Source organism: Pinus tabuliformis, chromosome 1_2, assembly GCF_031772625.1.
Source record: "Pinus tabuliformis cultivar Carrire ecotype Pingquan chromosome 1_2, CPIR1, whole genome shotgun sequence".
Lineage (NCBI taxonomy): Eukaryota > Viridiplantae > Streptophyta > Pinopsida > Pinales > Pinaceae > Pinus > Pinus tabuliformis.
Genome location: NC_142298.1, coordinates 288878532 through 288950620, shown reverse-complemented (window position 1 = coordinate 288950620; position 72089 = coordinate 288878532). Strand labels below are relative to the sequence as shown.

The following is a 72089-nucleotide window of genomic DNA, read 5'->3' as shown; positions in this document are numbered from 1 at the left end:
AATAAAGGGTATTTCTTCTTATATGTAGGGAAGGACTGAAAACTCTAGAAAAACAAAATGGGATTAAAAAGCAAAGCAAGTTCGAGGCATATTCAAGCGGGAATTTGAAGAAGAGATCATGAGGACTAGTGCAAAGAATAACAAAATTTGAATCCATTTTTTCATGCAGAAGATGATCTCAAAGACCACATAGAACTCACTCAACCAGAAAGTGCTCTGCAAGAGTTTTCTAATGGTATCCATAAGTTTGAAAATGACCTCCTAAATCGTGAAATAGAGCCAGTCAAAGTTGGTGACCACATGTCAAAGCATTGTAGAGTTAAGAGGTGTTTGGGTGAGCCTTTGGTGTGTAGCCAAAGCTATCTTGAGTGCCAAACTCGACGGAAAGGTTGGTGGAACCTCTACATGAAGCTTCGGGCGGTCATGGATGACACATTAGTGGCATAAAGCGATTCTACTGGTCATAGGTGGAACCCACCCAGAGGCAATACCCGGTGGAAGCATTTAAAATCCCAAGTCTATGTGACCGGGAGAGAAGGACTGGGATGACGCCATCCCAATGGTCATACCTTGGAGATTTCAATAACAACACAAGAGTTGTAGCGTCGAAATGGAACAAAGCAGGTGGAGCCCACCCAACTGTGATAGCCCAGAAGCATATCCCAAAGGATTAAATTTATCACCCAAAGCAAAGTGTTAGGATATTGGTGTCCGGACACGGTGGTAGAGGATAGAGTGACAACCAATAAACAAAGGGTTGGGTGGACCCTACCGGCCACCTCATATCGGAGGGATCATCCTGGAGAATTCAATTGGCAACAGTTTCGGCTTGTAGAGTGTTGAAACACGGTGGCAATGGATAGAGCAAAATCCAATAAATAAAGGGTCGGGTGGACCCTACCGTCCAGCTCATCCTGCACGGGTGGCCTAAAATATTAGCAATACATTGTAAAGGGGATGTGTCCGGTTAAAGGGTGCTCTGACCTTAGCGCCATGCACAAGTTCTAGTGGAATAGTTGAGACCATGATTGTAACAATAATAAGGGCATGGATCCGAAAATCCCATAACCTTTAAAGAATTGCAATTAAACAAAACAGTCGAAAATTGGGAAGCTCCAACATTTGGGGTTAGATTTGGTCACCTTGCATAAAGGTGTGACCAATGACATAGAGTCATTGACAAAATAAAAGGGCCCATATAGGGCTCAAAAGGGCTAAGTGCCCAATAGCTTATGTCGTGGTCGCAAAGATCGGTCCTATAGCGGAAAACAGGTAAAGGCTAAGTAGAAGGGATCCACCCCGACATTAAGTGAAAATAGGTAATCAACGAGCAAATAACGGGCGAATTTCCATCGTTCCCAAGTTGGCTTGGTCTAGGAAATCACTACGAGGGGTAACTAGCACGGTGGATAAACCCACGCTAGCCTCTGAAATGGTCAACATCAACTGTCAAGTATGGTTAATCAAAGGACATGATCGATTCCAGGGGTGTTATGCCTCACTCTCGGTCTTATTCGTTCACCCCACCGGAGTAGGGGGACTACACCTACTGCCAAAATGGAAACACAATGGTGACTTCAGTAAGTGAATGTGGTTTTTACAGGTCCGAGGTCCTTCCCTCCTCCACTTCCCGTCCAATCCCATGGCTCCACGTGTCTCCCATCCACACATGATGTGAGCATATATAGTCACCATCTACTTTCCATCAGTGTTCAAATTTTGATTTGTTTCAATGGTTTCCTCTGTCACCCATCCTGTGCTCCACCCCATTCAACCATCAGCTATTTCAGAGCACTTCGAATGCCACCACACCAAATCATGTCCGCCCACCATGGATTTTATTCCCGATGGTTGAAAGGTAACGCCAAAGAAGAAGGATCAACTCCAAAAAACGGGAAATTTAAACAATTAGAGGGAGAAAAAGATAAGTGAATTGGCAGGTAACCGTGTGAGGAATACAATTGCAGAGGCGTGGCCATATCATCAACCCACCACAAACCCACATAATGGAGCCTGAGTCCAACTTAGGAACAGAGGAATCGACAATGGAGATATTTTTGTGTCAATTATGATACTTCATGTTTTTCATGTTTTGTGAATATTTCATTTCAAGAAGGAATCAAAATTTGTTACGTAATCATTAGGACAGTGAGGCCATTCGCATGCTCAGAAAGCTTGGCAGTTCAGACAGTTGTAGAATTCAGAATATTTTGTAACTATTTGTCTAGACTCTCTCCCTACAAAAGGGAAGAGGAACTCAATATTAAGGGTTCGATTTTCCTATCCTAGAGGCTATAATTGTTTTGTAAATTTCACAAGTTTCGCCCTGTGACATGTATTTCATTTTTGCAGATTAATGAAGAAGTTCCTGGTAATTCCTGTAACACCATCCTCCCACATTTACCCAATTTAATCGGTTCGTTGGGGTAAACATGTGACGAGAAGCTACTACAATTTCATTCAACTCCCCATGTACAGTTAAGGAAGTGGAACTGACACAACACAACCAATCAGACCTTTTGCACATACCACAAAACCTAAAGGAGCCAACCAACCCTTCTAGGTGATCAACCCATGCAACAACTTGAAACTTCACTGCCCTAGAGCCTCAGTCGCGCCCATGACATGGGAATGCATGCGACTGGGGTCCTCTAGTTGCTCTCACAACATGGGCATGCAAGCGACTGGGGTCTTTTTCAGCTAGTTCTAAGCCTGCGACCCCGAATTCTGTGCCACTTTTTCAGGGCCAGGACTTAGGCCACTGCCCAAAACTCCATGAAACTTTCAAGAATGAAAAGTAACATCGAAACAATGATACAAGTGCGAATACTTTGATTGACCCCTACTAGACATGACATGCATTTCATCAAACATGTCACAAATATGCATTCTACAGATCATAACAACATATCTGAGCATAGGGGTCTCATACTTATCTGAGAATCTATAAGAAGCATTGATGCCTTATCACATTAGCTGAATTATCATCTATTAGGTCATATATTCATTATACATTCATTTATAACTCAAAACATGATGCAAGCCATTCATCATCACAGTCATAAAACATGCTCATAACCAACATATAACCAACAAAAATAACAAGGATACATTAGCCATAAATTCCTCATATAAACTAGTACATTTGCTTATAAAATACAAAGGAGAAATTGATCCAAAATGGATTCAGTTTTACCTCTGGATCAAAGTCTTCAAATGTATATGAAAGTGGTATCAGAGCAACGAAGCATAGTCATTGGATCAATCAGATCAACGAACGAGAGTGAGGGAGATCGACAGCTAGGATTAAGTCGAACAGAATAAAGTTAAGAAATGAAGAGATCAGATTAAGCCACGTGTTAACAGAACAGAGGAGTAGTATTCGTAAGCAGTAAGTAGTATCTTGCGTGCTTATAAAATGGTAAATGGTATTCCTCAATTTCACGCGATTAACCTTAGCGGACGACACATAGCACGAGAAAACCACTTTTCTCACGCGCTCTCGATCTAATATCGGTTGTGCAAGAATCTGCGCAAGATTGAGTGATAGTCGTTCGATTGGACGGGTCACATCGACGGTGGAGATCGTCCGGGCTAGTTGGCGAGTGGATGATGCGATAGCCATTGGATCACGCGGGATTGATCGACGGTGGAGATCGGCCAAGATAGTTGGCGAATGGGTGACGCGATAGTCGTTGGATCGGACAGGACATGGTAATGGATATGATAAACTTGTATTTATGTTGTATCAGATAAGGTCGCTAGAAAAACGCCGGATGATTGGGGTCAACCCCACGACCGCCAGTCCTTTTATTTTATGTTATCGCATTATCCCACATTCACCGCAGATTGCAACTACATATGGTATATTAATACCATATCACCAAAACAAAACCAACATGTCGAAGGGTGGGACTTGGTTAACCAAGCCACCAATTTTTAAATAAACCATTGCAAGTGCCGAACCCACCCTACCACCAGCGTGCAGTCCAAGGTGGTTTTTGCTGGACAGAGGGTGGTTTTGTAGGGACATAGGTGGTTTTGGACCATTCCAGGGGGTCTGGAGGTCACAGTGGCCAAATATGGTCGAGTTTATACTCGTTTGACTCGAAATCTCGAGTTGAACGCAGTGGTGATGTCCATTTTCTTATTTGAGACTCTGTTTTCGAGCTCATACCTGTAACAACAATTTGAAGACAAAATAAAGAGGTCAGCACTAGAAGCGGAAGGACCAGGAGATGTAGCCAGAAAGTCTGGTGAACTCCTTTATTAAATTTGGCTGTGTTGATGTGTTTGAATGTGTTTTCAAGTTGTTTATGTGTTTATGTTATTCGCAATCTTTTTGATCCATTGCACTAAGTAACATAAGCAAATTCACACATAGTCTATAATACCTTTTTCATTAACGGATCAAGTGGTATCAGAGCAGCAAGGTTTTTAAGGTTTGACAAGTTTGTGTGGAGATTTGAATGCTTACTAGGTTGAGGCTCGGACGAGGTGAAGGTGAACTTGTTGAGGCAAATCCAGAGATTGGAAGGGTCTTTTCACAAAGAAGGATGGCAGATGAAACTCCACTTGGGTCAGAATCTCAATTCTTGGATAGTTTCATGACAATACGTGCAATGGTGGAAGAGATGTATCGCGAGTTTAAGAAGAACAAAGATGAAGGCACTTCATCACCTAAAGATCAAGAAGATAAGGGAAAGGGAGGAATGCTTCCTCCACCATCTCCTCCATCATCACCATCATCGTCATCATCATCCTCTTCTTCTCATAAATCTAGTCCTTCTAAGAAGAAGAAGAAATCCTCTTTGATCAAATTAGATGTAAAATTTGATTTTCCAATTTATGATGGAGAACTTAACGCTGAAAAGCTTGATAATTGGATAAGACAAATTGAAGTATATTGCAGGGTGCAGAAAGTTGTTTCATAAAGAAAGAAGATCCATCTTGCTAGCCTTAGACTCGGAGGAACCGCACTTGTATGGTGGGAAGGAAAGACACAAGCAGATCTCCAAAAGCATGGTAAAATCATTTCAACTTGGAATGAATTTGTTTCTGATATTAAAAAGCAATTTTATCCTTTGGCTTATATGCAACAAGCAATGATGAGTTGGCAAACACTATGTCAATTAAAAGATCAAAGTGTTCAAAGTTATACTCAGGAATTCCATAAGAGAGCTTTAACATTAGGCATATCATTGGACTCACCAGAGACATTGTTGAAATACATAGGTGGTCTTCATAGTTATTTGAGGCATACCATACTTATGTTTAATCCAACTAGCTTAGATGATGTATCGGTTCAAGCAACTCATCTAGAAGCTAGAGGCAAAAATGTAACCCAAGATGTTGGGAAATCATCCAAACCTATTGAAAGCAAGAATAAAGGCAAAAAGAAACTTAAGTGGAAGGAGAAGAAAACAAACACTGTGAAGAAGGATAAACCTTCATGCACTCATTGTAAGAAGGAAGGACACGATGAGGCACACTGCTGGTCATTGCATCCAGAATTGAAGCCTAAGAAGTTTGGGAGTAAAGAGCGAAAGAATGTTGCTGCTATTCAAAAGGACTTGGGATCAGATTTAGGTGACGAGACAACGGTTACAGCTACAGGTATAAAAGGTAAAGATTCTAAAGCATCTACAAGTACTTCTTCGCATTCTGTTGATAATGATAATGATGAGAGGAAAAGAAATGAGCTATTCCATATTAGTTTCATTTCCAAGCATACTAAAATTGATACATTACTTGATAGTGGGTCACAAGTTAATTTGATTTCTGAAGCAATTGTAAAGAAGTTGGGTCTAGAAACAAAACCTCATAAAAAGCCATATCCATTAGGTTGGGTGTGTGATAAAACTAAGCTACAAGTTACAAAACAATGTAAACTTCGTTTTGCTATTGGGTCAAAGTTAGTAGATGAGGTTGAGTTAGACATAGTCCCATTGGACGTATGTGGAATTGTATTAGGAAGTCCATACTTGTACGATAGAAATGCTATCTTCTATCGAACTAAAAATAAGTATCAACTTACTAAGGATGGAACTGAATATATTGTAAGGGCTCATAAACTCAAAGATAATTTCTCTCTCATAAATTCAGAACAGATGAAAAGAATTGTAAATTCAAGTAAACAATTTTTACTTATGATTGTAAAAGCAAAGTATATTGATAAATCCGATGCATTCCAAGGCTGTAATCCTAAACAGAAAGCAAATCTAGTTAAAGTTGTTTCCGATTATGATATTTTGTTTCAAGAACCTAAAGGGCTTCCACCCAAGCAAGAGATAGAACATGAGATTTATTTGCAGCAAGATGCTCCATTACCTAACATTGGAATGTACAGGTTATCAGCTCCAGAGAATGTAGAGATAAAGAAGCAGGTACAGAAGTTGCTTGATCAAGGGTTTATTCGACCAAGCACATCATCATGCGGATCACCTATTGTGTTAGTGCGAAAGAAAGACGGTTCGTGGAGAATGTGCATTGATTTTAGAGCATTAAATAAAATCACAATAAAGAATCATTATCTTCTTCCTCGTATTGATGATTTGTTAGATCAATTAAAAGATGCAGTCTACTTCTCTAAATTGGACTTGCGAAGTGGCTACCATCGGATCAGAGTTGCAAAACAGGATGTATGGAAGACTGCTTTCAAAATGAAGCAAGAACTCTATGAATGGATGGTTATGACTTTTGGCTTAACTAACGCTCCAGCTACATTCATGTGAGTCATGAATGATGTATTTATACCATTCATTGATGATTTTTTAATAGTCTATTTAGATGATATTCTTGTTTTCAGTAGAATATGGAATGAACATGTAAGGCATGTAAAGTAGATTTTAGATGTCTTGAAAGAGAAAATCTCTATGTAAAATTGTCAAAATGTGAATTTGGGAGAATATCTTTGAATTATTTGGGTTATATTGTAGGGGGTGGTGAATTGAAGATAGATCCCTCTAAGGTCGAAGTCATTGTAAATTGGCTTGAGCCCAATACTACTACAGAAGTTAGAAGTTTCTTAGGGGCAGCGCAATATTGGAGAAAGTTTATTGCTAACTTTTCTTTGATTGCGGCACCTTTACATGCTTTGACAAGTGTGAAACAGATGTTTTAGTGGGGAGGAAAACAACAGAAAGCCTTTGACACATTGAAAGAAAGGATCAGTACAGTGCCAGTACTAGCACTGCCAGATCTTCAGCATCTATTTGAGATCGAAACAAATGCAAGTGAATGTGCCATGGGGGTAGTGTTGATGCAGCACAAAAAGCCTATATGCTTTCATTCTGATACATTCACATCAGCAATAGTTAACTATCCTATATATGATAAAGAATTGTATGCATTAATTCAGAGTGTTAAAAAGTGGAAACATTACATAATGGGTAAAGAAACAATCATACACACATATCATCAACCACTACAATACTTACACTCACAAACTAAATTGCAACAATCATGACATTACAGGTGGATGGGTTTTCTACAGCAATTTCATCTTATTATCAGATATAAGAAGGGCATACATAATAAGGTTGCAAACATGTTATCAAGACCAATTATAAATGCATCCACAATACTTAAGCATAACTCAGTAATTCATGAAAGTTACATTGAACAATATGCTCAAGACACAGATTTTAGGGATGTATATGCAACTTTAAGTCATGGAAAGCAGGTAGAAGAATTGGATTATTTCGTAAAGGACAAACTCTTATATCATCTAGGAAAGTTATGCATTCCACAAACTGAAAGAGTTAATATAATTCGAGAAGCACATACTTCTCTCATATCAAGTCATTTTGGTGTAAGTAAAACAGTTGCACAATTACAAAGATTTTGCTATTGGCCATGAATGAATGAGACAATTTCTAGATATATTAAAGGATGTACTATGTGTGCTACAAGAAAACCAAGTAATAGAAAATTAGGCTTGTATACTCCACTTCCAATTCCTTCTCATCCTTGGGAAAGCGTTTCAATGGATTTTGTTGGGGGATTGCCAAAGTCTAGAAAGAGTCATGATTATTTGTATGTAGTTGTGGATAGGTTCAGTAAGATGTGTATTTTGACACCATGTAATAAATAGGTCACAGTTGAACAAACTGCAAAGTTGTTCTTTCAAAATGTATGGGTTCATTTTGGGTTACCCACTTCTATTGTATCCGATCAAGATTCTCGATTTGTTGGGAAATTTTGGTCAAGTCTATGGGAGTTAATGGACACAAAGTTAAAGAAGAGCACGAAATTTCATCCACAAATAGATGGTCAGACAGAAGTGGTCAACAGGACAGTGATACAGTTGCTTCGAGGATATTGCAGCAAGCATCCCAAACTTTGGGATGAGCATTTGTGTTATGTGCAACATGCTTACAACCATGCAAAACATTCTTCTACTCAGAGATCTCCTTTTGAGACTTGTTTTGGTTTTGTACCAAAGTCTCCCTTGGATTTTGTCTTTGGTAAAGACATAGCAGTTGATGGACATAGTGATGTGGACAAAGCAACCAAGTTCATTGAACAAATCCAGGAAATTCACCAGGTAGTACAGGAACAACTGGAAAGAAGCCAAGCAAAGTATAAGGCGCGACATGACAAGCATCGAGTTGAGCATAGTTTTCAAGTTGGTGATCAAGTCTGGTTGTACATCAGCAAAGAAAGACTGCAAGGGGAAGGTAAAAAGTTGAAACCAATTAGATATGGTCCTTTCAAAATACTTGACAAAATTGGTGAAAATGCTTTCCACCTAGATCTACCAGCTTATATGCAAATCTATTCCATTGTAAATGTTGAAAACTTGTGATTGTATGAGCCTTCATTGATTGAAGATCTTGAAGAGCAAGGTCAACTACCTTCCATTGAAGATCTTTTGCCCGAGTATCTCAATGAGCTACAGGAGGACACAGTTCTTGACAGGAGGATAAGGACTTTGCGACGAGGAAATGTTGAGTATCTTCAAGTTGGACTCAAAGGTACAAATCCGAGTAAAGCACGATGGATAGAGATTGGAAAAGTGAGGGAACTTTATCCTCACTTACTCGATAGCTAAAACCAACTTTTGGTGGACCAAAAGCTTCTAGTGGGGAGGAGTGATCCAAAATGGATCCAGTTTTACCTCTGGATCAAAGTCTTCAAATGCATATGAAAGTGGTATCAGAGCAACGAAGCACAATCGTTGGATTAGTCAGATCAACGAATGAGAGTGAGGGAGATAGACGGCTAGGATTAAGTCGCGCAAAATAAAGTTAAGAAATGAAGAAATTAGATTAAGCCACATGTTAACAGAACAGAGGAGTAGTATTCGTAAGTGGTAAGCAGTATCTCGCGCGCTTATAAAATGATAAACGGTATTCCTCAATTTCACGTGATTAACCTTAGCGGGCGACACGTAGCACAAGAAAACCACTTTTCTCGTGCGCTCTTGATCTGATATCGGTCGTGAAAGAATCTACGCGAGATTGCGCGATAGCCGTTCAATTCGATGGGTCACATCGACGGTGGATATCGTCCGGGCTAGTTGGCGAGCGGACGACGCGATAACCGTTGGATCACATGGGATTGATCGACGGTGGAGATTGGCAAAGATAGTTGGCGAACGGGTGACGTGATAGCGGTTGGATCAGACGAGACTTGGTAATGGATATGATAAACTTGTATTTATATTTTATCAGATAAGGTCGCCAGAAAAAAGCCGGACGATCAGGGTCAACCCCACGAACGATGGTACTTTGATTTTATGTTATCGCATTATCCCACATTAACCGTAGATTGCAACTACATATGGTATATTAATACCATATCACCAAAACAGAACCAACATGTCGAAGGGTGGGACTTGGTTAACCAAGCAACCAATTTTTTAATAAACCATTGCAGGTGTTGAACCTGCCCTACCACCAGCGCACGGTCCGAGGTGTTTTATGCAAGCCGAGGCGGTTTTTGCCAGATAGAGGGTGGTTTTGCAAGGACAGAGGTGGTTTTGAACCATTCTAGGGGGTCTGGAGGTCATAGTGGCCAAATATGGTCGATTTTATACTCATTTGACTTGAAATCTCAAGCTGAACGCAGTGGTGATATCCATTTTCTTATTTGAGACTCTGTTTTCGAGCTCATACCTGTAACAACAATTTGAAGACAAAATAAAGAGGTTAGCACTGGAAGCGGAAGGACCAAGAGATGTAGCCAGAAAGTCTGGTGAAATCCTTTATTAAATTTGGTAGTGTTGATGTGTTTGAACGTGTTTTCAAGTTGTTTATGTGTTTATGCTATTCACAATATTTTCGATTCGTTGCACTAAGTAACATAAGCAAATTCACACATAGTCTGTAATACCTTTTTCATTAATGGATCAAAAATAGTTATTATTAATGAATGATTAGGCCAACCAGGTTCAGGACTTCCACGTACCACCTGACCATATATTGGTTGAACCAAATCTTTCTTTCAACCAATCACCCCCATGCCATATTCCAAGCATGAATGTGGGACTTATAACCAAAATCAACCAAGGCCTCCGAAGGCTACACCACCTCACCCTCAATGATAGAACTAGGCTTTACTACAATCCCCACTGGATCACTGGGCCATAAACTAAACATACAATACCAGGCTTTACCACAATCCCCACCAGATCACTAGGCCATAAACAATAAACATACAATACCAGGCTTTACCACAATCCTCACCGGATCACTAGGCCAAAAACAAGCATGGATGCCACTAGATCTCTCCACCTACACCATGAGGGATTTGTCTGTCCCAACCTCTTAGCTTTACCGTGTATCCCACCATTACCAATCAAGGGATTCCTAGGCCTACGAGGTCTCCACCCTCTGGGCTTTACTGTGTATCCCATCCTGAGATTCCTAGGCCCAATCAAGGGTACTCACCACTGAGCTTTACCATGTATCCTACCATTCACCAATCAAGGGATTCCTAGGCTCAATCGAGGTGTTCACATTCAATCGTTATGTAGAAATTTCTACAAATCCAGCTCTGATACCATGTAGAAATTCCTTATAGATTCAAACTGCAGATTGTAATATGCTAAAACAATTGACTTGAATCTACTCTACCCATCAATAGAAACAATAAACGATTGATGAAATCACGAAGCATAAAAGAGAAAGAATTCAATCACATATAACGGAATAATTTTATGAGGAAAGCCACATCTAAAAACCCCTACTGTTTGTATATTGCATTAATCATAAAATATGAGAAGATTACAATGCTTTGCTCAATCCCAAGCAACCTCTGCACAATCTCAATCTGTCTCATTGCTGCACAAACAAGCTCCAACCAATACTTAGCCAAATTTTTTGCCTACCAAGCTCATATTTCCTTGCACAATTACAAGCTCCACGCACAAACATGTGCTTCCTATTGCTTGGTCTCACCAACTCTTGTTCACCAAAACAATGATTAAACTTGTACCTCCATTCCTCCTTTTAAAGGCAATTCGAATGGTTAAAATTACTGAGTTTTCTAATTAAGGAATGATTTATTTTAGGCCTTCTTCTTATTGCATACACCATTTGTTTAATTTAGATGATTTTACAACTAACAGTACATTGTCCCTAAACTCCAATATCAACTGGGTCATTCTCTGATCTGGCATGCATGAGTTAATTATGTGTGAATCTTCAGTTTGCTAATCACTGCAGGTTACACCCCACTACTGCAGGTTACACCCCACTACAGTAAGTTACACCCCACTACAGTAAGTCACACCCCATTGTAGTAAGTCACACCCCACTACAATAAGTTACACCCCATTTTTGCACGTTACACCTCACTACTGGATCTCCCACTAATTCCTCCATCAATTGGAACTAGTTTAACTGATTTTGATTCAGTTGGATTGGATTAAATCATTACAACTCAAACAAACTCAACAAGTGGTCGTAATTGCAAGAGACACTCTACATGACCCTAGTTAGACCCTCAACTCGAATTAACTGAGCTAACTAAGTCAAATTAACTTAGTTAACTATTACAAGTTGTCATGAGATGTGGAATTACAATTTAATTCCCAATTTAATTCAAGGAAAAATTAAATTAGGATTTTATTTCTTGATGTTATTTTTAACATTTCTTGTTGCTATTTTCAACTCTTCCTCTCAACAAGAAAGGAATTCAACTCTATCCCAATATGGTAGCTTTGGAATGTTATGCATGCAACTCTTGTCACTGTCGTTGTTGTTACTGCAACATCTACAACCAAAAAGCATCCAAACTGAATTAGTATAATGCATCTGTCACAAGAGTCTCTGACTATTACTAGCTATTGTACTCTCTACTGAAAACTCTGCGTTGCTACTGACTCTACACTTTGCCATCTGCACTGTTGTCAACTCTGCTCTGCTCTCCACAGTATCTGACTGCTGCTAGTCTCTGCCTCTATCGCTTTGACATCTCACTGCATCAACCGCCACTGATCCATCCTACTACTATGTATTATGGGTTTCCATAGCAAGGTAATGATCCTTGAGATGAGCCATCTCAAAGGACCTTGCCCAAATTTCTGCACCCTTGGGACTATTACTTCACATCACCCCACCTCTCACCTGGAGGTATGGGTGCATGTGATTCTTCTGCCCACTTGGCTTGAAATTCCCCCCTACTGGAGGTCTCTACTTGAGTGGATGTCTCCACTTAGTCTCTTCTCTGATTCTTTATTGTGGCTACTCCACAACTTTATGAGGCTGCTTCTGAGGCTGCATGTTGAGAGGTAATTCATGCTCCCTCTCAACCACCAAGTCTCTAACCTTTGTCTTGCTCCTCAAGGCTTTGCATGCATCTTTTGCCTCAAGTGCATACAGGTTCTTGACTCGTACACCGATCTATTTCACTTGTCCCGTAGCAATGTGTCTAAGGAGAACCTTCCCTTTTCTAAAAATCACATCGTAGTCACGGTCTTCCAATACCACGACAGAAACAAGATTCTTCTTTATTCTTGGAACATGCATCACAACAGTGATTCTTAGAGGGAAGTCAGACTCCCTCTGAAAGGTAATTGTATTGATGTCGGTCGCGCTATACCTCCCATCATCTCCAAACTCTATGTTCTACTTGAGGTCTTTCTCCTCCAACTCACTAAAGAGATCTCTATTCCCATCATATGGAATGAGGCACCATTGTCGAGATACCATATGCTTCCCATTACAAGGTTGGCCATGCATGCAATGAGAGTGAAATCAAGTTCGAATTGTGAAGTTAGAGCTTCACTTGTTGTTGTTATTGCAGGCTCCTTCTTGCTTTCTTTCTTCTGTGGGAAATTCGTGGCGTAGTGCCCGTACTCTTGATAGTGAAAACACTTGATGTTCAATAAGTCCTTCTTCTTGCATCACTCTTCACCTTGGGACTTATTTCCCTTGGCTTTCTTTTCTTTTCTAACTAATGCAAAGTCCTCTTCCACTTCTTTGGAAGAGGTCCCATTTCTTCTGTTCTACCTAAACTCTTCTTGTACCAAGTCAGACCATAACCGCTCCTACTCTGGTAGCTTGTCCCTCCCATTAACCGAGTCCTAGTAACCGTGCCATCTCTTGGGAAGTCCTAGAAGTGCTAGGCTTACCAGACCGTCTTTGGCAATAGTAATCCTAACACTTCCAAGCTCATCATGACATTGGGTGCACTTGGTCAAGTACTTTGGAATATAGTCTCTCTTCTCCATCTTGATCTTTCTGAGTTTGTCCCTCAGTGCCAGCTTCCTGTGGTCAATGTTATTTTGAAACAGGTTCATCAATGCCTTCCACATTGCAAATGGAGTTTCCTTACCATGGATATTCGAGACAATATGTTCTCAAACTCCTTCTAGGGTAATCCTTCTCACTTTTGCCACACACTTTCTCCATTCAGCTAGATCTTTAACATCGGGTGTTGGAGGCTTCGAAATATCATGATCTATAAATTCCTTCAACCCATTATCTTCCAACACCGCCTCCATCCTGTCCTTCTAATCTTTGTAATTCGAGATTCCTTCCTACTAGTTCCTACTGTGTATTGTGGGATTCCGTAGTAAGGTAATGATCTTTGAGACAAACCATATCAAAGGACCCGGACCAAATTTCTACACTCTTGGGACTATTACTTCACATCACCCCACCTCTCACCTGGAGGTATGATTGCATGTGCTCCTTCTACCCACTTGGCTCGAAATTTCCCCCTATTGGATGTCTCTACTTGAGTGGATGTCTTCACTTAGTGTCCTCTCTACTTCTCTAGTTGTGGTTGCTCCACAACTTTCTGACGCTGCTTCTGAGAGGTAATTCATACTAGTTCCTCCAACAGTTGGAACTAGTTTAACTGACTTTAACTCAGTTAGACTGAATTTATTAATTACAACTAAAAAGAACTCAACTTGGACCCCTAAAATTTAGGAATCACTCTACATGACTCTAGATAGACTTCTAAATCGAACTTACTGAGCCCACTAAGTCAACTTAACTTAGTTAACTATTACAACTTGCTATGAGAATAGAATTACAATTTAATTCCCAATTTAATTAAAGGACACATTAAATTAGAATTTCTAGATGTTTCTTTTAACATTTCTTGTTGCTATTTTCAACACTCCCTCTCAACAAGAAAGTAATTCAACTCTATCCTGATCCAGTACCTTTAGAATGTTCTTCATGCAGCTCTTGTCAGTGTTGTTGTTGCTACTGCAAAATATGCAACCAAAAAGCATCCAAACTGAATTAGTATTATGCATCTATCACCAGAGTCTCTAACTGCTACTAGCTATTATACAAGATACTGAAAACTCTGTGTTGTTGTTGACTCTGCATTGTGCCATTTGCATTGCTGCGAACTCTGCTCTACACTTCCCAGTATCTGACTCTTGCTAGTCTCTGCCTCTATCACTCTTACATCTCACTACATCAACCACCACTGATCCATCCTACTACTGTGTATTGTGGGATCCCTTAACAAGGTAATGATCCTCAAGACAAACCATCTCAAAGGACCATGCCCAAATTTTTACACTCTTGGGACTATTATTTCACATTGCCCCACCTCTCACCTAGAGGTGTGGATGCATGTACTCCTTCTGCCCACTTGGCTCGAAATTTCCGTCTACTAGAAGTCTCTACTTGAGTGGATGTCTCCACTCGGTCTCCTCTCTCCTTCTCTAATTGTGGTTGCTCCACAACTTTCTGACATTGCTACTGAAGCTGCATGTTTAGAGGTAATTCATGTTCCCTCTCAACCACCAAGTCTTTAACCTTTTCATTGCTCCTCAAGGCTTCGCATGCATATTTTACCTCAAGTGCATACAGGTTCTTGACTCACACACCAATCTCTTTCACTTGTCCCCTGGGACGTGTCTAAGGAAAACCTTCCCTTTGATAAAAATCACATCGTAGCCACGACCTTTCAATACCGAAACGGAAACAAGATTCTTCTTTAGTCCTGGAACATGCATCATGTATGTGATTCTGAGAGGGGAGCCAAAATCCCTCTAAAAGGAAATTGTGCTGATGTTGGTCATGCTATACCTCCATCATCTCCAAACTCTATGTTATGTTTGAGGTCTTTCTCCTCCATGTCACTAAGGAGATCTCTATTCCTCATCATATGGAACGAGGCACTGCTATCGAGATAACACGTGCTTCTCATTATAGTGTTGGACATGCATGCAATGAGAGTGAAATCAAGTTCAAATTGTGAAGCTAGAGCTTCACCTACTATTGCTATTGTAGGCTCCTTCATGCTTGCTTTATTCTGTGGGAAATTCGTGGCATAGTGCCCGTACTCGTGATAGTGAAAACACTTGATGTTTGACAAGTCCTTCTTCTTGTCGCCCTCCTCACCTTGCAACTTCTTTCCCTTAGCTTTATTTTCTTTGCTGACTAATGAAAAGTCCTCTTCCACTTCTTTGGAAGAGGTCCCATCTCTTGTGTTCTGCCTAAACTCTTCTTGTACCAAGTCGGACCATAACTGCTCCCATTCTAGTAGCTTCTCCCTCCCATTAACCGAGTCCTAGTAACCGTGCCATCTCTTGGGAAGTCTCAGAAGTGCTAGGCTCACCAGACCATATTGGGAAATAGTAATCCTGACACTTCCAAGCTCATCACGACATTGGGTGCACTTGGTCAAGTACTTTGGAATATAGTTGCTCTTCTCCATCTTGATCTTTCTGAGTTTGTCCTTCAATGCCAGCTTCCCGTGGTCAGTGTTATTTTGAAATAGGTCCATCAATGCCTTCCACATTGCAAATGGAGTTTCCTTACCATGGAGATTCGAGACAATATGATCTCGAACTCCTTCTAGGATAATCCTTCTCGCTTTTTCCACACACTTTCTCCATTCAGCTAGATCTTTAACATCAGATGTTGGAGGCTTCAGAATATCATGATCTATGAATTCCTTCAGCCCATTATCTTCCAACACTGCCTCCATCCTATCCTTCCAAGCTATGTAATTCGAGTTTCCCTCCAGGGCATACTCAAGTCTCAACCCGTAGAATGACATATTGTTGACTATGAAGTATGAACCTGCAAATTCAATTTCACCTGCACAACAAACTTGAATTCTCCTCTTCTATAATGTCTTCAGCGCCGATACTATGTAGAATTTTACTTATATATTGAAACTTCTTATGTAATATGCTAAAACAAAAGACTTGAATATACTCTACTCATCATCGAAAACAAAAATTGATTGATGAAAACACTAAGCAGAAAAGGAAGAATATCAATCGCACATAACACAATATTTTTTTCTAGGGAAATAAATTGCTTAAAACCCAGACTATCTATATGCATTATCATAATATATGAGAAGAAAATACAATGATTGTTCAATCCAAAAAAATCTCTGCACAAGTACAATCTATCTCTCTGCTTCACAAACTAGCTTAAGCCAACACTTAGCCAATTTTGTTGCATGCTAAGCCCCTACTTCCTTGTGCAATTCCTGAGAGAATTAGCCCATATTTAATTGGGAAATTCTCTCTCCATAACTACGAAATCCATCATATGCCTTCAACTGATTGCATGCACCATCTATACAACTCAGAAAATTATACAACTGATAGTACACTATCCCTGAACTCTAATCTCAATTGGGTCTTTCTCATAACTTACATGCATGAGTTATTTATGAGTGAATTATCAGTTAACTGGTTGAGCACTAAAGCTGCTCCCCACTGCTAGACCTCCTACTAGTTCCTCCAACAATTGGAACTAGTTTAACTAACTTTAACTCAGTTAGATTGAATTAATTAACTACAACTCAAAATAACTCAACCTAGACCCCTAAAATTTAGGAATCACTCTACATGACCCAAGATAGACTTCCAAATCGAATTTACTTAGCCAAATAAGTCAACTTAACTTAGTTAATTATTACAAGTTGCTATGAGAATAGAATTACAATTTTATTCCAAATTTAATTCAAAGACACGTTAAATTAAAATTTCTAGATTCTATTTTTAACATTTCTTGTTGCTATTTTCAACACTCCCTCTCAACAAGAAAGGAATTCAACTCTATCTCGATCTGGTACCTTTGGAATGTTCATCATGCAACTCTTGCCACTGTTGTTGTTGCTACTGCATCATCTACAACCAAAAAGCATCCAAACTGAATCAATATGATGCATCTGTCACAAGAGTCTCTAACTGCTACTAGCTACTATACTGTCCACTGAAAACTCTGCACTATGCCATCTGCACTACTGCCAACTCTGCTCTGCACTCCCCAGTATCTCACTGCTGCTAGTCTCTGCCTCTATCACTTTGACATTTGACTGCATCAACCGCCACTGATCCATCCTACTACTATGTATTGTGGGCTTCCATAGTAAGGTAATGATATTTGAGACAAACCATCTCAAAGGACCCTGCCCAAATTTCTACACTCTTGGGACTATTACTTCACATCACCCCACCTCCCACCTGGAGGTATGGCTACATGTGCTCCTTCTACCCACTTAGCTCAAAATTCCCGCCTACTGGAGGTCTCTGCTTGAGTGGATGTCTTCACTCAATCTCCTCTATGCTCCTCTAATTGTGGTTGCTCCACAACTTTCTCAGGCTGCTTCTGAGAGGTAATTCATGCTCCCTCTCAACCACCAAGTCTCTAACCTTTGCTTTGCTCCTAAAGGCTTTGAATGCATCTTGTACCTCAAGTGCACACAGGTTCCTGAATCACACACTGATATGTTTCACTTGTCCCATGGTGATGTGTCTAAGGAAAACCTTCCCTTTGCTAAAAATCACATCGTAGCCACAGTCTTCCAAAACCGTGACGGAAACAAGATTTTTCTTTAGTCCTGGAACATGCATCACATCTGTGATTCTGAGAGGGGAGCCAGACTCCCTCTGAAAGGTAACTGTACCAATGCCTATACCTCCCATCATCTCCAAACTCTATGCTTTTTTTTAGGTCCTTCTCCTCCAAGTCCCTGAAGAGATCTCTATTCCCCGTCATATGGAACAAGGCATCACTGTCGAGATACCACATTCTTCCCATTACAATGTTGGCCATGCATGCAATGAGAGTGAAATCAAGTTCGAATTGTGAAGTTAGAGCTTCACCTGCTACTGCTATTGCACGGTCCTTCTTTCTTGATTTCTTCTGTGGGAAATTGTGGCATAGTGCCCGTACTCATGACAGTGAAAACACTTGATGTTTGACAAGTCCTTCTTCTTGTCGCCCTCCTTGCCTTTTGAATTCTTTCCCTTGGATTTATTTTCTTTGTTGACTAATGCAAAGTCCTCTTCCGCTTCTTTGGAAGAGGTCCCATCTTTGGTGTTCTGCCAAAACTCTTCCTGTACCAAATCAGACCACAACCGCTACCACTCGGGTAGCTTCTCCCTCCCATTGACCGAGTCCTGGTAACTATGCTAGCTCTTAGGAAGTCCTAGAAGTGCTAGGCTCACCAGATCGTCTTCGGCAATAGTAATCTCGACACTTCCAAGCTCATCACGACAATGGGTGAACTTGGTCAAGTACTTCGGAATAGAGTCACCCTTATTCATCTTGATCTTTTTGAGTTTGTCCTTCAGTACCAACTTCCTGTGGTCACTGCTATTTTGGAACAGGTCCATCAATGCCTTCCACATTGCAAATGGAGTTTCCTTACCGTGAAGATTCAAGACAATATCATCTCGAACTCCTTCTAGGATAATCCTTCTCACTTTTGCCACACACTTTCTCCATTCAGCTAGATATTTAGCATCAGATGTTGGAGGCTTCAGAATATCAAGATCTATGAATTCCTTCAACCCATTTTTTCCAGCACTGCCTCCATCTTGTCCTTCCAAGCTATTTAATTCGAGTTTCTCTCCAGGGAATACTCAAGTCTCAAATGTAGAATGGCATACTGCTGACTTTGAAGTATGAACCTGCAAATTCAATTTCACCTGCACAACAGGCTCAAATTCTCCTCTTCTATAATGTATTCAACTCTGATACCATGTAGAATTTTACTTGTAGATTCAAACTGCTTATGTAATATGCTAAAACAAAAGACTTGAATCTACTCTACTAATCAAAGGAGACAAAAATTGATTGATGAAAACACTGAGCAGAAAAGGAAGAATATCAATCACACATAACAATTATTTATTTACTTAATTTTTTTTTTTGGGAAAACAACTGCTCAAAATCCCAACTATCTATATTGCATTAATCAAAAGAACTGAGAAGAAAATACAATGCTTTTTCAACTCGAACAATCTCTGCACAAGTACAATCTATCTCTCTGCTTCACAAACCAGCTCAAGGAAACTCTTAGCCAATTCCGATGCCTGCCATGCCCCTACTTCCTTGCGCAATTCTTGAGATAATTAGCCCATATTTAATTGGGAAATTCTCTCTCCATAACTGTGCAATCCATCATAGGCCTTCAATTGATTGCATGCACCATCTGTGCAACTCAAAAAGTTAACAACTAATAGTAGTACACTGTCCCTGAACTCTAATCTCAACTGGGTCTTTCTCAGAACTGACATGCATGAGTTATTTATGAGCGAATTATCAGTTAACTGGTTGAGCACTAAAGCTGCTCTCCCTGCTACACCTCCTACTAGTTCCTCCAACAGTTGGAACTAATTTAACTGTCTTTAACTCAGTTAGACTATATTAATTAATTACAACTCAAAAGAACTCACCCTAGACCCCTAAAATTTAGGAATCACTCTACATGACTCTAGATAGGCTTCCAACTCAAATTTACCAAGCCAACTAAGTCAACTTAACTTAGTTAACTATTACAAGTTGCTATGAGAATAGAATTACAATTTAATTCCCAATTTAATTCAAGGACACATTAAATTAGAATTTCTAGATGTTATTTTTAACATTTCTTATTGTTATTTTCAGCACAACTGTTTGCTACCATCACCTCTATTATGCTGTTGTGGACCCATGTCCCTGTCTAGCTACATTGAATTTCTTGTATGGTGCAACATTCTTTTTCTCTTCTACATTTTGAGGCCTTGCTCTTTTCGGCTGCCATTTACCTTTAGCTTTATCTTTCCCTTTCCAACCTTGTTGAGATTTTGTCTTACGTTTTGACTGCTCATAACAGTGCTTCAATTTCTCAATAACTTCCTCAAATGGTCGAGACTTGTCATACTCAGTCCGATCCTTAAATTCTAATGGCATTCCAATGACAAATCTCTGAACTTTAGTCTTTTCATCTTTAAGATATGGTACGTACCTCAATATCTCCACGAACTTAGTCGTATACTCCTCATTTGTCATATGCTGTCGTAGTACCTCTCTGACAAGTACTTCTTCCTGAAATTTCTCTTGAATTTGTGCCAACTCAACTCTTATGTCTTGATGTATCTAACCTGCTTCACATCTTCCCACAAATTGTTTGCTTTACCTTTTAGGCTGAAGATAACTACTTTGGACTTCACATTATCTGTGTAATTATGCAACTCAAAGAACTTCTTCATCCCAAGTAGCCGAGCCTCTGCATCCTTCGACTTCTTCAAATCTACATCAAAAGTAGGTGGCGTAGCTTTCTTAAACTCATCCGACAAATATCCCTTATCACTCTTCCTGTAGGGATGATAACAATGATGGTCATAATGCCTGTCAGAACCAGAACTAGAATAGTACTTGTGTCCATCACCTCTCCTATCCAGAGTATCCAAGAACCTGCCATCTCTAACCATGTCATCCCTATCTGACCTGTGCCCACCATGAGATCTACTGCCATATGCCCCATTAGTCCTATTCTCTTGTCCATGGCTGATCCGAAGTGGTCCCTGTCTCTGCAAGTCTGACAAACTCTGAAGGATTATTGCATTGAATTATGCTTGTTTCTCCTATGCCTGCATGATTATGTCATTATCTACCTTGCAACTCCTTAATTCTTCCTTCAAGCTTCTCAATGTGTCTGCTAAGTCAGAAGAATGCCCAACACCACACTGCTCATCTGATCCATAGGGAGAGTCTCGAGAATTGTAGTTTACCATCTTGCTAGTCATATTTGTTGTTTTCTTCTTACAAAGCATATCATGTCAACCAAACCAAAATATAAATATAATCAACATACCTCTATATAGTTCGGGGAGGATATCTCATCTGTAAGATCAACAAAATACATGTATAAACATAATCATAACGACATATAAATATCATCCTAACCATAGTCCAGTCATCAATGCATGACTATATCAACCACACATCATGACATCATGCATGAAAACTACACCCATATTAATGTATGCATAATCAACATATGGATGACATGCATGCATACACAATACATACAAAGACCGACATGCATAACTAGTGCATAACCAGCCTATACTCATGAAAAACACATCCAACAACACACCATCCACTTTCACATGGAGACATCAGTGCAACCATGACCAACACCATGCATATGCAACAATCACATAAACCACAAGTATAAGTAACACATATGCAACTAACATGAATGCATGACCAACGCACATCGCCCCTCTAGTGCAAAGGGTGAATATTGCTCTAATATCACTCTGTAACACCCTCCTCCCACATTTACCCAAGTTAACCAATCCATTGGGGCAAACATGTGATGAGAGGCTACTACAATCTGATTCAACTCCCCATGTACAGTTAAGGAAGTGGAACTACCACAATACAACCAATCTGACCTTCTGCACATACCAAATAACCTATTGGATCCAACCAACCCTTCCAGGTGATCAACCCTTGCAACAACTTGACACTTCACTACCATATAGCCTTAGTTGATCCCATGACATGGGCATGCATGCGACTGGGGCCCTCCAGTCACTCTCACAACATGGGTACAAGTCCACTGAGGTCTTTTTCAGCTAGTTCTGAGCCTATGACCCCAAATTTTGTGCCACTTTTTTAAGGCCAGGACTCAAGTCACTGCCCTGAACTCAATGATACTCAGGAATGAAAAGTAACATCAAAAAAATGATACAAATGCAAATACTTGAAAAAAGACTTGGTTGTACTCCTACTAGCCATGACAGGTATTTCGTCAAACATGTCACAAATATGCATTCTACAGGTCATAACAACATATCTGAGTTTAGGGGTCTCATGCTTGTCTAAGAATCGCTAAGAAGCATTGATGCCTTATCACATTAGTTGCATTATCATCTATTAGGTCATATATTCATTGTACATTCATTTACAACTCAAAACATGATGAGAGCCATTCATCTTCATTGTCATAAAACATGCTCATATCCAGCATATAACGAACAGAAATAACAAGGGTACATCAACCATAAATGCCTCATATGAACTAGTACATTTGCTTATAAAATAGCAAGGAGAAATGTTTCTTATTAATGAATGATCAGGCCAACCAGGTTTGGGACTTCCACGTACCACCCGACCATACATTGAATGAACCAAATCTTTCTTTCAGCCAATCGCCCCCTTGCCATATTCCAACCATGAATGTGGGACTTATAACTAAAATCAACCAGGGCCTCCTGAGGCTACACCACCTCACCCTTAACGATAGAACTAGGCTTTACCACAATCCCATCCGGATCACTAGACCATAAACAATAAACATACAATGCCAGGATTTAACACAATCCTCACTGGATCACTAGGCCAAAAATAAGCATGGATGCATGTTGAAAAGTGTGCAACAAGAAATGCTTGTTGAGATTGCAACAAGATGATGGAGCTTAGTGAAAAGAGTCGCCTTCACTAAGTGGGCCCGCAGGCTATTTTTGGCGCAAGTCTATTTTTAGACTATGTCTATTTTTAGACATATGGATCATGTCTATGGATGATTGATCAAGTTGGGAAAAATAGATGGACTTCTATTTTTGATGAAAGTGTGAGTGATCACAGTGTGAGTGATTACAGTGTGAGTGATCAAAATCAAAAATAGAAAAGTCAAATATTATTATCTCACAATAATATTTGGACTATAAACTTAATCTTATTCTCTTGGAGCACTTCAGAATGAGCTACGGATGTGGTACATGCGGATCCCACAAGGAAATACGTGGTTACCTATGGGATGACTAATATTTGCATGCATGACTTCAGTTAGAACTCAAGTGAGTTGAGTTTAGTGGACTGGAGGTACAGTTGATGGAGTTGTGTTCAGTTTAGCTTTGTTAAACTGGTTGTATTTAGTCTAACTGATCAATAGACTAAAGATGAGTTGGGTGAATTAGTTATTAATTAATTCACAAGTTATTAACTCATAATGCAACTATAGAATACATCAGTTAACTCAGTTGCATGTCAGTGCATGTTCAGTTCAGCAGGGACAGGTGTTAGAGGATCAGATTGCTATCAGTTGTGACTATAGCTGTGCATGATGATTTGCACAATCAAAGGATTGAGTATGCCAATGAGTTTGCTCACGTATCTTCATGATATTATAGCTGTTGCTCACGTCCAACATAGTGTGGGTGACTATTTTGTAGTGTAAAATCGAGTTTGGGAAGCGATTCTCATCAGTTCTCGAGCAGGTTTGAGCAGTGGAGGCAGGCAAGCAGCGGGAGAGATTTGGAGATCGAATCTGAGCTGTATTGTGTGTAACAGGTGGAGATACTTGTGAGAAGTATTATGCTTTGTATTGTTACATGATTCAATCAATATAATATACAGATAGTGTGGGGTTTTTAGCGAGATGCTTTCCCCGGGATACATACTGTGTTTATGAGTTTGATTGATGCTTCTATGTGTGCCTGTGAATGTTTCTGCTTCTGTAAATTGATGATCAACGTAGAGGAGATTATGTATTATACATGTTCCGCTTAAATTGTATGATCAGGATAATCTCTGTTGAATATGTGTCATATTATTCAAAATTTCTACATGGTATCGGAGCTAGATAATTGTAGAAAAAGTTTCTACATGGTATCGGAGCTAGATGATTTGTAGAAAAAGTTTCTACAGGATGCCACCGGATATCTCCACCTACACCGTGAGGGATTTGCCCATCCCAACCTCTCGGCTTTACCATGTATCTCACCATTACCGGTCAAAGGATTCATAGGCCTACAAGGTCTCCATCCTATGGGCTTTACCGTGTATCCCATCCCGAGACTCCTAGGCCCAATCAAGGGTACTCACCATTGAGCTTTACCATGTATCTTGCCATTCACCAGTCAAAGGATTCCTAGGCTCAATTGAGCTGTTCACATTCAATCTTTATCATGTATCCCATCTCGGGATTCCTAGGCCTTGTGAATAATCCTGGGACCACCCCACTCAGCTTTGAGTCCATCCGGCAATCCAGCTCAACCACATACAAAAGAACCCACCACACCATGGCTATCTGGAAATGGAAAGGCTAGGTTGAAAAACACTGTCACACCTGGAAAAACCCATGCCCATGACAACAAGAGAACCAAGAACACACATGCATAACCATGCATGTTAAATCTAGCAAGGAAATCACACATGCAAATCGATACCTGCAAATAATCCCATTGTAGCTGCTAGATCCTACTCTTCCTTGCTTGATCTTTGCTTCCTCTTGCCTTCTTTGCTTTTCTTGATCCAATGTTGAAGTGCTCCAAGAAAACTCTAAGTGTCCAAGAGTGAGAGAGAGAGAGAATAGAGAGAGAGCTCCAAAATTGAACTGACAAAAGGTACCAACTGATCGTCAAAAGCCTTTTTATTAACGAGGCCTCTATTTTCATCATTTTCCATTATTTTCCTCTTCACATGCAACTTGTGACCCTTCACCTTCATTTTCTCCCAATTTCCTTTATATTCATAAATAAAATGCTAATTAATACCATTTTGCCTTTGCCAATTTCCTTAGCCATAATAAACCAAATGAACACCCACACTAGGATGTCTTGCCCAACACTCAACTTAAAATGAGTGTCCCATAATCATGGTTATTATTTTCCTTAATTAACTTTTATTACATGGAATTTTCACAAGGGTTGTTACAATTCTAAGCATTGGGATATGCAGCATGTGTTCTACCTTCGTGTGTCATTTAATGTGTATTTTTCTTCTTCAGAAAGTGTGTAATTGTAGTTGTGGGATTCACTCTTACGTCACAAATTTACTTATGTTATGTTGTAGTGAACGATACATGTGAGATTGCAGATTTACCTATGTTATGTGATAATAGATGGTACATGTGAGATTGCAAATTTACCTATTTTATGTGATAGCAGACAAAACCTGTGAGATTGTAGATTTACCTATGTTATGATATAACATATAGTACCTGTGAGATATTGAGTTGAAAGCCTTAAAACATACTTTATAATTTATGCACTTCATTTCCTTTATCTTTTCATGATTCCACTGATATTTATTGCATATGATTTTGTGTTTGTCCAGCCCTCTACACTGGGTTTCTTCCTTATATTCTTCTTTCCATCTTTACTACAACAAATAATCAAGTTGTGTTCTCTATGTGTAGGCCACTAGACCTGAACATTTACTATTGGAAATGATATATTGTTTATGTGTATATTGAATCCACCTTTGAGTAGGTTAATTGGACCAGTTTTCATAAGTTTATATCTAATTCTTGAGCAGAACAAATCTATCCCTGAGATACTTTAAGATGTCCTAAGCACTGACCCTTCTCCTCAACCTAAGGGTTGTCTCTGGGAGCAACACCATATTCTGGTGACGTTGTTGGGGAGAGAATTTGAATATATTTCCCTGGGTAGAAATTTGTGTATTTCTTTGTCTGGTGAGCAAAGGAAGTGTGGGTTGAGATCTCTTACCTAAAGGGGTTTCAAAATGGCTCTTCCTGCACTCTTGGCCAACATATTTGCCCCACTAGATTTTTCTTCTGTCATTGTTTATCTTCATCATGTACCTCCACTTCAAGAATGGTATAACTATTTGCCTAGTTTCAGTGGAAGCACAAATGAAAGCCCAACTTTGACACCATAAGGACTTTCATGAATGCATGGAGCAATAGGGTATTGTTAATGAAGATGTGAAAATGAAGTTGTTCGTGTATTATTTGGAAAAGGACGCTAGGGCTTGGTACAAGACCTACCTCATGGCAACATATCTTCTTTGAAGAACCTTCACATAACATTTAGCTATTTTTGCAAACGTTTATATCCACCAAATTCTTTGCTTGAAGATCGCCGTGAACATTTTAATGTTCAAATTCTTTCTAAGACTAATGATGTTGTTGAAGATATTTGTGGAGTTTATCTCCAAGAAAACATAAACATGCATCAAGAAGCGTTGCTCAACAATCAAGAAAGGAAGAAGGAGACATTGTTAAGATGCAAACAAACCCTCATAGATCTTATTTTGTTGAATTTGATGGTTCTCCTTTATATGATTTGTATGACTCAGATGGGAAGTTGGGTGCTGCAGAACCACAACAATCCTAGTCATGGGAAGTTGCACAAAAAGAGGAAGTTGACAATGGGGTTAACAAAGAAACTCCAGTTTATGAATTACATCCTTCAGATGGAGAACAAGGTATGAGCATATGCCAAAGACAACCACAAGAAGAAAATGATTCCCAACAAATAAAGACAATTTCTTCTTCTAGGGAGGATGAGATTGTTGTAGACTCTCAAAAAGATCCACTTACAAGCAAGTGGGCAAAATATTACCATCAACAACTTTTTCAAGAAGAGTCCAAAGTTAAAGAGCCAAGCAGTGTTTGTGGCTGCCTTTTGCAGAAAGATTTATGTCTGGAAATTTTTCAAGAAAGGGAGGCAACTGTAAATATTTCTCGTCAATTCTATGATCTAGTAGCTAACTATATGGCATCCTTCTTTGGTCAGTAGCAGGTCTCAATTATGGGGTATGTATTAAATGTTTTACTTAAAATTTTCACATGGTGCATCGCTGTTTTGATTTATGAATTTCATCAGCACAAAGGCATAAGGTACAACACCCATATTTTGGGTTGGTATCATTGGAAGGTTGAATTCACTCTAGTTAATTGAGCCCTGTACATAAGTAGGAACCATATGTAAATAAGCTCACTAGGTGAGCATTTAATTTCTAGTTTTTAGAAGTTAATAGTTCTGCATTTCATTTTTTATGAGGAGAGGACTCCCAACAAATAAAGTTCCAGGGAGATTTTTTGGTTTTACAAATTCAATATATTTTTGACTCCATGCCCAATGGTGAAGGCTACTAGTCTGTAGGTTCTCAACACCTTGCCTGCAAGGCACTGTCCCCAGTTGGAGCTAATGTTGTACTTTCCTCATCCTCCCTTTTATTCTTTCATATAGTAGAGGATATTTGTTCTTGTATGCAGGAAGGGATTATAAACCCCAGAAAAACAAAATGGGATTACAAAGCAAAGCAAGGTCGAGGCATATTCAAGGGGGGATTTGAAGAAGAGATGAGGAGGACTGGTGCAAAGAATAACATAATTTGAAGCCATTTTTTCAGGCAGAAGATGAGCTTAAAGACCACATCAGACTCACTTAGCCAAAAAGTGCTCTGTAAGAGTTTTCCAATGGTATGCAAAAGTTTGAAAATGGCCTCCTAGATGGTGAAATAGAGTCAGTCAAGTTGGTGACCACATGTCAAATCATTGCAGAGCTTAAAAGGTGTTTAGGTCAGCTTTTAGCATGTAGCCAAATTTTTCTTAAGTTCCAGATTCGGTGGAAAGGCTAGCTGAACCTCTACGCGAAGCTCTGAGTAGCCATGGCAGACACGTTAGCAGCAAAAAGCAATTCTATTGGCCATAGGTGGAACCCACCCAGAGGAAATACCCTGGTGGAAGCATTTAAAAGCCCAAGTCTATGCGACCAAGAGAGAAGGACCGGGATGATGTCATCCCGATGGTCATATACCAGAGGGTTCACCTCAGAGATTTCAATAACAACACAAGAGTTGTAGTGTCGGGATGGAACATAGTGGGTGGAGCCCACTCGACTATGATAGCCCATAAATATACCCCGATGGATTAAATTTAGCACCCAAAGCAAAGCGTCAGGCTATTGGTGTCGAGACACAATGGCAGAGGACAGAGCAACAACCAATAAACAGAGGGTCCGGCGAACCATACCGATCACCTCATCCTGAAGGGATTAGCCTAGAGAATTCAATTGGCAGTGGTGTCAGATTGTGGAGTGTTGGGACACGGTGGCAGTGGACAGAGAAACAACCAATAAATAGAGGGTTAGGCGGAACCTACTGACCAAATCATCCAGATGGGTGGAGCCCAAAAGATTAGCAATATGGCGCAAAGGGGATGTGTCGAGTTAAAGGGGGCTTCGACCTTAGTGTCAGGCATAGGTTCTAGTGGAACAATTGAGAATAGAAGCATGACAACAATAAGGGCTTAGATCCCAGAATTCCATAACCTTTAAAGAATTTTAATTAAACAGAAAATCTAGAATCAAGAAGCCTGGACCTTTGGGGCTGGATTTTGGTCACCTCGCATAGAGGTGTGACCAACGACATAGAGACGTTAACAAAAGAAAAGGGCTCATGCAGGGCTCAAAAGGGATAAGCACCCAATAACTTAGGTCGTGGTCATGGAGACCGATCCAATGGCAAAAAAAAGATAAAGGACAAGTAGAAGGGTCCACCCCTATATTAAGTGAAAATAGGTAACTGATGAGCAATTAACGTGTGGATCGCCATCATTCCCAAGTCTGCTTGGTCCAAGAAAGCACTTCGGGGGGTAACTAGCATGACGGATAAACCGACGTTAACCCCCAAAACAATCAACATCAACTATCAAGTATAGCCAATCAACAACTAGGATCGATTATGGGGGGTAGGGGTGAGGCCTCACTTTCGATCTTGTTCATTCACCCCGTCGGAGTAGGGGGACTACACCTGCCACCAACACGCCAACACAACGATGACTTCAGTAAGCAAGCATGATTTTTGTAGGGACGAGGTCCTTCCCTCCTCCACTTCTTGTCCAATCCCATGGCTCCACATGTCTCCCATACGCATGTCATGCCACCATACTCCTTGCGTATATAGTCACCACCTGCTGATTATCAGTGTTCAAGTTTTAATTTGTTTCAAAGGTTTCCTCTACCACCCATCTTGTGCTCGACCCTGTTCAACCATCAACCAGTGCAGAGAACTTCCAACGCCACCACACCAAATCATGTCTGCCCACCATGGATTTTAATCCCGATGGGCGAAAGGTAACACCATACAAGAAGGGACAACTCCAAAAAAGGGGAAATTTAAGCAGTTAGAGGGAGGAAACGACAAGTGAATTGGCAAGTAACCATGGGAAGAATATAATGACAGAGGTGTGGTTAGATCATCAACCCACCACGAACCCAGATAATGGAGCGTGAGTCCACCTTAGGAAATAAGAGGAATCAACAATGGAGATATTTTCTATGTCAATTATGGAACCTCATGTTTTCATGTTTTGTGAATATTTCATTTCAAGAAGGAATCAAAATTTGTTAGGTAATCATTAGGACAACTAGGCCATTCACATGCTCATATAGTTGGGCAGTTCAGACAACTGTAGCATTCAAGATATTTTGTAACTGTTTGTTTGGACCCTCTCCTATGAAAGGGAAGAGGAACTCAATAGTAAGGGTTCAATTTTCCTGTCCCAGAGGTTGTAGTTGTTTTGCAAATTTTGCAAGTTTGGGCTTGTGACATGTATTTCATTCTTGTAGATTAATGAATAAGTTCCTGGTGATTCCAAGCATTGGGATATATAGTATGTGTTATACCTTCGTGTGTCATTTCATGTGTATTTTTCTTCTTTAGAAATTGTGTAATTATAGCTGTTGAATTCACTCTTAAGTCACAAATTTACTTATGTAATATTGTAGCAGATGGTACCTGTGAGATTGCAGATTTACCTATGTTATGTAATAATAGACGATACCTATGAGATTGCATATTTACCTATGTTATGTGATAGCAGATGGTACCTGTGAGATTGCATATTTACCTATGTTATGATATAACATATAATACTTGTGAGATATTGAGTTGAAAGCCTTAAAACACACTCCATAATTTCTGCACTTCATTTCCTTTATCTTTTCATGATTCTACTAGGATTTATTGCATAGGATTTTGTGTCTATCCAACCCTCTGCAATGGGTTTCTTCCTTATATTATTCTTTGCATCTTTACTACAACGACCAATCAAGCTGGTTCTTTGGGTGTAGGTCACCAGACCCAAACATTTACTCTTGGGAATGATATGTTGTTTATGTGCATATTGAATCCACCTTTCAGCAGGGTAATTGGACCAATTTTCATAAGTTTATATCTAATTCTTGAGCAAAACATATCTATCCCTGAGATACTTTAAGATGTCCTAGGCACTGACCCTCTCCTCAACTCGAGGGTTATCTCTAGGAGTGACAAAGACACACACACACACACACACACACACACACACACACACACACACACACACACACACACACACAGCAACATAGATTTATAACTATGAGTTGAAAGAGATCAAATCGCTCGAGGTCTGCATCTTAAAGGATTTGATCAATCTATGCATATCAGATTCAAAGTTATGATGGAGAGAATAATTCCTCACCATTTTGTTGTTCAATAGTTGAGTAAGTAAGTAAAGTGGAAATTATACATGAATGCAAATCTTGTGTGCAAAATGAATGTAACACCATTTGTTTAGCTCATTTATGGCACACAAGAATTTGTATGTGGAGAGCATGTTTTAGAGGATTGTATAATGTTGAAATTAATAAGACAATGCATTTTAATGCTATAGCTTTTCCTTGACGAGGTTTCTCTAGGGAAAATCTTGTTTGTTGTTGCTAACATGTCCATGTGTATTCTAATTTAATTCTCATAGCTCGTGTGTAACCACTAATTCATAATGTTAAAGGAAGAAGCCACTGGTGTACATGGGACATTAATATTGAAAGTGGCAATATCATAATATTTCTTTATGCTTAAGATCTATTTTGTCAAACTATTTATAAGCATAGCATCAACAATTAAAAGATCAATTTAAGTGAATGAAATAACCATTTATTTATATTTGTCAATTATATTTAAATATAATGGCGTTCGTTGCTATGCATAATCAAGTATTCTAATTTTGAATATTAGTTGAGATCAATGCCACTTATTGTCCTCCATAGTCATGAATTTCAATTGTCATTTAGATCACCCATGTAACTTTGTTATAACTAGAATTGTAGAAAATATTCAGTAGGATCACAAATAATCATTCTCGATTCTATCAATTGTATTATAAATTATTGCTGGAATTGAATAGCAAAACTGCATGTGATTAGAAAAACATTTTACGTGTATGTTAAAAATATAGCCAAAAAGGTCAACATTCAAATATAGGATAAAAAACATGAAAATATCAAGGAGAAGCATTTTCCAAATTTCAACATTGTTATATATACACGCTCTGTAGTCAATAAGACAATTTTTACTCACCAAATCTTTTGTGTCTCATGTGCTTGAACTTTTGCATTTGATATTTCCACATCAACATGAGTAAAGGTTGAACCACTAAGTGAGGAAAGGTTCTCATCTTCTATACTTTGTTTTATCTCTTGTTGGACTTTGGTGTTGTGATCCAATGAAGTCAAATTTGCACAACTCAATAGAAGTTCACCAACCAACTTGCATGATTGATGAAGAAAACATTACCATGTTTGAAAATAATCCACCTTCCTTGTTTGTTTGCCAAAAAGTTGATGTACATATAATTAGGCTTCTAATCTCTCAATTAAAAAATACAAGTTTTGGTTAAGAAAGTTTATAGCTATGCTTGGAAACATATCAAGTGGGCTATGGTTTCAATGCTGTGTTCAAATGCCCCTCCATGCCTTGCCTCTCATTAACTAAATACCTAAAAATGTTAATCACTATTTGCACTCGATTATGAAATCTCTCACATACTTTATTAGCCATTGACATAAACAGCTCAATATTGGAATTCAATTTAGAAGGGCAAGTTTTGTTATGCTTGAAAATATACCAAGTAAACTTTCATCACTTTTTTCATTTTTATTAGATAAATACTTATAAATATTAACTATCATTTCTACTTAATACTTTGTTACATATTAATACATTCAATTAGAATAAATTCATTAATTATATTTAAAAAATTGAGAAAAATTTCATAAAAAATTATGGCCTAAATCTTAGTTCCAGATTACTCTAAAATATACAATTCCAAAAACCATATAATAAAAACATTAAATAATATTATATAAAAATATATGAAATAGATGAATATCACTAAATTTAATATTAATTTAAAATTACATAAAAGAGAAAATAAATTTAAGGGAAAAATTCTTACCTAAAACTTAATTTATAACATTAATCATACACATTATTTCTAAAGCTTAATCTATGATATTAATCATACACATTACTCATAAAACTTAATAATACACATTACTAATCATAGACAATACTCCTAAAGCTTAATTTATGATATTAATCATACACATTACATGTAAATGTTAATCATATACATTACTGAAAAATTTAATTAAAAAATAACAAAAAAAATACCATAGAATCAGGCATCAAAGCAGCACAACATAATATTACATGAAATGGATAAATGGAATCTTAACCTTTCTGACGTTATAACTTCCATTTGGATAGAATTTGCAAGGTGCCATAAACTACCCACATGCTATCCTTTCCTTTGCTTTTTGCTTTCTAATGAAAGGATATAATAGATTTCATGTGGTGGGGGTGATTTCTGCTGGGTCACCTTTCAAAGCTCCTCGATGGAAAAGGAGGAATTAAATATGAAATATAATAATATATGCCACGTATACTCCACTGCTGAAAAGACCATCTTCATGTGGGTGAAGACATGATAAACTTATACGGAGCCAGCCTTCAATGCCCAGATTACTATGTTTCTTGTTTTTGGGGACCCAATACTAAAATAGCTAAATTTCCTATAAAGATTAATCAAAAGAGACCAACAGTTTAGCTTTGACCAGGTGGATGGGATGGCATGACAGTAACTTTCTTGTGTTCCTAGAGTCCGTCAGAGTCCCTCCATAAAAAGTACTTCGCCCCCACCTCGGGCACTTGGTCTGTTAACCATTCTTTCTCCTTTGCTCAACAAACTTGGAAGAAAGCCAATATATCGCTGTGGAAGGAAAGAAGAGCAGGAGCAGGAAGCGCCCATTAGCTCAGGCATCTCAATCTTCCGCTCAGAGGTAAATGCATACACAATAACTCGTATACCGTATTCCTATTTTGCCAAAAATGTCCAGGCACGCCCAGATCCAAAATAGCCGTGTTGCCTGATCTGTGATTTGTTTTCTACGGTTTTTTTGGTGCATTCCCAAATCAAGAAGAGCAAAAAAGCCAACGGCATTCATCATCCAGAACTCGACGAGTTTTTGCTCAATAATGGGGCAAATATTTCTTCCTCAAACTTAAAGATTTGTCTGCATTGCTGGATTCCGATCTATAAGGAAATGCCCTTCTTATATTTTATTGTTGTTGTTGTTCAAACGGTGGTAAACTACACTGAAAGGACTGTCAATGTCGGTATTTTTGCCCAATTAGTTCATGCATACTGATTCCTTTTTTCTCGAGAAAGATTACAGAAAAGAAGGATAATGACCCTGGTTTATTTCATGGGTATTTTTTTGTCTATTCTTCAGTATGCCTCAATTTGGTGCTCGTTTGAGTGTTTTTAGGGATATTTCGTTTCTTTTCTTGCTTGGGCATAACATCTCCTAATTTGCAGTAGTTGAAATATTTAATCTGCTGTAAATATCACAGAGATTAGCTTTGTCCTTCTGTTATTAATGCTGCCCCAAGACCCCCAAAACTTCATCAAATAAAATTGCCATTGCCCGTCAATCTCTTTGGGCATTCTTATTTATCGTTACTGCCAATTTTCCGTGCACATTCTTTAAACGTCTGTAAATTTTGCACCCTGAAAGTTGAATATTGGAGCATGTGTTTCATCACTCCCTATGCCACATGCGTGCTCAAGTGAAGCCGGGTCAGATTGTGAGCCAATGGGATTATAATTGACACCTTTATGGACTCGGATTGTTCATTGTATTTTTTCTTGCAAATAAAGCTGCATTTTCTGTTTGCCACGCGATACGAAGTCTTGTCATGTCACAGAGGTCGTCTAATTGCACTATAGCTCACAGATGGGGAAACTCTAAGCTCGATGTTTTAAAAAATTCTTGTTGGGGTTCAAGGACCTTACAGTACGTGTTTTGATCTCATGTTAGATTTTTAAATATCGCTCTACAAAAACTGTCTTTAATAGTGATCATGGGCACCCAATTTGAAGCAAGAAACCCAAGTACTATTTACTTTCTCCATTTCTTGAATTTATATTATACTGGGCTTGGCTCTACATGCCCTGAATGACCCATAAAATTTCATTGTTATATTATTGTTTTAGTAGTTTTATATTATAGGTGGGTTAATTTAACTCTAAACAATTACGAAATCTCTCCCCCCACCTCAAATCCTGGAGGCCGTTTGGAAATTCATATTGTTTTCTTATATGATGACAGGAATTCAGAAGGTCACTAAAATAGAAGTTCTCTTTTGACTGATGATTGATACGGACTACAAAATGGCATGACAAAAAATTCCAGCACAATACTTTGTGCCAGGATTAAAATTATTAGAGGACTGTGGTGTAAGAGATTGCAAATTGAGGATTGCTACTGCATAGTATACGATTCATGGAAGTAGACAAACAACTTCCCTTGAGAAAACTGCATTTTGACTAATGGCAACATCCAGGACATCAGAGGCAGGTATCAAACAGTCATGTGGGGTGAGCACTTGTCAGGCATCAGAATCTAATTCTCTCAAGAACCTATCAGAAGGCGGAATCTCTCAAGTACTGGAAGCAACAAGCTTGGAGAAAACATCAATAATTGGTTATTCCAGTGTACAAGAAGCAAGCAACGTGAAACAAAATTTGAAGACAGGAGTTATATTACCAGCATCTGAGAAAGCTATATTGGAACAAGCACCCAACGTAGTTGTTTCCCGGGTTGCAGAATTGGCGTCTCAGAAAATACCACCAAAGGTTGTGGTTACTTCTTCATTATCGGAAGCAGGTCTGTTACAATCACCCACATTGAAACATGCACCCAGAGCAGGGGGGGTTTATCAGGTGACTGGTGAAACTATTTCCAAACATAAATCGAAAGAACTTGAAGCATTGAAAACCTCGCAGAAATGGGAAACAGGCACTGTAAAACAGTTGTCACATGGAGATAGCACTGCTGAGGCAATGGAAGCAAATAACCCAAAGAACTCACCAAGGGGCATGGATATGTCTCAGGTAACTAGCGCGGTGAAACAGTTATCTGTAACAGGCACTTTTATTTCAACAGACTGTTGCATGTCTCAGGCAACAGAAGGTGGCCGTAATCTTCAAGAGCACTCAGTAGAAGTTGGTATCAGTAAGCAGAACAAAGGATCGACTGTACGAGATGAGGAAGGTATATCGGATGTATCCCTGCCTACAAGTAGTAGTCGCAGTCCTCACAACAGCATTGACAGCACAGGCATCATCACCGCAGCAGGTAGTGTTAAAAATAGCACGAGTGCAAAATTAAGTGATGGTACCAGCAGCATTGCAAATTCCATACCAAAGACTAGTGAAAGTGCCAAAGCCAGTGAAAAGGGAGATTTTATTGAAAGTGCTAAGACTAGTGTTTGCAGAGGCAGCAATAGCAGTGGGGTCAGTGATGAAAGCACTTGCAGTAGTTTAAGTAGCAGTGTGAACAAGCCTCACAAGTCAAATGATATAAGATGGGAAGCCATAAGAGCAGTTAGGATGAAAGACGGAATTTTGGGGTTGAGCCATTTTAGGTTGCTCAAGAGGCTAGGGTGTGGTGATATAGGCAGTGTTTATCTTTCTGAGCTGAGTGGTATGAGATGCTATTTTGCAATGAAGGTGATGGATAAAGGTTCTTTGGCAAGTCGAAAAAAACTTCTGAGAGCTCAAACTGAAAGGGAAATTCTACAATCTCTGGATCACCCTTTTCTTCCAACATTATACACCCACTTTGAGACAGACAAGTTCTCATGTCTGGTTATGGAGTATTGTCCAGGAGGAGATCTACACACACTTCGACAACGACAACCAGGAAAGCACTTTTCTGAACAAGCAGTTCGGTATGTGTCTCAAACCCTTGTTAGGAAGATGCTTGTTACATACTTATCTTATATAGATTAATGCCTTTGTGAAGGTGTGACAAAAAGTACAATTTTCAATCAATTTGATCACAGGTAGTTGCCAAAGTTCTGTGATTTTTTACCTATAAAAATCATTATCTTTAATGCAATACTATCATTGTTTTGGGCTTGCTGTCTTTCATTAACCTCTTGCTTTTGGTGGTGGTGCATATTCATTTTTTGAAACTTATGCTGGAAAGTACATAGATTTTTCTTCCTTTTTTGTTAAAGATTTTAATTGAAAGAAATTGTACCTTATTTTCCTTGTGGAATCTAAATAATAGGGTGCCATGCATGTTGTTTACACAGGGAAGTTTTCATAAAATTCCTTTTTTGTTAAAGATTTTAATTGAAAGAAATTGTACCTTATTTTCCTTGTGGACTCTAAATAATAAGGTGCCATGCATGTTGTTTACACAGGGAAGGTTTCATAAAATTTGTAGGAAGAGCATAAACTGTTTACTGTGCATGGTCTTTACACAGAGATTTGGGAAGTCATTGGAAGCAGAGAACTTGATTCTTAACTCACTGCCATGAACCATCAACTATAATGTGTGAAACAGCTGTATTGTTAAACTTCTCTGGTTGAATATTCACAATTTGCAATGTTTGGAGACTTATTTATATGCTAAAACTTATCCAGTATTGGTTAAATGGTGCTAAGAGTTGGCATAAGCCCTGATCTCTATGGGAGATCATTTATGCCTATTTAAGCCCTATATAATGTTGATATTATGGTTAATCCTCACTGAAGGTCACGTGTCAACCTTCTATTTGATGTATTGATGGCTTATTAAACCTACATATCGGTAATTAATTCATTTTATTGTATTTGTCTATTTTTGGCTAAGGCTGACCTAGTCAACCTCTTGGGGCTAGCATCCAAACCATAAAGGTGGATAAATAAAGCACACTCATTCACTCAAGTTGATTATTGATAAAGGCCTAAGGGCATCCTTCTATACAATGCTCTCTTGGAGTTCTTGTGTTTGGTTATGGTGTGATCTTCTCTTGTAATGTTGTTCTAAATCTGTTGTGTTTTTCTATTTTGGATTAGGGTTTGCTGAAGTGTTCATCATGTATTTTCTATCTATTTTATGATCTCAACATTGTATCATAGCTAGTGTGGACTTTTCCTTCTCTATCCAGTACTATGCAAAGGTTGTTTCAAATCTGAAACTAGGGTTTCAGTACTTTTTTTGGGGGGACAACAAATGGAGTTGTAGGGTTTTTATCCTCTCTTTTCCAGTGCCCTCCTTCATTGGCATCTTTTGGTCTTTCCAGTGGATTCAAGGGGAGTTTTCCTAGATCTGTGCCCTTTTCTAGGATGACGCACACATCTTTTCTCTCTTTTCAGCCAAAGTTCTGCAGTTTTTCGGACAGCACTAGTATCTTGTGAATCTATCAAGGGAAGATGGCTTTTTCCCTGTGCCAATTGGGCCAACGGGCCCAATTATCATATTTGTGCTGATTCAATGACAACCCTTCTTGGCAGCAAGGGTTTATGGATGTACTCGGAGAACTCACTTTTTCCTGAAAGTGACCTTGTATACCTATTGTTGGAGAACTATGACCTTCTATGTCTAAAGTAGGATGAAGCCCTGGGGTTGATCATTATTTATGTGGAGTGAGACCTTGTGCATCGAACAAAGGATAAAAGAAAGTGCAAAGTACGTATGCTTTCTAGTTTCTACAACTTTTTGGCACAAGGAACACTACTCAAGTCATTTAACTTGAAACTGAGCTCTCCAATCACAAAATGGCAGATTTCTGTATCGTTGAGGAGTATATTGCTTGGTTCATGAACCTAAAGATTGACATCCTTACATCCTGTGGCCAAGGTAAAATGGGTTTTGAATATATTAATATTGTTCTTAATAATCTTTACCTTGCTTTTAGAAATTTTACTATTGTTTGTTACAACATTTTGTTAGTTTTGTAGCTCGGGAGGTACTTCCACATGGTTGTGCCTAGCATGTGGAAGTGACCCTTCATATTCCCTCTCTAGTCACTTAACCTTATAAAGTGAGTTTATAAAGTTAGAAAGTGTACCTTTTCTATTTAATTACTGAAAGTGACTTTATATAGTTTGAGTGGCTTAAGTGATTTTAGAAAGTGAATTTTTCTAAAAGTGACTTAAGCTAAGTTGCACGAAACGGGGAAATGGGTACGAGTTTCCGAAACGGGCAAGGGTACGAAACATGACCCCCCCAAATTTTGGAAACGGGGAAACGCTATATATATATATATATATATATATATATAGGACATTTAAGAAATACGTGCAATCATAAAGCATATATGATACATTCTAATTTATTACATTATGATTAAATTGTCAATGCATAAACTATAGGTCTCTAAATTTACATCATATTTACTCATGAATGATCACATAATGAAAATAGCAATATCCAAAATCAGCCACAAGAAATTTTGAATTTCTTGTCTCGTGCTTGATTGGGAGTTTCCTCCTACATAGTCGAATGACCTTAGTGCTCTTGATTAAATACAAATTCCATACCCTAGTATCCTACATGCTCTTGATTATTGGGAGTCTCCCCTGCATAGAGGGCTTGGTTCTCTTGATTAAATACAAGTTCCATACAGTAGTGCATGACAAAATCCAATGGAAACATTGCAATCCCCCAATCCTGAAATCCTGAAAAACAGATAAGTCTGCTGGATTTTAAGTGAGATCTGAAATTCTACTTTCTCCATATGAAATCCAATGACGGCGAAACCACTCTCAAACATCCTGAGTCATTTCATGGTAATGTTAAAAATTTAAGTAAAAGGATGAAAATGAAAAATAAAGGAGAATGTCACTTTTACTTTAAGAATTTAAGAATTTAACATTACCACATTACCATGAACTGCATATCAACACTAGGGCCATAGACTTGAACATTAGGCTGCCCCACTCAAAAAAATCCTCTTTTTTGTAACTTGAGAGGCATCCAGAAGATATTTTAGTTGCCCAATAAAAAATTAGAAGCGAAAAAATAAAAAAAATACAAGAAAAAGTCAAATTAGAAGAGGAAACTCCGTCGTACGGCCTGGAAACGTGTTTCCGGCCGTACTGGCCATGTTTCTTTGAGAAACGGGCCAGTACGGCCGGAAACGCGTTTCTAGGCCGTACAGTGCGAGTTTCCTCGTTTCCGGCCGGAAATGAACCCTTCTCCAACGTTTCCTGCGAGTTAGGACTTAAGTCATCTTAGTAAGAGATTAAGTCACAACTGTTGATCTTGAGATGGCAAGATTTAATCTTGGCCATTGAGATCTAGGGTTAGTGTTTTTAGTAATTAATGAGTTTATAAAAGGAAAAGGGGGAAGTGAAGACGTACACACATTGACTTATTAATGAGATTTTAATGAGAGAGGGAAAAGGAGAGCTGAAGAAAATTGTGAAGGAGAGGCTCGGTGAAAGGGAACAAATCCCGAGGCACCTTACTAGCATTTATTGTAGTTGAAAGAGGACTTCAATTCCAGGGACTTGGCAGTGGGCACACATTTCGAGGAGGAAGTACAACAGTAAAGGAGGCTGTACAGTACAGATTTGTTGTATGTCCATACAATATTGAATGGGCACAAAAATTGAGGCGTGAAGAACAGATTTCGAGGTGCTAGTTTTGCCGTGTGAAGGCTGTACAATAGTGTACATCTGGTACTTATAAATCTCCATAGAATTCGAGAAAAAGGGCTGCAAGCAGTACAGTTGTTTGGCACATTTTTCGAGGATGAAAAAGTGCACGAAGTTTGAGGCATATTTGTGAGATAAGTACAGGATATATATTGCTGTAAATTTCTGCTGTAAAATTCACTATAATTTTCTGTGAGCTGCTCATCAATAAGATTTCCCTCTTGTTTTTGGTTTTTCCTTCAGGATTTTTCTAGGGACATTGCCCAAAAATATTGTTTCAAATGGTGTGACTGTTTTCTGTTCATTTCCGTTGCAAATAATTTTCAAACTTAGTTATTTGTATTTCCGCTCATAAATAGCTGTTGAATGTGTGAAAATTAATACATTACCACTGAATATTTATTGGAGTTAGAAATCAGAGTTTAGCTAAGTGTTTAACGAAATGCCTACAAGGGGTTATTAGCTTGTAGGTGGTTTTTCAACATGGTATCAGAGCCAGGTTGGCAGATCAGTTGAGAAGTGTTGAAAAAAAAGCATAACCAACCTATATACCTAGAGATTTGGTGGTTGAGAGGGAGCTGGTGTTTGCCCTTGGGCAGATTTTGACACAAGGAATATTGCAGGGATTGCAAGGCATTGTGTTAGGAAAAAGAGAAGGGTAGTTGGATCTGAGATTTGCACAGGTGACAACTCTGAGAGGGAGCAGTATGGTGCATAAACAGAGAGAAATGGATGAGAGATTCATTCATCAGATGTGCTAGGATCTTGAGAGGAGATCAACACAAGAGAATGAGAGATTCATTATCATCTAAGAGTGAAGGTCTTGTGAAGAGAGTTGAGTTTGGAGGGGCCGAGTAAGGGCCAGATATGTTCCTGTGATAGGAGAGGGGCCAAGAAGGCAAGACCAAGATGGTCAGAGGACTGAGATAGGCATTGGAGATCCAAGTAAGAAACTTGGAGTGATGGTCAAGCAGAGACCTTAAGGGCCAAGAAGGTCTACGATTTGGAGTCAGAGGGAGTTAGGCTTCAGAGAGAGTGAACAAGCTCAGAGGAAGGCAACCTTCAGCCTTAGGGAAGTCATGGTTCAAGATGGCCATGCAAGGAAGACATGGTCGGGATAGCCATGCAGGATGCTTAGGAGTGAGAGGCTTCTAGGAGCATGGTTCTTAGCTTAGGTTCCATGTCAGGTAGTAGGACAGGCTTCTGTGCCAGAGGGAGCAACTATAGTGGATGTGATGAGCTTGGAAACAGATCCGGGTTATGAAAGTACCTTCCTCGCTAAGAGGGAGTGTTAGTTTTGTAGCTCGGGAGGTACTTCCACATGGGTTGTGCCTAGCATGTGGAAGCGACCCTTCATATTCCCTCCCTAGTCACTTAACCTTATAAAGTGAGTTTATAAGGTTAGAAAGTGTAATTTTTCTATTCAATTACTAAAAGTAACTTTATAATGTTTGAGTGGCTTAAGTGATTTTAGGAAGTGGATTTTTCTCAAGAGTGACTTAAGTCATCTCAAGCAAGATTTAATCTTGGCCATTGGGATCAAGGGTTAGTGGTTTGAGTAATTAATGAGTTTATAAAAGGAGAAAGGGGAAGTGAAGAGTCACACACATTGACTCATTAATGAGATTTTAATGAGGAGAGAGGGAAAAGGAGAGCTGAAGAAAATTGTGAAGGAGAGGCTGGGTGAAAGGGCACAAATCCCAAGGCACCTTACCAACATTTATTGTAGTTGAAAGAGAGCTTGAATTCCAGGGACTTGGCACACATTTTGAGGAGGAAGTACAACAGTAAAGAAGGCTGTACAATATGGATTTGTTACAGGTTCGTACATCATTGAATGGGCACAAAAATCGAGGTGTGAGGCACAAATTTCAAGGAGCTGGTTTTGCTGTGTGAAGGCTGTACACTATTGTACAACTGGTACTTATAAATTTGCACAGATTTCGAGAAAAGGGGCTGCATGCAATATAGCTATTTGGCACATTTTTTGAGGATGAAATAGTGCATGAAGTTCGAGGCGAATTTGTGAGATACGTATAGGGAATTTATTGTTGCAAATTTCTGCTGTAAAATTCACTGTAATTTTCTATGAGCAAAATAATAAGATTTCCCTCTTGTGATTGGTTTTCCCTTCGGGGTTTTTCTAGGGGCTTTGTCCAAAAATATTGTGTCAAATGGTGTGACTATTTGCTGTTCATTACTGCTGCAATCTATTTTCAGACTTAGTTATTTGTATTTTTGATCATAAAGTGCTGTTGAATGTGTGAGAATTTAATTCATTATTGCTGAATATTTATTGGTGTTAGAAATCAGAGTTTAGCTGAGTGTTTAACGAAATTCCTACAAGGGGTTATTAGCTTGTAGGTGGTATTTTTTTCAACACATTCCTCCTTTTTTCAAGGCACCTACTTCGCCTAATTAGCATACGCGTCTTCTAACCTTATCTAGTATCATGAACTGCCCCCGAGGGATTAAGCCCATTCTAAGGCTTCTACATCCCCATGCAAGCATGATTTTGCAAAGGGAAGTCCAAAATCCTCAAGGAAGAAGCAGACAACATGCTTTTATTGCAATAGAGATGAACGTTCCTTCAAGATTTCAGAATTGTATTCTTTACATTGCTCAAGTAGTCGAAGGTGCCTTCTTGCCTCTTGTGTATGTTTTGTTGATTTCCTAGGGTACTTATTAGAGTCAGCCAAGATGCGATGAAGAATTCAAAGTATTCTCTTTGAATAGGTCTCAAATGTTTAATAACATTTTCACTGATGACTCCCTTCTCTCCATTTGGTTGGATCAGGATTTGGTGGAGGCTACTTGGGGTTGCTTGGACATTTTTGTAGTGATTCTAGGGTAGTGGTTAGTGAACGATAAATTGCCTATTGGTTGGTTGGGCTTGATGATCCGCTAGCTTGGATCCCTTCTCTATAGAATTGGGTCAAGCTCAGGGTGATTGTTTGATACATAGGGATTTTGTTTGGCATCAACTTTTAGTTTTTGATCATTGTTTTAAAAAACGGCCGTTTCGATACCGAAACGGCTGAGTTGATCCAAGCTGATACCCTCAGCCATGACTCGGCCTTTGAAACGGTACATGGCTGACTCGGCCAACTCGGCCGTTTCCGTTATGACTCGGCTGAGTCACAAAAAGCCGGCCCAGAACACGTTAAACAACGATTTAATATTTTTTTAATGGATTTTTAAGGTGATTTCTGATTGGTTTGGACTCCAAGGTGTTATACGAATTTTCTAAATGTCATTTGGGGTCCATTTCCCCCTCCCAAACCCTATTTAACACACTCAAATGCTCTCTACTATTGATATGCTATTCAAATTTCATGGTAATGTTAAATTCTTAAAGTAAAAGTGACATTCTCCTTAATCTTCATTTTCATCTTTTTACTTAAATTTTTAACATTACCATGAAATGACTCAGGATGTTTGAGAGTGGTTTCGACCTCATTGGATTTCATATGGAGAAAGTAGAATTTTAGATTTCATTCAAAATTCAGCAGACTTATCAGTTTTTCAGGATTTCAGGATTGGAGGATTGCAATGTTTCCATTGAATTTTGTCATGTATTAGGGTATGGAACTCGTATTTAATCAAGAGCACCAATCCCTCTATGTACCTTGATGTTAGTGACATTGGTTGTCAAACTCCTCTGGGATTCGCTCCCAAACCAGGAGCTTCTGAAAATGTCGCTCCCGCTCCCATTTTCGCTCCTACTCCCAAGTAACACAAAGAAGAGAAACCGTTTGGATAAAAAACGGTTAAATGATCTAGTTTATGTCCAATACAACCTCCGGCTCAGACGAAACCATTTGTTGAACAAAAGACCTGATTCAGATCCCATTGTGTTGGAAGACATTGATCCAACATCAGATTGGGTAGTGGAGAGTCGTCCAGCAGAGTTTGATCTTGATGAGGATCTTGATTTAGATTTAGATATCGATACATCAATTGAACTTGAACATGCTGTTCAGTTGAATGCAGATCCCAATCCACCAGCCTCAGTCTCACAGCCAGCAAGGACTCCAGTTGTAGGTGCTTCCTCTGCTCAGCCACGATAGAAGCGCAGCCGCATATCTACTCTATCTCAGCTTGCATCTGCTGCAGTTGCACAGCCTGCTAGTGGTACCACTTCTACAGCTGCAGTTGGAGATGATGATAATGAGGAGGAGCCATGGACCCCCTGTCTGACTCTGATGATGATCCAGAGATTGATCGACATGATCTTGGCTCCTTTGGCAGTAGCTACTAGCCAGTAGCTGTAGTACTAGTACTGGAGTCTGGTCACAGTTTACTTTTGTTGTAGAGGCCATTTCTAGCCTCCTTGGTTATGTGTTTTTTGTTTTGAGTCTTTGATCATGTATGACAGTTGACTATGTATTGCCATTGGGTACCATTTTGATATAATGGATTGGTTCATGAGCCTACTTTGATCATATGTTGTCTTCCATCTATATTATAATGCTGTGTGTTTGGAAACATGAATGAAAATCTCTAAAATTATGTTTAAAATCTTTAAAATTATGTTTTTTATAAAAAAAATAAATACTTAATGTATTTTTTACAACGACCGAGTCATTGAAATCGAGCCGGCCGAGTCATTACCGTTTCGGAGTCGGAGTCGGAGTCGGAGTCGATCCTCGGCCGAGTTGGAGTCGGAGTCGGAGTTTTAAAACTATGTTTTTGATATACGAAATGGGTGTCTAAAATGGGTTTAAGAAAATCTTTTAAAACGGTCGTATAAGGATCTTCCCTTTGCAAGAAAGTTTACAGTGGTGTCACAAATCCTTCAAACTTCCCACACTTACTACTTTTCTTGTTGGCTCTTGAGCAAGGCTTAGTGCAAGAAATTGGAAGTTTTTTCTTTGGTCTAAGTATGGCAGCAAGAGAGGACTTTCTATGGTTCCTTGGGAGGTGTGCCTTATGCGCAAGGAAGAAGGTGGCCTTGTTCTTATTGATGTTGTGACTCGAGGCCATATTTTGGTAGCAAAATAGATAGAAATATCTTCAAGGTTTCAGTCCATGGCAGATCCTCCTATGATACTAGTTCTAGTCTGCCCAACATTTGCTGTTGATTTGCGGTGCTTTCAAATTATGTGATGTTATATCCTCCTAACACCTCTTTAAGTTGTTTGGGTTAGTCATTTCTCAGAGGATGTGGGAGGCCTGGAAGTTTGTTGTCCCTTTTGGTTAGGTGGAACTTCTTTGGGAACTATGTAGGATGGTACTTGGTATGGCGCCCTATTTGGAGTTGGTTACATCGGGGTCAATTTATTTTTGTGTTCCAGATTTCAGGCATGTTGGTTGAGCAATAAAGGAATATTGTTTTGGAGGATCCTTTGAATTTTGCGAGTAGGGACTGGCTGAATTTTTGAGAGTAGGGACTGGTTGGATTAGAAGGCTTTGTTGTCCCTTGCCAAGTTGATTATCAAAGATATTATAGCATTGATCCGACTTGAAGAGCAATATTATCGAATATGGATATGCAAGGCCCTCCATGGCGGCATTAAGGTTAGAGATTCAGGAAGTAACTCCAACAGCATGACACCAAAAAGCTTTACTTTCTTCTGCATTGGAAGCACCCTTTATATTTTGTGTTGAATGTTAGATGGACTTCTTTTGATCTCAAGGATTAGTGGATTTGTTGGTTATGTAATGTTTGCTCATTTGCCTCAGTTGAAAGCTTGGGGTTTTTGCTTGGCTAGTTGTTAAGGAGGGGCAACCATCTAATTCTTGTCTTGCTAAAACCCTGTTGATGGATGGTCGTTGCCTTTGTTACAATTTCCAAAGACATTGAAACAAACTGTATGGGAATGGACGTATGTTCAAGAGCAACTCAAATATTCTCTTTGGGGTTAATGTCGTTGACAAGCAATGTTGTTTGGTGACTCTTGGTCCATAGTTCTTTATCCCTTCAGGGGCATTTGGGTTTGTCTTTGTGTCACTACTTTATTTACCATTTAGAAGCTATGCTGCAATTATGTGTTTTCTAATTAGGTTAGTTCAATTCAATCTTTTTGTCATTCTTGGTGAGAAGAAGTATGCTTACAATTGTTTGCCAAAGGCTATCTTCTAATTAAGGATGCCAAAAGGTTAGATGCATTAGTTCATTTAATTCAAGCTTTAGTAGCATCGAGGAAGAGGATATAAAGATCCACTATACATAGCCTTTTGCTTTTATTTTAAACTTTTTAAATATTCTTGCTAAATTTAGGTATGTTCTATGCTTAGAGCAATTTATTTCAATTTTGATAGTTAGCTCCATATCTTTTCTAGATTAGCAATCACATCAGCATTAAAGTAAATTGCAGATAGAACATAAACATAAATCACAGAAGAACAAGCCAAGACAAGAGGACACAAGGTGTGGCGCTAGCCAGGGACAAACCCCAATGTGGGGAAACCCTTGATCAATTCTTCTTTTATGTTCTTCAAAGTTTAGCAGAGAAAGAGAGAGATAGTACATTTACAATAGAAGTCAACATTTTGACTTTTGATATCTGCATGAGATCAGTTGAAGACATATTGCTTCAACTGATTCTCCAAGGTGACTGCTTCACCTATCGTAGTGTTGCATTTCGTCATGGTGCTGCACCTAGTCACAGAGCTGTTCCCATCACTGAGCTGCTCCCATTACCATGCTGCACTATGTTGTACTTCATCTTCTCAGTGGTGTACTCAAACATCACTGAGCTCAACGTCATGGATCTGTATTTAATGTTGTACACATTGCTGATCTGCAATGCCTGCTATGCTACACACATCATCAGTTGCACCTGTCAACGTTGATGACTTCTAGCTGCACTAGCTGTCACTGCTTCATGACTTAGGGCTTGCAGTCCCATTTTCTCTCTAATGAATACATCCTAGAACTGCTTTAGGTCAGGTAAATGCTCCGACCACAGATAACATGAACAAAGTTGTGCCATGGTGGATTAAAGCCATTAAAAGAAATCTGAACTAACCCATTACCCTCAACTTTGTCCCCAACTGTAGTAATCTGATCTCTTGGCAGTGCTATCTTCATGAGATAGCTTGCTAGTAGCTACTGTATATGTTTTGCTCGTGTGTAGAGGTGAACTTGTTCTTGAAGAACATCTTTTTGGATATATTCACACTCTAGCACAAGGTTCCCAATGCATCATACATGTCTTTGGCAGTCTTTTTCCTAGTGATATGAGGGCTTAAGTGATTCTTCACCTAGTGATACGAGGGATTAAGTGATTCTTCACCTAGTGATATGAGGGCTTAAGTGATTCTTCACTGAATACAATGAGATTCACTTTGCCCTCACTTCCTTTTTGCTGTATTACTGCCAGATCCTTGAAACACTCCCACTGGTTTCTACTCCTTAAAGCTTGCCTCTTTAGACATGAAATTGGAAGATTTTGGAAACTCTGCTCTGATACCATGATAGATTTTCTTAAACTATGGTAAGTAGACTTTGCACTTAAAGAATTCCTAACCTACTGTATAGCTGAACTTTAAAATCCACTCAAAACTGCTGTTCTAATAACACATATTTTAGAAAACATCTAATGAAAACTCACAGGTTTGTCCCAAATCGCATCACTGTTATGAAGCAAGAAAACATAATTGCAATAAACTTGCTAGATGATTGCTAAAAGGAAAAATAAAAACTGAGTATATTGACTGTTAAAACCTGTTGCTACTTTCTCATTATTTCTGAACTGAAATCTGCTACATGAAAAGTACAGCAAGCTAATTCACTGCTTGCTGCTGAATTGAATGAATAAACCTATACCCATGCTTTATTTTTTATAGACTGAATCTGGACACATGCTCACCAATGCTTCCACTAGAGACTAAGTTACCGGAAACATCTGGGAAAAAAAGGGGATACACCATTCCCTGTTTCAGACACTAACATGGAGGGGATATGGCTTGAAAATTACACTGAAATGTTTCCAATCCATATCTGAAAAACCGAAATGTTTCGAAGCCATATCCAAACTGTTTCCAATGATTTCAGCATGATGCTCAAACACTTCCTGAGTTTGTTATATAAAATTAAATAAATCTGTAATTAGTAAAGTAATTAGGCAAAAGACATGATCAAAGATCATGCACATTCACCAAGAGGCACCCAGAGCTGTATTTAAGCCAGGGCCTCCCACAATTATAAACATCATTCAATCATTAATATATATTTATAACTGTTTCTAAGTTTCAATGCTCCATTTGGTATTAGAGCCAGATGATCCTCCGTTGCTCTACTGCGCATAGGTCGAACTACCGGTGAACTGCTGCCTTCGGTCCACTGCTATGTCGTTCTTCTGCCACCACTGGCATACATCCACAAACCGCTGTTTCCCTTGCCATACTCTGTGTCCAGTTCCAAGCCCTCCGCCTCCGTAGTTGTGGTCACCCCGTCGACTGGTTTCCCGACCACTGCTGCCATCTCTCCCCGCTGCGTCCACCTAGTTCTTCGCCGTCCTCTGTCTTCCTTCTTCGCACGCCGTTGCTTTTTTAACCATTTACACGAATAACTATATAACTATATTATATAGTTATAAAACATAATATTTAAATAATATATTGTATAATTATAAAACTTTATAAATAAAAAATAAAGTTAAAAAAATAATTATTTAAAATAATAATAATAATAATAATAATTTTAAAAAAGGGGTTTTTCTTAATTTAAAAAAAAAATTAGGATCAAGTTAAGAAAAGTTACGCTGGATAAGTATACTCCACCACATACTTGATTAATGGCTTCATCAATGTCGATGGCTGATTTCAATAAAAGATTGATAGATCTTGAGACTAAGGTGACCGGACATGGCGAACAAATCGAGGCGCTCCAATATACATCAAAGAGAATAGAGAGTCAGCTCGAGCATAACCATAATGAATTTAAAAGGGATCATGCAATCCTTTCAAATACAGTGAATCTAAATCATAGTCAAACAATGGTGATGTTGACTTGTATTTGTGACAAGTTGAAGATTACACCCGATCAAATACCCCAGAATAATGAAGCTACTCAACATCTCAATTCTCCAGATTTGTCGAATTCCTCAAATTCACATGACAAACCCGAGTCTCCAAAAGCATTGTCTATACCCCATCAACAAAATCGTAATACGAATTTTCAAAATATGCAGCTCTGGAATCAATTCTCAAATATGCAGCTTGCGAATCAATACCCTCTCTTTACTCCAACAATTGCGACATATCAATGAAGAGCAAAACTTGAACTCTCCAAATTTGACGGTAACGAGAAGTGCAGTGTTGCATGGTTCAATAAAGCAGAAGAATATTTCGAGATTTACGGTATTGACAATGATGACGAAAAGATCAGGCATGCATCCATGCAAATGGAAGGCGAAGCATATAATTGGTATATGTGGTGGAAAAAAGACGACACTTGCTATTAGTTGGAGAAAATAAAAAAATGCATTCTTTACAAGGTCTCAAGGTGTCAAGGAAGAAGAGTTCTTCTTAGCACTCACCATACTTGCAACAAAAAGGAGATGTGGACGAATACAATCGAGAATGGGAAACTTTAGCCACACGAGTACTTGGATTATCAGAAACTCGTCTCATTTAATCATACACCATGGGACTTAAAACCCAATCTCCAAGATGAACTTGAGCTTTATGACATCACTTCTATAGAAGTAGCAAGACAGAAGGCAAAAGCTGCTGAAAAGAAGCACAAAAAGATGCAGTGGCCTAAAGTTGAAAGAGTATATTCGAGACGAAGATTTTCCCACGCTGCGAACACAGATAACACAGAATATGTTCACCACATCTTCGTGAAGAAAAAATTAACTTGGAAATGCAAAGAATGAAAGAGGGCAAGTGCAAACATTGTGGCGAAAAATGGGATCCTAAACATAGGTGTGCTAAAGGAAAAGAGACCAAGAATTTGTATAAATGTGAAGCAACTAATGATTCAGACAGTGATGAATCAGACGTAGAAGAAATCAAAGATTCTCCAGAACTAGATAACGAGAATATTCCGCAAGTGTCATTATCAACCATCATAGGTATATCGTAGCCCCAGACATTAAAGTTAAAAGGACATATCAAGAAGAGCAACATAATGGTTTTGATCAATACCGATAGCACTCACAACTTTTTGGAGTCAACTATGGTGAAAAGACTCAAAATTTTCACATTTCCCATGCCCAACATGAAGATTATGGGAAAATTGAAAAAGTAGGTGTTGATTTGGGGTAACATTGGATGTGCTCTAGCCACGAAATTTGGTGGAGAGATTGGGGCACATGAGATCTTCAATACCCAAAAAGGGTTTGGGCAGATTCTAAACAGATTACGAGATATTAAAATAATTAATATTTTTAATGGAGTCCAAACTTAGGGAAAATAAAATATTAATGTGTATTAATATGACTTTGTGTTAGAATGGTCCAAAAGACATGGATCAAGCCAGATCTAATCTTAGCAGTTGATTAAAGACTTAATCTTGGCCGTTGAGATGTCAATAGGAAAAGTATAAGAGGAGGCTTGAGGGTCACTTGGAGAATACACCAGAGTGATCAGTGATTCTATTCTCTAGCGCAGGGTTTGCTAAGAGAGATAGAATCAGTAATCGGAGAGCAACTGAGGGGCATTGAGTATAGAGAGACAGAGAGGCAGAGATAGTGTCAGGATAACAACAGAGCAGCCAGAGAGAGAGAGACGCAGGAGCAGCCAGTGCTCACGCGGGGCCACGTAGAGGCAGCTAAGTGCTGCGCAGAGCACCAGAGGGGCAGCGTAGCTGATGCAAAGGCTCAGAGAGCTGACGCAGGGTCTCCCGGGGTTGACGCAGGCCAAGATAGGCTGACGTAGGGCCAGAGCTGGGCTAGGAGAGGTTGACACAGTCCAGATTGGGTAGACGTTGGGGTTTTTGGGGTAGATTGGTGCTGAGTAGTTGCCGAAAGGATTATCCGGGGTTTCAGCTAGTAGATTTGTCAGAAACTGAGAGGTATTACTGCTAAGGAAATTCTCTGTTGGGTGGGCCAGTTTCGGCACCCAGATTATACTATGATATTGCTTAATAAGAAAACCCTCAAATAGCTGCACCTGTTTTCCCACATTGGGTTTTTCCGGGGACATTAGTCCAAAAATAATGGTGTCATATGGTGTGTTTGTTCTTGTTTCTTTTAGTTGCTGATCTGTAATATGTTGAGCATGCACTAGTATTTATTTTCAGTATTTACATTGTAAATAACTTGTTAAGGAAAATAACAAGTAGGTAGGAATAAATCAGATAAAGTGCATGGAGGGTTTTTGACTAAGTAAACTTGGAAACTTCAACAGTATGGAAATGCCAAGTCAAATTACAAATTCAAGACTATAATCTAGAATCTCTGTTCTTCATTGTACCATTAGGAGGAGTGGATGTGGTCTTAGGTATCCAATGGCTTCAAACTCTAGGCACTTACTCGGCCAACCACAATAAGCAATTTATAAAATTTAAATGGGAAGGCTAGAAATACATGTTATATGGTTTCCAGCCCCCTGAGAATCAAATTGTATCATCATCTCAGATGATGAAGATGATTCGAAAGGGAGCACCAGTTTATTTAGTGTAGTGTCATCAATTAGAAATGCTAACTTCAATTATCATTAACGAAGGGTCACCGCAAGTTCAAGAACTAATTCAAAAGCTCGAAAAGGTGTTCCAAGACCTTCCAATGAAGTTTCCTCCTAAAAGGGAAATCAAGCATACAATTGAAGTCAAATCAGAATCAAATCCCATCAACATCAAACTGTACTGATATCCACATCATGAAAAAATCGAAATTGAAAGATTAGTAGAGGATCTTTTAAAATGTGGCATTATCACAAAAAGTAGAAGTCTGTATGCTGCTTCAGTTGTATTAGTTCGAAAGGAAGATGGTTCGTTTAGATTATGCGTCGATTATCGAGGATTAAACAAAGTAACAATTAAAAACAAGTTTCCAATCCCTTTTATTGATGAAATGTTGGATGAACTACATGGAGCTAAATATTTCTCAAAATTGGACTTAAGGTCAGGGTATTACCAAATCAGAATAAGGTTGGAAGACATAGCGAAAACTACGACCCAAACACATGAAGGTCATCATGAGTTTAAAGTAATGCCTTTTGGTTTGACCAATGCACCAACAACATTCCAAGCTACTATGCACGAGCTGTTTTGTCCATATCTAAGGAAGTTTGTGTTAGTGTTTTTTGATGACATTCTAATTTATAGTAAAACATGGAAGGAACACCTACAACGTTTGGAGCAAGTTCTTACTGTATTAGAAGAGCATCAATACTATGCCAAGAAGTCCAAATGCACTTTTGGGCAAGAAGTAGAGTATCTCAGACATATAATATCCAAGGAAGGAGTAAAAGTAGATCCTAATAAAATCAAGGCTATAAAGGAATGGCCCAAACCAATTAATATTTTCAAACTAAGAGGATTCTTAGGATTAACCAGGTATTATCGAAGATTTATTAAAAACTACGCCCATATAACCGCACCCCTAACGAACCTTCTTAAGAACTCATTTCGATGGAATGATGAAGCATAAAAGTGTTTTGAAGACTTGAAGGAAGTTATGTCTAATGCCTCTGTATTGGCATTTGTAGACTTCTCAAAACCATTTGTAATTGAATGTGATGCTTTAGGTTTTGGCATAGGAGTAGCACTAATGCAGGATGCTCACCCAATCACATTTGAAAGTAGGAAGCTCAATAAGCAAGAACGTCTCAAGTCTACATACAACAAGGGAATGATTGCTATTATGCACACATTAGCCAAGTGGAGACAATATCTCTAGGGAAGTAAGATATTAATACGAACAGATCATAATAGTCTTCAACATCTCCTCTAACAGAAAATGTTATCTACAAAACAACAAAAATGGATGGAAAATATCGCTGCCTTCGATGTGGATATATTACATAAGAAAGGGAAAGATAACGTAGTAGCTGATGCTCTGTCTAAGAAAGACGAAGAACCATCATTACTTGCAGTTTCAGTTGTTGTTCCCGAATGGCTTAATGAGATTCGAAGTGAATATGTAAAAGATCCAGAAACAAGTGCTATAATCAATAACCTTCCCCAGGATTCAAAATTTGAATGGGAAAACGATATTCTATGGTGCAAAGGAAGAATTTATTTGAGTTCAAATTCCAAGTTTAAAGCCAATATTCTCAAAGAGTCGCATGATTCACTGTCAGCCGGATATGTAGGTTTCTTTATAACCTACTAGAATGCATGCCAATCATTCTTTTGGAAGGGAATGAATAGTGATATTCGAAAATATGTAGCAAAATGCGAAAAATGCCAGAGGAATAAAAATGAAATTATTATGACACTTGGACTACTTCATCCCTTAAATATCCCAAATCAAAAATGGGAGGAAATATCAATGGACTTTATTGAAGGTTTACCTGTGTCTGTGGTAAGGATAAAATTCTTGTAGTAGAAGACAGACTCACCAAGTATGTTCACTTTATTGCAATGAGGAAACCAAATTCAGCTAAACAAATCGCTAAGATATTTTGCAAAAATGTTTACAAATTACATGGATTTCCCAAGGTCATTGTGAGCGATAGAGATGCCAAATTTAAGGGTAATTTTTGGAAGGAATTTTCAAACATATAGGAACCTACCTCAACATGAGTTCAACTTACCATCCTCAAACAGATGGCCAAACAGAGGTTGTCAATAAATGTTTAGAAGCCTACTTACATTGTTATGCCACAGACAAACAAAATAAGTGGGTTCAGTGGTTACATCTCGTTGAATGGTGGTACAATTCTACTTACCACACGTCAACGAAAATGATTCCATTTCAAGCTCTGTATGGTTATGAACCTCCGAAATGTAAGGAATTTGCTTTTATTGAGACGAAACTTCCAACTGTTAAAAACCAGTTAGAAGAAACCCAAAAAGTCGTCCAAACTCTAAAAGGAAATCTAAAGAATGCAATAAACATATGAAGCAACAAGCTGACCGAAACAAAACCGAGAGAGAATTTGAAGTTGGAGAATGGGTATTTGTTAAAATTCAGCCTTAGAACCAGTCGTCCTTAAAACAAAAGGGAAAAAACAAATTGGCACCAAAGTTTTATGGACCGTACCACAACAACAAAAAGATCAGCCAAGTAGCATATAGTTTAAGCCTTCTTGATAAAAGTCGTGTTCACAATGTTTTCCATGTATCCTGCCTTAAAAAGGCACTTGGCAAACATCATTTAGCAGAAACAACACTTCCGACCTTAGATGACGAAGGAAGGGTCATTCTAGAACTAGAAGGAATCATTTCCATCAGGGAAAAGAAGCTGCGATCACGAGTAATCAAAGAATACCTGATCAAGTGGAAGGACTTACCAGAAGAAAAAGCTTCTTGGGAGACAAAAGTGTTTTCTCAACAACACCTGTCGTTACGTATGCTTTGAGGACAAAGCATCTTTTCAAGGGGAAGGCAATGTTATATAAAATTAAATAAGTCTGTAATTAGTAAGTAATTAGGCAAAGGGCATGATCAAAGATCATGCCCATTCACTAAGAGGCACCCAGGGCTGTATTTAAGCCAGGGCCTCCCACAATTGTAAACATCATTCAATCATTAATATATATTTATAACTTTTTCTGAGTTTTAATGCTCCAGAGTTCCTGAAATGTTTTAGTTGCTAGAGTGAGTTTCCGGCCAGAAAAAGTGATTTTTTGACATAAAAAAAGAAAAGACAAAAAGAAAATGAAAGGCAAGGTATGAAACCCTAATTCTAAATTGAACCTCAAAACTTAGATAAAGAGCCTCAATTTTTATAAATCAATATTGAAACTGTAACCCTAAATTGATGAATGGTAATTTGAACTTTTATGTCTCAAGGTTTTTTTGTCATTGTTTTTTACCCAAAAATGATAGAGGCTTCTAGATTAAAAAAGGCTAATCTTAGGGAATTTTGCAACATCAAATGCTTGTCTAATATAGTGTTTAGTGTCATAGCCTAGTGTAGAAGTACAATGACTGTGTTTTATTGTCTTCTTTCTCACATTTTCCACCAATTTCTCAACTTTGTTGCAATAGACCTGAGAGATTTGCATGTGTGATAAAACAACTTACATATCAAAATTTATATGGCGGTTGTTTCAACCCTACAAAACAAAAAACTGCATTTATAAATGATTACATGGACCGACACTTATTTCCAATAATCTTTAGCAGGCTTCAATGTTTTCCTTTTTCCTTTTTAAACAGGCTTCCTCTTGACCTATGACTTGATTTACTCTATTGCTAGTACACTCTCATGTCCTTGTTCTTGTGCCATAGAGGAAATAATGATGATGCTATGTAGAGTGAATTCTCCAAGTCATACATGTGATATTTTAATATTTTCATGCATTTTTATTAGCATAAACCATAAGAAAGTAAGCAATATATCCAAGAGAACTTAGTGTTGTTTGGAGATAGTGTTATAACATAGAGTGCAATATTGCATGTCATCGCACGTTTCATCATATCACTCCATTCATGAGCCTGCTTATTTATACTTGAGTTCCTAACCACCACCCCCCTTGGAACATGGCTGATTAAATCAACCTTGATCATCCATGTAGGTTCCAAATGGGCAGACAAACGTATGAGTTTAGGCTTTTTCTGTTCTGATGGGTAAGTCGACCAACCCTCATAGTGCCTAGTCGATTGTTGAAAAGTAGCAAGTGAAGGTCTTCTTGACTTGTGCCTTAGTCAAGAAGGACCTCGAGTTGTTCTCTTTTAGCATGCACGAGTCCCTAAAAATTAGGACGAGTTCCTAAAAATCAGGATGAGTTCACAAAGCAGTTCGACTGATTTTGCTGCAAATTAAGTAGAGAAAATTCTGTGTCTTGGGTTACAAGTTAGTTTCAGATTTGTTCATTCGAGCATAGCAGAATTTTCGTGGATTTTCTACATGGTATCATAGCATGAATAAACACATTCATCACAAGCGCAAATTCATCATAGAGGAAGGATATCTGATCTGAAGTAGCCACAGCTACTATAGGAGTCTTTTCAAGAGGAGGGCGAGTTGTTTTGGGTTCTTTCTGTGCTTGAAGAAGCGCGAGTTTAGGGTAGTTGCAGGCAGATGTTGAGGGCATATCTGTGCCAATTCTCTCAAGAACTCGCTGCACATTCTGTGCAATTTTTGGGAGCTGATGAGCTCCTGTAGCTTAGTGTTGGAGGGTCGTAAGGTCTAACTAGGATCTGGAACAGGGGCTGAGTAAGTCTCAAGGTCAGCACAGAAGTAGGGCTAGGTAGAAGAGAGGACCGGGCAGTTCTGAAGGTGGATTGGAGGCCGAGTAGGAGGGCTGTAGCAGCTGCTACAGGTAGACTTAACCAGGGCCATAATTCACAGAAGTTGGTGCACAGGCCGAGGTGTTTCAGAGAGGAAAGAAGTCTTCTTTCAAGAGGTATGTATGTCCTTCCATGTTGATGGTTTGCTAGATTGATGGTGTCCAGTTTGGGACAAGTTTGGTGGCAGCTTAAGAGCAGATTGGAGGGCTGCTAGAAGGTGTCTATTGAGCCCTAAGTTCAGTCCTTGTGAGGAGAGGTAGAATTATTGGAGCTGAACTTTGAAGGACTAAAGGGCAGCCAAGAGGGCTAGTGAATCAGCCCTAGTTCACAGGTGTTGGAGAGCTCTCTGGGAAGCAAGATGGCATTCCAAGGGTTGAGATTAGACCATTGTTTAGAGGGAGCATCGAACTTCGCTCCATGGAAAGGGAGGATCATGGGGTTGGAGAGTTTGTTAAGAACACTATACCACAACCACAAGATCCCCAACAATTGACCCAACATACTAAGAATGATATCAAGGCAAGGAGGATTATTCTAGAGGGGGCCAGAGATCATATAGTTCCTCATATCCATGAGAAGAAGACAACTTTTGAGATGTTCAAAACTATTTTAGAACTATATTAGAGTTCCCTTGATACTAGGAAGCTTGCTCTTAAGGAGACTGTGGAGTATCTGGATGAGCAAGGATGATCCCATTGTCACATATTTGTCAAGATTCACTCATGTACGAGATGAAATGGGTGGTGTGGGCATGGTTGTATCTGATCATGACCTTGTGAGTTTGACCTTATTGGGACTTCACAAGTCTTGGTATGGTTTCCAAGATGCTGTCAGTGGTAGAGAGAATTTTCCCAATTGGGAAAGGTTTTGCACTGATTGTGTTCAGGAAGAGATCCAGAGAGGGAGTAGAGATGGTAGATCAGTTACGGCAGTGGACGAGGAGAACCTTGCGCTGGCAGGCAAGGCCAAAGGCAAGAAGGGCCAAGGAGAGGCCAAGTTCAGTCGAGAGGGCAAGAAGAAGGATCTAAGCAAGCTCAAGTGCTTCCATTGCCATGAGTTTGGAGTCTGGACACAATGCCGGTATCTGTCCGAAGCAGGAGGAGTCTAGTAAGGATCATGTAGCTGAATCAGTGGAGGTAGATGCATTTTCTGCCATTTCGAGAAAGATTTCTCATTGATTGCTTGCATGGAAAGCTCAACAGATAGCAATATATGGCATATTGATTCAGGAACATCCTTCCAAATGAACGGGAATAAGAAGAGTTTCAACTGCCTGAAGGAGAAGGACATGCAGTTTTAGATTGAGCTAGGAGATAATGGCAAGTATGAGACCAAGGGAGTTGGTACTGTCAGCTTTGAGAGGGAGTCTGGGTACTCTCTCCATCTTAGAGATGTTCTCTATGTTCCAAGGTTGAAGAAGTACCTGTTTTCAATAGTAACCCTCGAGGACAAGGGATATAAGGTCGTCTTCAACAGAGGTAAGGCATACCTGAAGCACTTAACTTCTGGTTCAGTGAAGCAGATAGGTGTGAGGATGAAGAACCTTTACAAGTTGTAGGTGGAGACTTCTGTAGCCTTGAGCAGCAAGGCTACAGGTGCATGGGGCGCTTGCATCATGGGGTGCTGAAGATTCTTCAACAAATATCCACAGGATTACTAACATGCAACTTTGATAAGAATGGAGTGTGCAAGGGATGCACGCTTGGCAAGTATGCCGAGACTTCTTTTCAAGGATGAGACAATAGGGCCAAAGGTATGTGGCTGGTGCATTCAAATGTGTGTGGACCCTTCTCTTCTCCATCTCTTTTGAGACACATGTATTATGTTACTTTCATTGATGATTATTTTTGGAAAACTTGGATTTATTTTATGAAAAAGAAAGATGAGGTCTTAACCAAGTTTATGGAGTTTAAGGCCTAGGTAGAAAACTAGACCAAGAAGAAGATCAAGGCAGTGAGGAGTGATAATGAGAAGTTGTATATTTTGCTTGGCGGTACTTGTTGATGGTCAATGCAGGTACATAATGAAGGAAGCAAAATGAGAAGGATGACTAATCAAAGCTGATCTCATGTCATAAAGGGCATGATGAATGGAGGGATCTGTAAAGACCTGAGGAAACTGATGCTATCAAAGTTTATTGAAGAAAAAATGGTAACTTGGTAATCAAGTTGGATCCTTGGGCACTCTGATGCATAAAGGTAGACTCATATGGAAATGGACCATGAGGATGTTGAAGAAGATTGTCATGGTGAGGTAAGTTTGATGTTAATATATATTATTGGTTATCTAGTTGACATATTATTTTTCTACCTGGAAAGATGTTGCAAGGGTACACGATGACAATTGAGACAAGTTCAATTGTGTGGATATTGAGGAAAAGCTCAACTTTTGGTACCTGACATCCATGAAGATCAAGATGTGCTCATCTCGGATGAAAGGTAGCAGTGTGAGAAGATAACTTGAAGGTCTAGAAGGAAGATCACTTTCGTGAGGAAGCCATAAAGTTTGGAAGGTTCAATAGAATGCCTTCATTGATAAAGTCGAAATGAAAGTGATGTGTAAGATGGATGACCTGGAACCTGTCATGAGAAGATAGCTCCGTGAAAGGAAGCATGTTCAATATAGTGAGGTGCAGAGGAAAGAGGGAGCCATGCAAGCTTTATAGAACTGATCGTTGGTGCTTTTATGCAAGACAAGGAAGAGAACTTGTAGCTGTGAAGTCGAGAATCTCCTCTAGGTTTTAGAGGGAGAAAAAGGAACCTCCTTGAATAGGAGTAGGATCTATTCTCCGATTAAAAGGAGAATAGGGATGTCCTCCTTGATTGAGAGGGAGTATGGTTGGACACTGGTTCTACCTTTGTCATGTACTAGAATAGGACTAACAACCATAAGTCTAGTGCATGCATCATAGATAGGGAGAATGATGACTTGTTTGGTTCTCCTTTTGTCAGGTACTATGATGGATTAGGATAGATGCCCTAAGTCAAGTAGATGGACATGGATAAAGAGAATGTTGGATTGGATAAACATCTTGGACAAACATTCTTAGAGTCATGTAATGTGATGGATTAGGATGAAGATCCTAAGTCACATGGACTTGGATAAGAATGGTCCGGTGGTAGGATTACTTCGGGTATCCTAGGTGGAGTATGTACCATGATGAGGCAATATGGTGTCCTATGGAATGCCTACCCGCATTGTGGTTTGATTTTGTGAGAGATAGAGTGTACCTGTTGAGGCCTTGGGTAATGTGACAATGTTGGCTATGATGAGTGATGCTTATCAATCTGGATCTTTCTTATGTGAATATTTCAACTTGAGATAGACCATTGAGTCATTATGAAGACCTCCCTTGTTAAGAGGGAGTGTTGGAAAATGTAACTAGTGTTGGTCTTCAAACGAAAGGAAAAAGTTATTATTTAATTTATTCTTATTTCTTTTTGATTTAGCATGTTCTTCATGCTTTTTGAGTCAATAAGAGTAAGGAATTTGCAAAAGACTCATGTCAAATTTTGTCATTTGTAAAAGAAATGAAAGGAATTTCATTTTTTGTAAAATTGCTAGTCATTCCTCCAAGTCAACCGTCCCTTTGATATGTCGGCCTGTGTGGTTATTAACTCCCTCCTGGATGTATATATAAAGGATACTATTCAACCTCATGAAGAATAAGAAAGAAAGTATGCAAGAAAGATAAAATTTTGTAATCCAACAGGAGAAGGAACACCAAAGATAGAAGAAGTCTACAACACTTGAAGAAACCGAAGTCTGTGACTAAGCCGAATTCTAGTCTGTAGCTATCTATCTGCAACAAAAGCCAAATATTTGTGATAACAAATCAAGGATTTGTTGTAGTAGTAGAAGGTTAGTAATTGAAGGATAAGAGTCTGTAATTAAAAACGAAGTCCTGTAGCCGAAGATCTAAAGTCTGTAATTGAAAGCGAAGTCCTGTAATTGGAAAGCAATGTCTTGCGGTGAGATTCGAAGATCTAAATTTGTAATTGGAAAGCAAAGTCTACAATAGGACATAAATTTGAAAGCTGGTTTTGACTCTGACTAGGCCAAGATTCAACTTTAAACTTTGATTTGGAGAGGAGGGTTGACTTGGAGGAAGTCATTGGTTTTGGGTTAGATATCTCATTTTGAATAAATTCAATAAGAAGAGAATCATTCGATTTCCCCCATTGAGGGGTTTTGCCTTGGCTTGAAAGCCTAAATCTCTATGTCTTACTTTTTTGTGATCTTGGAAGAATAGTTTGTGTAATTGCTTGATGAAGAAGAATCTATAAATAACTAAAAAGGAGAAGATTAAATATCACAAGTAATTGCCAAGTAAGAAAATGTAATTGCAATTGATTTTCTAACACATTCATTGTGATTAGTCAGACCATGCCCTGTCCCTTGAAAGCTTCATCTTGGCAATCTCGTCCCCGAATAGATTGAAGGATCTTGGGAGGCTTCTCATGAGAACTCATGGTTTTATCGGAGCCTTGCTTTCTGTAGGGGTGATCACCAGTGTTTGGGCATTGTAGCTCGCGTCTGCACCTATGCCATTCCACATGGTTAGTGTCTATAGAGTCTGTAGGTGACCTTGGCCTTGGTGCAATATTACTCATGATAACTCTCACAACATAATAGTCTCTTGTGACAACATTCACCATCCCAATGCAAAATGGTCTAGATGGTTAACCTAGGCTCAAATTATAGAGCAGGACTAGAGGATGCCATGTCATGTGGAAGTTTTCCAATCAGCTTCTAGTGAAATGTTATGACTTGGTCAAACTTGGTCAACAATAAAAGGATTATTCCAGTTGGATTTTCAGGTGGAGTGTTGGGCAGTTTCTTTCATGCATTACATGAAAAGTGATCAGCGCAATGACGAAGAAAAGCTATGTGACAAAATCCCGAGATCATGCAAGATGTTGGAGATTATTCATAAACCAAGCTTTTGGAACTTTGTATTAGTTTCTACAAGTGAAAAATGTCAAATTTTCCCTCTTGTGTGGGAGCGTTTTTTAAGCACTTGGAGTGTTGAGGTAGAGATATCCGCCTTTTTTCTGGAAGGGAGTCCGCTCCCAAAAAACACTCTTAGAAGGTGTTTAGGAAGTGTGCTCCTTGGGCCGCTTTTTGAATGCTCCCTTTGGGAACACGCTTTGGGGGTGAAGTGTTGGATTGAGTTTTGAGTTTGTCATCTTGGTAATTGATGGTTATATTGAATTCTTAGTTGTCATTCTCCTTTATCATACTTTTTCTATCTTTTTATTTAAAACATTACCACTAGTTGTTTCAAGATGTTTGAGAGTGGTTCTAACTTCCTGCCTCTTTGGACTTCATATGGAGAAACTAGAATTTCATATCCCATTCAAAGTTCAATAGACTTAACGGATTAAAGTTTCAAAAGATTATTAATCAAAGCTACAATATATTTTAAAAGTTATGTACATTATGAAGTCTTTCATATGTTATGAATCTAAGTTGCATGAAATGTGGAAATGTCTAAGTTTTCGAAATTGGTGCAACTGGAAACATGACCCCCTAAAAATTGAAAAATCAAGCAAAACACACACACGTGTGCATGTGTGATAAAGAGAGAGAATTACTCATTACATATCAATGATATCATTAATCATAGCAATCCTCATCCTCATCAACAAAAATAGAACAAGATGCTTGTTCAACAGAAGAGGCATCTCTACTAGTACTTCCACTTGCATCACCACTAATATCAAGAATAGCAAGAAAGAGCTCTAAGTTTGAACGTCCTACTTCCACATCCCAATCTTTATGAGATCTTCACCCCTGCGAGACACAGGCGTAGGTTTGAATGCACATATATAAGATCCTCAATGTTCGTGGTCCCAACTTGTTGCACTTCATAGAGTGAATGAAACTATAGGTGCTCCAACTATGTTTTGCTGATAAAGAGCTTGCCACTTGTGATAGAATATGAGTGGCAAGGCTTTGCAAATAAACACCATTTTCCCCATGTCAAGTCCACAACTTAACTAGTTTCATGGTCCTCTCGTCGAAATTTGATATGTCTGTAAAATCCTCTAATCTACCAGCAAAACAAGCAAATTCCTACCTTAAACTAGTGTAAAAAATGCTGGAAACAACCTCTAAAAGGCTTTCTTCACTCCATTGGCCACCTCCTTTCCCTTATGTGGAGCCCTCCTCTTCTCATTGCTTTGAGCAATGAAATCTTCATCATAAAATTTTGGATTTAGAGTATGTACCAAAGCGTGTGATCTTTGAATCTTCTTGTCACCCTCCATCTTCCTGTCACTCGTCTCACCATACTTCCCTTCTTTGAATCTGCTTGTCTCCACTCAGCCCAAGTTGCATCCACCACCATACTCATTAGTGTAGTTTTGACTTCAACAAGGTGGCGCAACATGATGAAGTTTGAGGCATACCTTGTCTCAACAACTTTGAGCAGCTCCAGTTTGGATTATTCTCGATATATTCCTTGAGATTAGTGGTGGTTGGTGATGAATGTTATAACCTCCGTAGCTTGCCTGCGACCTCCTTAATCCTTTCTGTTTTTGTCTCAATCTTCTACAATTAGATTTAGAGTATGGACAATGCAAGGAGTCCGAAATATATGATTGTGTCTACTTTCAACAACTAAGCCTGTAGCTCTGCAAACAGGTGTATTATCTATATGATAACTTGCACCACATTTTTTGGCCCTACTTGTTCAATTGCAACAATTAAAATTTTGGCAATGAACGTACTATCCTTTACCTCACCTAAACAATCTTCTGCTTTTATGAACATGGCTCCTTTAGGTGATGATGAAACGACATTAATCAATGGCCTACGTCTTGTATCAGTCTAGCCATATGAGATAATGGAAACCCATTTGCTGCCTCATGAGTCATAAGCTACGGATTGGTCTTAAAACATCATCAAGAAAGTTGCCTCCCTTTCTTGAGCAAAATTGTTTTGATTTTTTTTCATATTTTGGCCCCTTGAAACCTTGAGGGGTTGTGTTAATCGGTCTCTCCAAATCCTGCCAATATGTGGACCGAACTACATTAAGAGGGATGCCACAAGCAAAGATGGCCCTTGCCACTCTTGACTCAGCTTTTTCTCGCACTTGATTGTGAAGCATTTTCAACAATCTACTCTCTTTAGCTGGATTTGATGGCTTGGAGATCTCTTCTTCTAATGCTAGCACCTTCCTCATTCTTGCTTCCTGAACAATCCTTGGCTCATTGCTAGCACCCAAGCGAGGATTTTTAGTGCCACACATACCGATTTTGCTTCTTTGATCCTTCAGCCTTTGGGCATCATCTTTCTCTCTTTTGAATATAGTCCTCACCTCCGGATTTCTGGTATGTGCCCAAACATCAAGACCATTTATCTCTTCATGCAAAATGTGAGCCTTCACTTTTGTGGAAGAGCCCTTGAATGTCATATCAATATTGCATAAATTCCACCTCCATTCTCATGTACCCCCAGCATCAATTTGCTTGGCTTTGGTGACATACTTCCAAATAGGATAGTAGTCTTGCTGCCTTGTTGCTTGAGTAGATCTGGGGGTGCTAGAAACACCACTTTGAGAAAGCCATGAATGCTGCAAAAGCAGAAAATAAGTCACTCACCAAAACAAGTTCTGGCCACAGCCTTCTTCTTGCTGCCCACACCCTTTTTCTTGGTGGAAATGTGCCAAAGCTTGCTCCCAATTCTCCAAAAGTTAAAACACAACTAAAATGCTTTCTGTTGCTGTAGGAAGCTCCTCTTGCTGAAGAAAGTGTGAGAAATGAGTTATTGAAGTGCTTTTTATAGAAGGTTTTCTAGAGAATTCTAATTTTATTTTTTCTAGAGAATTTTAATTCTGATTTTTTTTTATTTTAAAATGAAATTAGCTTAGAAGTGAAATAAAGTTGATGAAAAATTTTAAATTAAGTGTTTTTGGGCCATAGGAGGGACCTATGCCCTTCTTGGCCACTTGAGTGGGCTGGAACAAGTGAGTTAACTCACCAAAATGCCATGGAATTTGGCCAAAATGGCTCTGAAACACCGCCAGCCATACCATACGGTGTTTCCAAATCGTGAAATGCAATAAGGTACGACCAGCGGCATTTCGGGGCTGTTCTGGCATTTCAGAGCATTTTAGGCACTTGTATGCTACCCAGGGAGGCATTTCCTGCAATGTAGTTTTGAGTATGTGTAAGGCTCCCAAGACTTGAAATAAGCAGTGGAGTTTGCCACTAATCCCAGAGTTTGTGCATAGAAATATAAATGCCTCTTTTCCAAGCGACCATGATGGGCGCATAGGGTGATGAGTACTGATGCAGTGTTCAGCTTCTGTAGGAAGCTGATGAGACCATATTCATATGGGAAAGTCAAGCAATGTGACATATGGAGTCCTTATGCTTGAGTCTGCAGAATATTGTTGCTCAGATGCCTCCACTAGTGAAGGTATTTGAATAGAAAATATATGTGCACTATGGAAGTCCTTTGATAGGAACATGAATAAGGAGACTCTGAAGATTTGAAATAAGCAGTGGAGTGTGCTGCTAATCCCATAGTCTGTGCATACCTTGAACCCCCATACACTGGAGTACACAAATACTGGAAAGTAAAACCAAAAAAACTGTGGATATTAACCAAGAGTATGAAAAAGTATTTCTTAAAAGTTTTGGTGTGGAAAAATATGAGAAGGTAGGCCAACGCAGGCCACAAATAAACATAGGAAAATTAGGAAATACAATCTAGAATCGATCTTATATTCACTTTTAAATTTAATTTTAGATTTAAATGTTCTTTAACTCAGGTATAAAAACAAAATGGATTATATACATGTCATAGATCCGAATAATAACTTGATGTGCATTATCTGATATTTATAAATCCTGTATCAGCATTCTATCCTATTCTCTTACAAAAATGTCTGGCCGTGGCATTCTTTTAAGGAAACCAACTCTGTGCAAAGATACATTGACAGGAATAAGTGAGATGCATTAACATAGATAATGTCAATGGTACTATATTGTGCATGGATGTGATTGACACTCTTAAGGGGACTATTTTCCCTATGCAGTCCATCTGTATAAGGGCACTACAAAAGTACTCTAGAGATAACCTCGATGTGGCAAAAACATTGAAGGGTTTTGGCTGCAATGCAAAATTTCTTCTGAAGCATTGAATTATGCACTTACAACCTTGTTTACATGTGATCTGCGATGAAAAAGCTAAGAAAGACCTCCTGAACAAAACTCATAAGAAATTAGTTGGACTGATCCCAACTTGCTCAACAAAATAAAAGGCTTAATATTGTTTTAACTTAAATGTATTAATTTTAGAAGTATGAATATTCAAAAGTTGAGTTTAACTTTTTTCAATACCTTGTGGCCAAGAAAAATTTGAGTTTACCATTTTTTTGGTACCCTCATGGTTGATGGTTTGTCTGATTCCCCCAATTTTGTGTAGTTTTAACGTTCCAGTATATGGGGGTTCTAGGTATGCTGGTATTTGTGTATCTTTTTGAAAAGCTTGTATAGCTTATGATTGGTCTATGGATTAAGTTGATGAACAAATCATTCTTTGGGTGTTTCTGTGAAGGCTTTTCTCAGTGTAACAAAGTGCATTTGGATTTGCCATGACTGCCATGTGCATGGCATTATCTTTATTTGATGTCACTTGTTCCCACTTACTGAAGTCGAAAACCCTTACTTCAATTAAGATGTACTTTAATTGGTACTAATGTACTTCCAACTAAATGCCTGGTGGCAAGTTGTGCAAAAAATCAACACCCATCCTTTTTTCACAGATGCCTCTACATAAGGATCACTGTAACTGGATTGGAGAAGTGCTTCCAGTGATGTTTTACCAGTAACATGCATGCGATGGATGAGCATCATATTAGTGTGAAATTATTTAGACTGTGCTTGACATCTGAATAGTCTATTTTGCTGGTTAACTATTGTTATTTTTTTGCAGGTTTTATGTAGCAGAGGTTCTTCTAGCTTTGGAATACCTACATATGCTGGGAGTCGTGTACAGAGACCTCAAACCTGAAAATGTTCTTGTAAGGGAGGATGGGCATATCATGCTTTCAGATTTTGATCTCTCTCTTAGATGTGTTGTTAGTCCAACTTTGGTTAAATCAACATCTGTTGATGTTGACATGTCAAAGAAACTTCCAGCATACTGTGTCCAACCTGCTTGTATTGAACCCTCATGTGTCCAACCAGTATGTGTTCAGCCTTCTTGTGTACAACCAACTTGTTTTGTACCTCGTTTCTTCCCGAACAAATCAAAGAAAGAACGGAAACCAAAAAATGAAGTTGGTAATCAAGTGACCCCTCTTCCAGAGCTTATCGCAGAGCCTACTAGTGCCCGTTCCATGTCATTTGTGGGAACCCATGAGTATCTGGCTCCTGAGATTATTAAAGGAGAGGGTCATGGAAGTGCAGTGGATTGGTGGACATTTGGAATATTTCTATATGAACTTCTGTTTGGAAAGACACCTTTTAAGGGTTCAGGCAATCGTGCTACACTGTTCAACGTAGTAGGACAACCTCTCAGATTTCCAGAATCACCCACAGTAAGTTTTGCAGCAAGGGATTTGATCAGGGGTTTACTTGTGAAAGAGCCACAACATCGATTAGCATACAAGCGCGGTGCCACTGAAATCAAACAACACCCTTTCTTTGAGGGTGTGAACTGGGCCCTTATACGGTGTGCTACTCCTCCTGAAATCCCAAAGCCTATTGACATTGATTTGTTGGGAAAGAGAGTACCAGTGGCTTCATCAAGTGAAAAGAAAATTGCTGATGTTGATTCAAAATCTGGTGGTAATTATTTGGATTTTGATTTCTTTTAAGTATGATGAAAATATCCAATGCTTATGTCATCGAATATGTTGAAACAGTCAACTTTTTAATCCATGTAAACGCTTCTTTTTCTGAGGAATTGCATAATTCTTCGCTGGGAAGGTCTGCAGAATGCAATTGACCTGTATTTTGAGAAGCAGGCACTTCAAGTTGATTCTTTTCATTCAGACGATGAAATTGGCATGTTTGAAATTGTATTATAGTGTTTTTATGGGAATAAGGATTGCTTCAAGCCATACTTTTCAGTAGCAGCAGGTTCTTTCTTTCAGATCGACATGGACAGAGAAATGTTGTTAAAACCTATTCATTTTCTTGAGATTATATGCTAAGTCAATTCTTGCATTAGGTAGAATCGATGATTTGAAATATACACTAGAAGTTGTAACAAGGAAATGTGTCTAGGAGCTTATTTTACACCAGTAACTTAGTTATTTGAGGATCTTGGTAATTTGGAAGAGATTTCCAGGATGAACTTTGTCAATGTAACTAATTTGAATTCACTATTATATATCTTTTATAAATATGTTTAAGTTCTACTCCTGTATGATGCATGTCTAAGCTACTTTTTTCAGGAAGGGGTGATATAGAGAAACCATCTCAACTATCTACTAGAATTCTGATTATCTTGGATATGCTATACTGTGTTCTTTCTCAGGTATTATCTTGGTATTTGTATTCTGGTTCTCGTTTGACATTACTGACTAACGTGCTAACATGTTCTGTAGTTCATTTATTGGCCTTTTATTCGATTTCAGTTTTATGTGTTTCTAGTAAATTCTATCTCTGATTGTTTTCTTCATCAGTAGTAAAATCAGTATGTATATTAATAGTGTACCCTTGATAAGTAGCCCAGCAAAGCAACGCGATTGATATGATTGCTCAAATTTCATTTTATTTAATGGTAGCATCATAGGGATCTATATGGGTGGTTTTAATTTTTTCTGGAACAATGTAGTCCTTCACTTGACTGTATATTAGGTGTTCCAGGTGAGGATGCTGGTGCCTTTCTAACCCCCCGCAGATTTCGCCTCTCTTCACTGGTTTTCCAAATGGCTGCTGGTAGTAACTGCTAGTGGAAATATTGGCTGGTAACCCCAAGGACTCAATGAGATTTGATCCCAAGACCTGTGTGAATTTTCTCACAAGAGCATCTACCAATTGAGCCAACCCTTGGGGGCTGCTATATGGTTGGTTTTATTATTCATACTTTTCAGAGGGACACTTAAAGTTATTTCAAGAATTTAAGCTATTAGGAGTTCATCCACCAATCGCTTAAATTCTCAAAATAGAGTCATTTGATTGAAGTGCACTGACCTCTAGGGAATTTTACCTTTTCTACGTACTCCATGACTGACCTCTAGGGAATTTTACCTTTGCTACTTGCTCCATGACTGATGTGGATTTGCTACTATTAATGGTATTGGGGGAACAGCAGCCTAACATTAATGGTTTATTGTTGAAAGCCACAATGTTGATATGTCACTGTGTCTGACTAGTAATGTGATCTATACCCATGTTATGTTATTTTTTTGATCTTTGCACTTTGCTGCCAAGCTGAAACCTCATCATGTATGTTTGGGTTCCTAATTTCATACCATAAAATGGTTACAGTTCATATGGCTGAATGTGTTGTTGATCTGGGATCTTTTACTTCATTGATATAATCAGAATTGCATGTAAAAAGAGCATGAAAACCACATGTGGATACACTTCAAAGAAGAGGAAAATCAAAGGCAAACATAAAGACAAGGAGCACACACAACTTGATAGTGGAGTTCGTCCAATGTGGACTACGTCTCAGGGGCCTGCTCAAAGTGGGAGGCCTCTTGCATTAATCTCAGCGAAAATCAAAATGCATACATGGCAAAATTACACCTTATACCTCCAATTCTGGGGATGGCCTAAAAATGCACTGCTCGGATGAAGAAACAGACTGCATGGTTGAATTCCCGGCGAAAAATCGTGAAATTTGACTATAAGCTCAGCCAAATTATGTCACTGTGACCTTTGGGGCTTTGGGGAATCCAAAGATTCCCTGGAAGATTCCTTATAAGAATATTCTAGGAGTATTTCGGGAATATGCCACAAAATATTTTGCTGCCTCGTACTGTGTGTTGTAGGGTTCTTTTGGATCTGGAACTGCACGTGCCAGTTTCCAACTTTCCTTCTTCTGCTCGTCTGCCCGGCCACCCCACAACGCTATATGAATGAAGGTTTATATATAGTATTTCTCGACGGAGTTTACAAAGGGCAAGTTGCCTTGTTGGTTATCGGCCCTGTGTTAAAACGTTATATTGCTGAGGGTCACAGACTCTCCACTGTATATGTTATTTTTATAATATAGACAAACCCTGACAGGTTTGTTCGTTTGCTGACCGTTGATATTTGGTGTGGCGACAATTTACGGCTGTTAAACCGTTGCCGCCCACTACCAAAATAACCGACCTCCACTGTTACGACACTTGTCAGCTAGTTCGACTGCTAGATTTGCTGGAAACCACCAAATAAAACTGTGCCAGTTACCTGCCAAATTGTCCGCTAAAGTTGGCCTAATTCAGGGTTGACTGGCCAATCACGAGGTGCCACGTGGTGCCCTGTGATTGGGCCTTATTTGACCAATCCGAGCCTGCCATGTGTCGGCTCTGGATTGGCCAGGAATATCCCCCAGATTTTGCCACGTCTTCATCTGTACGGTTGACGCCAACATCTGTACTGTTGATGTTCGCTGCCACGTGGTAGTCTATGGGTCATACCTACAAAATTTTTTGTTGTTTGTCAAAAACTTCAGCGGGCCATAAATTTCGCATATGGTGTCGGATTGAGGTGCTGTTCATGCTGTTGCATTCAGAACGACGAGATCTTTGATTTGAGATATGTTTCGTTGAGTTTCAAGGAGTTCGAAAATTTGGCCTTTTATGATCCTCTTGGATCAGTTGTCTTGGGCTGTGAGAGGTAACAAAACAAATTGTCCATGAATTTTAACTTTGATTATATTACGCACAGAGGGGAATGGAAGAATATATGAAGCCTTTAGTTGGCTTGGATTGTAACAAGCACAAAATAATATGTGAAAACACATATTGATATTAATAGAGAGGCTAGCACACCCCACCCATAATAAAGACATCCCTCCCCCTATAACTGCTGGCTTGATCCATTATTGGAGAAAGGGATAATTAGAGTTGCATGTTACAAATATGGAAGATTACCCAACTTGTGCATCGGATAAAGTCCTTGAAGTTGCATGCTATAACATTGAACGGTATCCAGAGTTACACCAGTGTAGTTTTAGAAAGGTAAATGATTTTTTTGGTATTGGATCTATGCATGCATAATAAACCCCTTATATGCATATTACAGGCCCAACAGGGACTCTATATAGATTAATGTAAGCTATCCCATGTCTTCTATCTAATCAAGCCCTATTCAGATGGATCCATGTCGAATGGACTTATTTTCATTCTAACAAGTATGCTGTGATCTTTTTTGATGGATGCTCCCTTAGAACATGAGCACATGCATGTGGACTTGTGAAAGCAAGCCTTGGGCTAAGCTGCCACAACTTGGGGTACCATTCTGCCAAATTCATCCAGGACTTGCACCTGGGCCCAACTGCTGTTGCAAATTCTGGTGTCCAACAAATATGAGCAGATACACAAGTGTGCCCTAGGTGACTCTTGAACCCTGGTGGGAGATTTAACAATGCCCTGATTTTACCAATCTGTTAAACTACCATTGACAATTGCTGTAAACATTTTCGTCTGTTGGGAACTCAACTGTAGTTTTTTTATTTTGAGGAAAAACCTGTGAACAGATTTGAAACCAACGTTTCGGACTAGCTTAGTGAGTCCATCATCGGGGCAATGAGATTTTTTTTTGAAACCAACGTTTCAACTGTAGTTACCTACATCCACCTTTAAAGCAAACACATCTTTTTACATTGAATGTCTTATAAGTACTTCAATTTTTTTCATGCATAAAATTGCAATGATGGGAAGTGTTAGAAAACATAACCATGCCGGCAATAGCGATAACCATGTTATAGAGCCACATATTACCACAATCATGTATTTTAGGTAGACTAGATAATATGAATGGGTTAAAAGTCTCCATCATACACTGGTTGACTTTGATGTTGAAGAATTTAAAGAAGGATTTCCTTCTGCCATAGGTGTGAAAGAACAAGATAAACTGGTATCTTAATAATGGCCAATTACAACACCTTTCTCAACTTATAGTGAAGTCATATTGGCGCACACGTTTGGCAAGTCGGGGATCTTTGCTTTTTATAGTCTAGTGTCTCGTTCATCAGGATGGAGAAATATAGGAGGATTGTTAAATGGGAGAGCACAACTTTTCAACCAATAATTACAAATATTGATTTAATGTTAAAACATGAGTTGGCTGAATGTCTTTGAGGTGTCGATTATACTTACTTGAACATTCAATGTTATAAATGTTGACAACAAATCAACTAACAAACAACATTCAGACATTGTTTTTCCAATTTGGTGTTTGGATATGTTGGTTTAATGGTGCGTCCTCAACACACCTCTAACAAATTAGCATGGATCTCCTGACTTATTTTTACATTTGGCTGCCCGAAATCTCGATTAAACAATGTTCAAGGGACTTGCCATCGACATGTTTTGCTTGTGTAGTTGACACGTGGGAGGTACCATGCCAACAAGCGTGTACAT

At 38.9% G+C, this 72089-nt stretch overlaps 1 protein-coding gene across 1 annotated transcript; it reads left to right on the top strand.

Annotated features, from left to right (window-relative positions):
- Window positions 1–33273: 33273 nt before the first annotated feature.
- LOC149205472 (serine/threonine-protein kinase D6PK-like) lies at window positions 33274–67741 on the top strand. The gene is made up of 3 exons (XM_089395077.1): window positions 33274–33586; window positions 34919–36542; window positions 66494–67741. Exons 2-3 carry the CDS (start codon window positions 35140–35142, stop codon window positions 67377–67379), a joined length of 2289 nt encoding a protein of 762 aa, XP_089251203.1. The 5' UTR covers window positions 33274–33586; window positions 34919–35139; the 3' UTR covers window positions 67380–67741.
- Window positions 67742–72089: the final 4348 nt, after the last annotated feature.

Coding starts and splice junctions, on each gene's coding strand:
- LOC149205472 (XM_089395077.1), top strand. CDS start 35,140: ATGGCAACATCCAGGACATCAGAGGCAGGTATCAAACAGTCATGTGGG. Junction 36,543..66,493: donor TTTTCTGAACAAGCAGTTCG/GTATGTGTCTCA, acceptor ATTTTTTTGCAG/GTTTTATGTAGCAGAGGTTC.